This window comes from Caretta caretta, chromosome 27, assembly GCF_965140235.1.
Source record: "Caretta caretta isolate rCarCar2 chromosome 27, rCarCar1.hap1, whole genome shotgun sequence".
Classification (NCBI taxonomy): domain Eukaryota; kingdom Metazoa; phylum Chordata; order Testudines; family Cheloniidae; genus Caretta; species Caretta caretta.
This window is the reverse complement of record NC_134232.1, coordinates 3,632,117-3,702,277: the sequence shown is the minus strand read 5'-3', so window position 1 is coordinate 3,702,277 and position 70,161 is coordinate 3,632,117. Positions and strand designations below refer to the sequence as shown.

General features: G+C 55.0%; 1 protein-coding gene across 1 annotated transcript; it reads right to left on the bottom strand.

Annotated features, from left to right (window-relative positions):
• Window positions 1–17,789: 17,789 nt before the first annotated feature.
• On the bottom strand, window positions 17,790–63,996 carry LOC125626877 (alpha-2-macroglobulin-like protein 1). Its single transcript, XM_048830403.2, has 36 exons — window positions 63,926–63,996; window positions 62,708–62,897; window positions 62,101–62,263; window positions 61,584–61,636; window positions 60,521–60,541; window positions 59,552–59,705; window positions 57,591–57,675; window positions 57,197–57,320; window positions 55,972–56,086; window positions 54,918–55,027; window positions 44,058–44,222; window positions 43,290–43,520; window positions 41,726–41,789; window positions 41,435–41,580; window positions 40,056–40,205; window positions 38,939–39,130; window positions 33,327–33,391; window positions 32,072–32,257; window positions 31,006–31,231; window positions 30,642–30,768; window positions 28,911–29,032; window positions 28,334–28,385; window positions 27,647–27,721; window positions 27,070–27,246; window positions 26,855–26,936; window positions 26,418–26,574; window positions 25,863–25,937; window positions 25,011–25,167; window positions 22,617–22,828; window positions 22,148–22,363; window positions 21,873–21,997; window positions 21,345–21,435; window positions 20,856–20,924; window positions 20,304–20,406; window positions 18,757–18,798; window positions 17,790–18,423 (listed from the first exon to the last, which is right to left on the bottom strand). Exons 1-36 carry the CDS (start codon window positions 63,994–63,996, stop codon window positions 18,389–18,391), a joined length of 4,428 nt encoding a protein of 1,475 aa, XP_048686360.2. The 3' UTR covers window positions 17,790–18,388.
• Between the last annotated feature and the right edge of the window lie 6,165 nt (window positions 63,997–70,161).

The window sequence follows — 70,161 nt, the reverse complement described above, 5'->3', positions numbered from 1 at the left end:
CGCTCGAGGGGACCAACGTGACCTGAGCTGCTATCACTGTGGCCAGAGAGGCCACGTACGGTCCCAGTGCCCTGGGCTCAGGGACAAACTGAGCAGACCCAACCTACCCAGGGTTAACTGGGTAGGGACCCAGCTGGACGAGGGGCAGACGACTCAGGAAAGGGGGGCTGCCAGTTTACCACCTGCCCCGGAGGGAAGAGTACCCCAGGCCAGCTCCACCAGAGGGCTGGAGGCTCTGGACTCAGGGCGCTCAGTTTACAGGGTGGGCGCGGGGCTGTCCCTCCGGAGAGAGTGCCTTGTTCCCCTGGAGGTGGATGGGAGGAAGGTCAATGGATACTGGGATACGGGTGCGGAGGTGACGCTGGCCCGGCCCGAGGTGGTGGCCCCAGATCGGGTGGTGCCCAACACCTACCTGACCCTGACAGGGGTGGGTGGGACCCCATTTAAGGTGCCCGTGGCAAGGGTACACCTGAAATGGGGGGCCAAGGAGGGCCACAAGGATGTGGGGGTACACCACCATTTGCCCACTGAAGTTTTGATGGGGGGAGACCTAGAGGACTGGCCAAGCAAGCCCCAGACCGCCCTGGTTGTGACCCGTAGCCAGAGCCGGCGAGGGCCACTGCTCCCTGACCTCGGGGAGGGTACCGCACCGGAGGCGCAGGACCCTACCCTGGTGGGAAGGGAGGGCCGAGGGGCACGGCTCAGAGAGGCTGAGGCCTCAGACCTGGCCACTGAGGGGGAACCGGTCCCCATCCCTTCCCCAGCTGCTGAGTTCCAGGCCGAGTTGAGGAAAGATCCCTCCTTGCGGAAGCTCAGGGACCTGGCCGACCTCAGGGTGGTACGGACCATGAGGAGAGGCTGCCAGGAGAGGTTCCTGTGGGAGAAGGGGTTCCTATACCGAGAATGGGCTCCCACAAGGGAAGTAGAGTCCTGTGGGATCAGGAGGCAGCTGGTGGTCCCCCAGAAGTATCGCCGCAAGCTCCTGTACCTGGCCCATGACATCCCCCTCGCAGGGCACCAGGGAATCCGGCGCACCCGGCAGAGGTTGCTACAGAACTTTTACTGGCCCGGGGTCTTTACCACGGTCCGGCAGTATTGCCGATCCTGTGACCCCTGTCAGAGGGTGGGGAAGGCCCGGGACAAGGGGAAAGCGGCTTTGAGACCTTTGCCCATCATAGAGGAGCCTTTCCAGAAGGTGGCCATGGACATCGTGGGGCCTCTCAGCAGGACGACCCGGTCGGGGAAGAAATACATTCTGGTGGTGGTAGATTTTGCCACCCGCTACCCCGAGGCAGTGCCCTTAGCTTCCATTGAAGCAGACACCGTGGCCGATGCGCTCCTGACCATTTTCAGCCGAGTGGGGTTCCCCAAGGAAGTCTTGACAGACCAAGGCTCCAACTTCATGTCGGCCCTGCTCCGGTGCTTGTGGGAGAAATGTGGGATCCGGCACGACTGGGCCTCAGCGTATCACCCCCAGTCCAATGGGCTGGTGGAGAGGTTTAACGGGACGCTAAAGATGATGCTGAAAACCTTTATGAACCAGCACCCACAGGATTGGGACAAGTACTTACCTCACCTGCTGTTCGCGTACAGGGAGGTGCCACAGGAGTCTACCGGATTTTCGCCTTTCGAACTGTTATATGGAAGGAGGGTGAGGGGCCCCCTGGACCTGATGAGAGACGAGTGGGAGGGGAAGGCCACTCCCGATGGAGAGTCAGTGGTGGAGTATGTCCTGATCTTCCGAGAGAGACTTGCTGAACTCATGGGCCTGGCCAGGGAGAATCTGGCCAGAGCCCAGAAGAAGCAGAAGGTCTGGTATGACCGCACGGCAAGGGCCCGTGCCTACGCCACCGGGGATCCGGTGATGGTTCTCATCCCAGTGAGAAAGAACAAACTACAGGCCGCCTGGGAGGGCCCTTTCAAGGTCGTCAAGCAGCTCAATGAGGTAAACTATGTGGTGGAGCTGTCGAACCGGGCGCACCACCGCCGGGGGTACCATGTGAATATGATGAAGCCATATTATGCCAGGGGGAATGTGGTGTTGGCCGTGTGTGGACAGTGGGAAGAGCAGGGAGATGACCCTTTAGTGGATCTATTCCCTGGGACTAGAGCTGGTTCCCCCCTGGAAACAATTCCCCTCTCGGATCAGCTAACCCCTGCCCAGCAAGATGAGGTCAGGGAGGTGCTGCATCCGTACCGACAGCTGTTTTCCAACCAGCCTGGACGCACTAATCTGACTGTCCACCGGGTGCAGACAGGGTCGCACCCGCCGATAAGATGCTCCCCCTTCCGAGTCACAGGGAAAACTGCTCAGGACCTGGAAAGAGAGGTCCGGGACATGCTGGCTTTGGGGGTGATCCAGCCATCTGCCAGCCCTTGGGCCTCGCCGGTGGTGCTGGTCCCCAAAAAGGATGGGTCGGTCCGGTTCTGTGTGGACTATCGGAAGCTCAATGCCATCACTGTATCTGATGCCTACCCCATGCCCAGGCCGGACGAGCTCCTAGACAAGCTGGGAGGAGCTCGGTACCTTACCACCATGGACCTTACAAAGGGCTACTGGCAAGTGCCGCTGGATGCAGAGGCCCGGCTGAAATCGGCCTTTATCACCCCTCTGGGGCTCTATGAGTTCCTGACCCTGCCTTTCGGCCTCAAGGGAGCGCCGGCCACCTTCCAGCGCCTAGTGGACCAGCTCCTGAGGGGGATGGAGAGTTTTGCCGTGGCGTATATTGATGACATCTGTGTCTTTAGCCAGACCTGGGAGGACCACGTGTCCCAGGTTAGACAAGTGCTGGACCGACTCCAGGGGGCTGGGCTGACTGTAAAAGCGGAGAAGTGCAAGGTGGGGATGGCGGAAGTGTCTTACCTGGGCCATCGGGTGGGGAGCGGCCGCCTAAAGCCGGAACCAGCCAAGGTGGAGGTGATCAGAGACTGGCCCGCTCCCCACACCAAAAAGCAGGTCCAAGCCTTTATTGGGATGGCAGGATACTACCGAAGATTTGTGCCTCACTTTAGCGCCATAGCCACCCCCATCACTGAGCTATGCAAGAAGGGGAAGCCAGACAAGGTGGTCTGGACCGAGCAGTGCCAGGAGGCTTTCCGGGCGCTGAAGGAGGCTCTGGTCAGTGGCCCAGTTCTGGCAAACCCAGACTTTGACAAGCCCTTTGTGGTGTTCACCGACGCCTCCGACACGGGACTGGGGGCGGTGTTAATGCAGGAGGATGAAAAGGGGGAGAGACACCCCATCGTGTACCTGAGCAAGAAGTTGCTACCCCGGGAGCAACACTACGCGGCCATCGAGAAGGAGTGCCTGGCCATGGTGTGGGCCCTCAAGAAACTAGAGCCCTATCTCTTCGGGCGGCACTTCACCGTGTACACCGACCACTCTCCCCTGACCTGGCTGCACCAGATGAAAGGAGCCAACACCAAGCTCCTGAGATGGAGCCTGCTCCTGCAGGATTACGACATGGACGTGGTCCACGTGAAGGGAAGTGCCAACCTGATAGCGGATGCGCTGTCCCGGAGAGGGGGCCCCGAACTTCCCCAGGTCACTGGTCACAGTGACCCCGCTCAGTTCAGTTCGAAGGGGGGAGAGATGTGACGATGTGACTCAGCAGGGAGGGGGGAGTGTTGACCTGGGAATGTGCCCTGGGGATGGGAGACCTGAGAGCCTGTCACCTGAGCCAGGAGGGGGAGGGGGAGGTAACACCTCTGCCCAGGAATGTGAACAGAGGCTGCAGCAGGGAACCTGCGGGGTGAGTTGAGTTGGCAGTTTGGAGGCTGGGGGGAGGAACACAGGGAACCCCAGGGCTGGGGTCTAAGCTCCCTGCTCCCCCAGAAGGACGTGATTGAGGGGTCCTGGTTGTACCCACAAGCTCTGTTGTGGACTGTGTTCCTGTTGTCCAATAAACCTTCTGTTTTACTGGCTGGCTGAGAGTCTCAGTGGATCCCAGGAAGAGGGGTGCAGGGCCTGGACTCCCCCACACTCCGTGACAGACAGTTTCTTGCTCCTTGACTGCTGGGCTTGTTTGACTAAATCCAGGGAGCTGGACAGACTTTGGAGTGAAGCTTGGAGCCTGTCACCCAGATCTTCACACTAGTGTAAGGGGACTGTTGCCCCCTTACTAACATTCAGTGAGGGTGTTTTGGTTGCTAGGTCCCAGTAGCAAAAGGGGAAGGGTCTATGGGAAACCAGGACCCTGAGACTGATAGTCCCCAGGAACAATGGGGAGAGGCCAATGCTCCAGGTCAGCCTGAATGACAGGGCGGGCAGGCTAATCAGAGAGTCAGGAGGCCAGGGAGGTCCCGTCCTCCATGTGAGCTGGATTTGCCTGGGTCAGACAGAGTGGGGCCGAGCTAAGGAGAAAGCAGGGGCCCAAGCTAAGCTGGGGAGCAGAGCGGTGCCAGATCCAGAGGGACCAGAAAAGCAGCCCAGAGAGAGCAGACCTGTCCTGGGAGCAGAGCTGCAGCAACCAGAGCCAGAGGGGCCAGAGATGCTGCCCAGGGAGCTGGAGGCAGAGCAGCAGCAGCGGTGCAGAGACCGAGTGGTGCAGCTGGGCCTGGAGCAGTCTCTGGAGCTGGGTGGGGTGAGCAGCTGGGAAGAGCGAGGGGGACCCTGGGCAGCGGGCCCAGCACAGGGAGATGCCTCAGCCCCAAGAGGCTCTGCAGGCCAGGCTTGGATCGTAACCCCGACAGGGCGGGGGCAACACTGGGAAGAAGGGTCCTACCACTTAGAGCCTGAGAGCGTGTGGCCACCACCAGAGCAAGTGTCCAACCCCCAGCATCCCTGCAGCACAGCCAGGGCCTGAGAAGGGGCCTGGGACTTACAAGGAGCAGACTGTGAACTGCCCTGACGTTCCAGAGACACTGTCTGTGATGTTCCCTGCCGCAGAGCAGGTTATGTGTTTCCTTTAACCTTTCCCATTTCCCCTTATTCTTTTTAAAATTAATTGTTAATTAAGTAACTTGCATTGGAATCCTGGGCCCAGCCTTGTTGGGGTTACGAGGACTCTGCCAGACAGGAGAGTGGAAGAGGAGTCCTCAAGGGCAGGGAGGCCACTGGGTAAAGGAAGTGGGAGCGAGGACTCAGATCCTTTCGCTAACCCACTTCACCGGGGTAGTGCAGAAGCCAGGAAAGTTCCCCACAAGAGCGGGACTGTTCCCCTGCTTACACTAGTGGCAGAGGAAAGCAGGAATTGGCGTATCGGCTCAAACCAACCGTCCCACTAGTTCATTCTCCGGCCAGTGCCACACACTTCAGAGCAAGGTGTCAACCCCTGTCATGGTTCCGGAAAACCACGCCTATATTTCCCCTCAGTGGGCCAGCAAGGGGCCGCCCGCCCCCTTGCAGGCTTCTGGCTTCCTTGGCCGTCACCTCTCTCGGGTGAAGACACGTGTCTCTCTCCCTTCTCCAGGCTGAACAGGTCCCTTCCTTCACTGTGTTATTCCCAACAAAAGACAGTCTGTCCTGTGTCCTCTCTATCCCAAAGGCAGCCAATCAACTCCCAGGAAATGGAAGCACCCCCGCCCTGCCCCATTCAAGTACAGCAGCTCAGCATTTAACCCTCCCTTTTTATTCTGACTGCTGAGCTGCAAACACAGGGAATGTTCTGCACATGGGCGGTGGCGCAGCTGTGGCCGCTGGTTGCAGGTTGGGTGGGCAAAGTTTTTGCTCATTATTATGCCCCATGCAGGTTCCAGGGTGGCCAAGGAGGGGTATCTGCTATTCAGCTTCTTGGGTTCACCAGTAATCTCCCTGAACCCAGGAAGCTGAGTGACACATACCGCCTCCTCAGCCACCCCGGAACCTGCATGGCTCATATCAACAGCTCAGGTTCTTCTTCTGGAAGAGAGACGAAACAAGAGCTTTTCCTGCAGGGCGGCTTGGGGTCTGGGGAGGCGCAGCTGGGGGAGGGGAGGGGCTCCAGCTGGCCCGGGGCTCCTCTGGCCATGGGAGGGGTAGGGGCTCAGGGCTCCAGCTGGTCCAGGGCTCCTCTGGGCGGAGGGTGGGGGGCGCTTGTGGCTCTGGACGCAGGGGAAGGCAAAGGGTCTCAGGGCTCCAGCTGCAGGAGTGGTAGGGCGCTTTGGGCTCTGGCTGTGGCCGGGGGGTGGGGGAGAGGACAGAGGAAAGGGTGGAGCCGGGGACTAGCCTCCCCGAAAGGGGGCCCCACCCATCACCAATAGTTCTGCATTTGCAACAGCCACTGACCAGAAGCCCTTTGCCGAATGCCCTGCTTCCTCGGTGCAGGGGGTGCACAGACAGATTTTGGTGAATCTCTGGGGTGAAGCGCAGCAAACTGTTCAACTTGAACAAGAGTTCCAGGAACGACCAGCTAATGGCGAAGAAGCTGGCAGCGGTGGGGATGCACCCGCCAGGTGCCCGGTGCAGGGAGAGGATTAAGTGGCTCGGGGATGACGACTGCACTTCTGGGAACTCACCGTCACCCTGCTCCGAGGAGTTTGACTGGGTGCAGTGGCAGCGCAGGAGCCAGTAAATAGAGCTGAAAACGGGAGGTTGAGTGGAGCAATGTGGGAGGAGAAGGCCGGCAAGCCCCTGGTCCTTAGGGGCAGCGAGTGAGTTCCTGAGAGTGTTTGCTTGCTCGCTGGTTTGTTTTCCTTTTGCAAAGTCTGGTAGGGTGCAGTGTGTTGTGAGAGAAGCACACTTGAACCTTGACTGGATGCGGGCCTAAAAAGGCAGCCAACATAGGTGGTGCGTGAACCGCCCTTTCCGAGAGGCTAGCCCCTGGCCCTGCCCCTGCCCCTTCCTCCTGAGGCCATGCCCTGCCCCTCCCAGAGCCCCGAGCCCCGCACTGCGGCTGGAGGAGCCCTGTCTCAGCTGCCCTGAGTCCCGGCCTGCTGACTGGCCCAGGCCATCCCAGCCCAGCCCCAGGCCACCCTGCCTGAGTGCCCCCAACCCCAGGTCAGCCCACCCGATCGCCTCCAGTCCCAAAGCACTGGGCGGCCTGAGTGCCGGAGACCAGGCAGAACTAGCCCCGGAGCACGGGGCAGGCCCAGTCCTGGCCGGCCCAAGCACCAGCCCCAGCCGCCCTGAGTCCTGGGCCACCAGCCGGCCTGCCCTAGCCCCAGCCCCAGCCCCCGCATGCTTCTGGGAAGAGGAGCAGCCTGGGCTGGGGCCATGGGGGAAGAGCTGAAGGTGGAGCATGGGTGGGACCATGGCTGGCTGTTTGTGGAGGCTTAGCCTTTCCTGGCCTACAATACCTGCTGCCCATGGGCCAACTAGCCAGCCAGTGGCACAGGGTTCAAATGGGCTGAAAACTAGGTGGGAATTTGTAAGGGGAAGGTGTGTATGGTGGTTTGTTTGTTTGCTTGCTTCCTTCTTGACGGGAAGGCTATGACACAGTGATAGTGACCCAAAGAATGGAAGAGACAAGATGACAGGATGTGCATTATCCTGGAGCGGGTACCTGAGAAGAGCTGCGTTTGTATGAGGTGCCGCCTGATAGAGCTGATGGAAGAAAAGAGCCGAGGTTTGGAGACACAGCTAGAAACTATGGTTGAGTTTTGAAGGGGATTTGAGCAGATGATGGAGGGAAGGAGAGAGGAGGCTGAAGGGAAACCTCAAGATTGGCAGATGCAAGCTGGGCCAGAGAACTGTGAGGGGATACTGCTGGGTGAAGAAAGTGGCCGGGGAAGCATGTGACTACGAGAACAAGGCAGAGGAAAGACCAGCTAGCGAAGGAAGAATGGAGCTGAGGAACAGGTTGGCAGTGCTGGAAGATGAAGGGACGGGGCAAGCGGTAACAGAAGGTGGGAAGTCAAGGAAGAAGAGAAGAGCAGCTAGCTCTCCAAGAAAAGGGGAAGAGTCAATGGAGATGGCTGGAGTTTGGAGCCCCAGGAGGATACAGGATGACCCACAGAAGATTGCAAGAGAGAACAGAAGATGAGCACTTGCCGCCAGAACAGAAGGGGGAAGGCTGGAGAATTGCACCAACTATATGACTGGGGACTTCCTACTAAGAAGAACAGACAGGCCTGTCACCAGAGCTGATCTGGAGCACAGAGGGATGTGCTGTCTGCTAGGGGCTAAGATAAGGGATGTGGACCTGAGGCTGAAGAGGATCCTAATGGGAAAGAATCCACCGATTGTCCTTCATGTGAGAACAAATGATATTGCTAGATTCTCGCTGGGACACATCAAGGAAGAATATGCCAGGCTGGGGAAGATGCTTAAAGAAATGGAGGCTCGGGTGATCTTCAGTGGGATTTTACCTGTCCCTAGAGTGGGAGAGTGAAGATTATGATGATCAACAGATTGCTCAGGCAGGGGTGCTATTAGGAGGACTTTGGGATGTTCATCCACTGGGAGGCATTCACGGACAGAGGACTGTTCTCATGGGATGGATTCTACCTGAGAAGGGAGAGAAATAGACTTCTGGCATGAAAGTTGGCACAACTGATTAAAAGAATTTTAAACTAGGAACTTGGGGGAGACAATCTGGAAATGCTCATGTAACCTCCACGCCTGATTCTAATACTGAGTGGGAAGGAAATCAAGTAAAAGAGAATACAGCAATGGAGAAAGGAACAACAGAGGGTAGGAGAATGGACATGAAGAGGAAAGATAGTGCCAATACCAATGACTGTAACAGTCAGGTAGGCAATACTGGCAGTAAAATGACCATAAGTAATTGAGTGAGGAATCTGGGTGAAACCAAGCAGAAGCAACAATGCCAGGAGCCTGGGTAACACAATGGAGGAACTAGAATGACTGATGCAGGAAGTGAAACCAGATATTATTGGAATCATGGAAACATGGTGGAATGGTAGTCATAACTGGAATATGGGGATTAAAGGGTATGTCCTGTTCAGGAAAGACTGAAATAAGGGTAAGCATGGAGACGTTGCATGGTATATTAATGATGTGGTAGAGTGTAAACAAATTTGAAATGATGAAATGAATAATACCAAATCTGTTTGTGTCAAAATCACTTTGGGGGAGAAAGGGAACAAAGGCTCCACTGGAACATTGCTTGGGGTCTGCTACAGACCCCAAGGATCTGATTGTGGTATGGATAGAGACCTCTTTAATATTTGTAATAAAATGAATACGACTGGGGATTGTGTGATATGGGAGATGTTAATTTCCCAGATACCGATTACAGGAGAAGTGCTACTAATAATAGTAGGTACTAATAATTCATGGATGTAATAAACTGACAGATTTCTTCACCAAATAGTCACTGAACCAGCATGAGGGGATGCCATTTTAGATTTAGTATTAATCACTAGCGGGAACCTCACAGAAGAGCTGGTTGTAGAGGACAACCTTGGTTCGAGTGATCATGAGTTAATTCACTTCAAACTAAATGGAAGGATAAACAAAAATAGGTCTGCAACTAGGGGCCATGATTTCAAAAGAGCAAACTTGAAAAACATAAGGGAATGAGCTGGGGAAGTGGGCTGGACTGAAGAACTCCGGGATCTGAATGTGGAGGAGGAATCATAGAATCATAGAATATCAGGGTTGGAAGGGACTTCAGGAGGTCATCTAGTCCAACCCCCTGCTCAAAGCAGGACCAATCCCCAACTAAATCACCTCAGCCAGGGCTTTGTCAAGCCTGACCTTAAAAACTTCTAAGGAAGGAGATACCACCACCTCCCTAGGTAACGCATTCCAGTGCTTCACCACCCTCCTAGTGAAAAAGATTTTTCCTAATATCCAACCAAAACCTCCCCACTGCAACTTGAGACCATTACTCCTTGTTCTGTCATCAGCTACCACTGAGAACAGTCTAGAGCCATCCTCTTTGGAACCCCCTTTCAGGTAGTTGAAAGCAGCTATCAAATCCCCCCTCATTCTTCTCTTTCGCAGACTAAACAATCCCAGTTCCCTCAGCCTCTCCTCATAACTCATGTGTTCCAGTCCCCTAATCATTTTTGTTGCCCTCCGCTGGATGTTTTCCAATTTTTCCACATCCTTCTTGTAGTGTGGGGTCCAAAACTGGACACAGTACTCCAGATGAATCATAGAATCATAGAATATCAGGGTTGGAAGGGACCTCAGGAGGTCATCTAGTCCAACCCCCTGCTCAAAAGCAGGACCCATCCCCAATTAAATCATCCCAGCCAGGGCTTTGTCAAGCCTGACCTTAAAAACTTCTAAGGAAGGAGATTCCACCACCTCCCTAGGTAACGCATTCCAGTGTTTCACCACCCTCCTAGTGAAAAAGTTTTTCCTAATATCCAACCTAAACCTCCCCCACTGCAACTTGAGACCATTACTCCTCGTTCTGTCCTCTTCCACCACTGAGAATAGTCTAGAACCATCCTCTCTGGAACTACCTCTCAGGTAGTTGAAAGCAACTATCAAATCCCCCCTCATTCTTCTCTTCTGCAGACTAAACAATCCCAGTTCCCTCAGTCTCTCCTCATAACTCATGTGTTCCAGACCCCTAATCATTTTTGTTGCCCTTCGCTGGACTCTCTCCAATTTATCCACATCCTTCTTGTAGTGTGGGGCCCAAAACTGGACACAGTACTCCAGATGAGGCCTCACCAATGTCGAATAGAGGGGGACGATCACGTCCCTTGATCTGCTCGCTATGCCCCTACTTATACATCCCAAAATGCCATTGGCCTTCTTGGCAATAAGGAATGACTTTAAGTCAGTGTTGTAGAAACTATTTGGAACCTGCACTCCAAGAAAGGGAAAAAACTCATCGGGAAAGGTTGCAGATCAGACTGGATGAATAAGCATCTCAACCAGGTTATTAAGAGAAAGCAGAAAGCCTGCAAGGAGTGGAGGGAGGAGAGGTTACTCGGCCTGTGCAGTGATTGTAGTTCTTCGAGATGTGTGTCCCTACAGGTGCTCCACTTCACGTGTACATACATGAGCTTCTAGGGAGCAGTGCCTGTTCAACCAGCACATGTACCCCACCTCATGCACTGCCCCCAGCCCCAGGCCGGCTGTATAGAGCTGTGCAGGTGAAATGCCCTCTCTACTGCCAAGCTCCCTAGCAGAGAACTCTGAAGCCGGGGGGAAGGAGATCAGGTAGTGGAGTATCCGTAGGGACACATATCTTGAAGAACTACAGTTACTGCACAGGGTGAGTGTCTCTCCTTCAAGTAGTGTCCCTGTGGGTCAGTGGTTCTCAACTATATACCATTATATACCAAATATACCATTGTGGGCCGCATATGCAGCTCTCTATATGTTATGTGGGCCTCATCCACACAACAGATACACTACTTGTATGGCCCTTAGGATGTCACATGGGCCGCAGTTGTGTGCTGATTGGGCCACAAGCGGCCCATGGGCCGGGGTTGAGAACCACTGGTCTGAGTTCTCCACTTCTCTAAGGAGGGAGGGGTCTTCAGAGTTGAGTCCAAAACTGAAGACTGAAAAGCCGAGCCAAACACAGCCTCAGAAGCTGAGTCATAAATTATTGCATAATGTTCCAAAAAGGTGTGAAGGGGGGGTTGTATAAATTGCAGCTCCACATATTTCAGTAATGGGAACGTTCTTAAGAGAGGCTACTGAAGTAGAGAGAGATCTCGCTGAATAAGTGAATACTCCAGAAGGAGGTTGGAGATCAGGAGACTGATAGCAAACGGTAATGCAGTCAGAGATCCATTTAGAGAGTCTTTGCTTGGGAATTGGAGATCCCTTCGATCTGTCCGCAACAGACATGAACAATCTGGGAGATTTTCTAATGGCTTAGTCCTGCCCAAGGAAAAGGCTAATGCCCTTTTGACATCATGGGTATGTAATACATCCTCCTTATTCAGGTGTGATTTAGGAAAGAAAACTGGAAGATGAGTAGACTGGTTAATGTGGAAATCAGAGGACACCTTCAGTAGGAATTTGGGATGTCAGTGCAATATGACTGTGTCCTTAAAAAATACTGTGAAGGGGGTGGAGGGTATGCCATCAGATCCCTTGTCTACCCAACTCTTCGAGTAGAAATGCCATTTTCATCGATAAGTCAAGAAGGGAACTGGCTCAAAGGGAGGTCCTGTAAGGCACCTAAGCACTAAGTTGAGGTCCCAAACTGGAGTAGGATATTTGACTTATGGTGTGATTATATCTCATCATGAATGCCTGAGAGCTGGTGATTCTAAATGGCAGTGTTGCAGACAAATATGATGTGCACTAACTAAATCAAGACGTTTCCTTTCTTTATAGACTTGGTGGTGCTGGTATGCTGCCCATGGATCCCAGTATGGCCAATCAGGGGGCCCGTACGGCATACGTGGGAGCACCCAAGAGTGCCATAGGTACAAGGTGCCTTAGGTAGGAGCACTCTTGGGTGCCCCCAACACTAGAATGGAACTTGAATGTTTCTTTTGTGAATACGTTCCGTCTCTAGAATTCTCCAGAAAAATATTCCTCTGATAGCAAAGAGGAGAGCCCTGAACTGAAATGTGGGAGATTGATGAGAAATCCCTATCATCATCATCACCGTCCATGTCACTTTGTAGAGGTGGCGCTCCGGTAGAAGAATGTGGTGATTCCATTGGTGAATATCCGGAGATCTGGGTACCAAAATGGATCAGTACCAAACAAAGGTGAGTCAGGCATCTCTGCTGCCGGAAGGCCCTGTGAAAAGCTAAACTCCTGCAGTACCAACGTGGTGGCCGTACTGAGGTGGCAGCCTGACCAGCGGTGATTGTGACAGAGGGAGCAGACGGTATCGTAGGCTTTATGCATTCCCAGGAATGTTCACTAGCTGTTAGCCTGATCTTCAGCGGTACCAAAAGGTTAGGTACCGAGGGCCTGGCTTATTCTACCAGTACCAACTTAGAAGAGGTGGATGAAGGGAAAGCAGTGGATGTATTGTTTCTTGACTTTAGCAAAGCTTTTAACATGGTCTCCCACAGTATTCTTGTCAGCAAGTTAAGGAAGTATGGGCTGGATGAATGCACTATAAGGTGGGTAGAAAGCTGGCTAGATTGTCGGGCTCAACGGGTAGTGATCAATGGCTCCATGTCTAGTTGGCAGCCGGTATCAAGTGGAGTGCCCCAAGGGTCGGTCCTGGGGCCGGTTTTGTTCAATATCTTCATAAATGATCTGGAGGATGGTGTGGATTGCACTCTCAGCAAATTTGCGGATGATACTAAACTGGGAGGAGTGGTAGATACGCTGGAGGGCAGGGATAGGATACAGAGGGACCTAGACAAATTGGAGGATTGGGCCAAAAGAAATCTGATGAGGTTCAATAAGGATACGTGCAGGGTCCTGCACTTAGGACGGAAGAACCCAATGCACAGCTACAGACTAGGGACCGAATGGCTAGGCAGCAGTTCTGCGGAAAAGGACCTAGGGGTGACAGTGAACGAGAAGCTGGATATGAGTCAGCAGTGTGCCCTTGTTGCCAAGAAGGCCAATGGCATTTTGGGATGTATAAGTAGAGGCATAGCCAGCAGATCGAGGGACGTGATCGTCCCCCTCTATTCGACATTGGTGAGGCCTCATCTGGAGTACTGTGTCCAGTTTTGGGCCCCACACTTCAAGAAGGATGTGGATAAATTGGAGAGAGTCTAGCGAAGGGCAACAAAAATGATTCGGGGTCTGGAACACATGAGTTATGAGGAGAGGCTGAGGGAACTGGGATTGTTTAGTCTGCAGAAGAGAAGAATGAGGGGGGATTTGATAGTTGCTTTCAACTACCTGAGAGGTGGTTCCAGAGAGGATGGTTCTAGACTATTCTCAGTGGTAGAAGAGGACAGGACAAGGAGTAATGGTCTCAAGTTGCAGTGGGGGAGGTTTAGGTTGGATATTAGGAAAAACTTTTTCACTAGGAGGGTGGTGAAACACTGGAATGCGTTGCCTAGGGAGGTGGTGGAATCTCCTTCCTTAGAAGTTTTTAAGGTCAGGCTTGACAAAGCCCTGGCTGGGATGATTTAATTGGGGATTGGTCCTGCTTTTGAGCAGGGGGTTGGACTAGATGACCTCCTGAGGTCCTTTCCAACCCTGATATTCTATGATTCTCCTTTGTCGCCTTGATCCCCTGATGGAGGAAACCAAAGATCTTACTGAGCTGGAACCCTTAGAATCTTGGGGTTCACAGCACCTGAGGAAGCTGCAGCCTTGTGGGAACCAAGTCAGGAACTGGCGAGGCGCTGAAGTAGTTGTCTCACTCGTTCCCTATCTGGGGAACCTGAGCTCCGTTTCCTAAAGTCTTTGTGAGAGGATCCCTGAGTTTTCCTCTTAGAAGCTCTGGGAGAGTGTTGTGCTATAGTGGTTGAAGTGGCTGACTTGCTCAGAGACTGGTGTACATGGGGGGCAGACAGTCCCCTGGCCTGGCTCAGAAGCCAGACGGAGGGAGCTCTCCATCATTAGGTCACACAGTTCAATCTCCCGGTTCTTTCTGGCTCTCGATTTTTAAGGCCAGGCAAAAATTACACCTTTTGTGGCTGTGTGACTCCCTGAGGCAACGAACATACTGGGGGTGCCTGTCGCTCACCAGGATAACCTCCCAGCACAAAAGGCAATCTTTAAAACCGGGAGAGCTGGGCATAACTTTCCAGCCATCTAAATTTCCCCACAGGGAAAAACTGAAAGGACAACGGTCCTTACTACAATTTAAAAAAAAACTAAACTACTACAACTAACTAAGGTGTGACGCAGCAGGGAGTGTGGTGGATTTGACCTGGGAGTGTTGCCGGGGAGGTTCACTGGGACTGTCTGCATTGTGGATGGGAGACTTCCCCTGAAGGAAGATACCTGAGGCTGTAACATTAGCCAGGAGGCGGGTTGGGAGAGCTGACACCTTTGCCTGGGAAACTGGACAAAGGCTAGAGGAGGAGCTGGGGGGAGGGAGAGAAAGCCTGCTGGAGGGGTTTTTGGTTTCAGTTTGGAGCTGAGTGGTGAAACGCAGGGAACCCCAGGGCTGAGGTCTAAGCTCTCTGCCCCCAGAAGGACTTGACTGAGGGGTCCTGGTTGTACCTACAAGCTCTGTTTGGGACTGTGTTCCCGTCGTCCAATAACCTTCCATTTTACTGGCTGGCTGAGAGTCACGGTGAATCCCAGGAAGAGGGGTGCAGGGCCCCGATTCCCCCGCACTCCATGACAAAAGCTAAATACAACTATGAGGAAAAACCTGCAGTTGAGGTAAGCTCAACTCGGACTTTGCTCATGAGGAGAGGAATGGAGAGCCTACCTTATGAGACAAGACTTGAGCTTGGCTTGTTTCGCCTAACCAAACGAAGGCTCAGGGGAGATCTGATTGGTCTCTACAAATTCATGAGAGGGTTAACCACCGGGGAGGGAGAGGAGTTAAGTTAAAGGGCAATGTTGGCACAAGAACAAATGGATGCAAGAAGTTTAGGCTTGACGTTAGATGAAGGTTTCTAACCGTCAGAGGAGTGAAGTTCTGGAGCAGCCTTCCAAGGGAAGTAATGCGGGGGGGGGGGGGAAACCTAACTTGTTTCAAGACTGAGCTTGATAAGTTTATGGAGGTTGCCTGCAATGGCCTATGGCCCATCTGTGACTGCTGTTAACAAGTATCTCCAACAACCAGAGATGGGGCACTAGATGGGGAGGGCTCAGCATAACTACAGTAAATTCTTTCCCCCTGTCTGGCTAGTGGGTCTCGCCCACATGCTCAGAGTCTAACTGATGGTTATATTTGGGGTTGGGAAGGAATTTTCCCCCAGGTCAGACTGGCAGAGACCCTGGGGAGATTTCACCTTCCTTTGCAGTGTGGGACACTTAGTGGTTTGAAGCAGAGTAAATGGCGGATTCTCTGTAACTTAAATCAAGATTTGAGGAATTCAGTAACTCAGCCAAAGGTGGGTGGGTGAGATTCTGTGGCCTGCCATGTGTAGGAGGTCAGACTAGAACAGGGGGTCTCAAACTTCATTGCATTACGACCCCCTTCTGACAAGAAAAATTACTACACGACCCTAGGAGGCCTGAAGCCTGAGCCTGCCTGAGCCCCACCACCCAGGGTGGGGGGGCCAAAGCAGAAACCCAAGGGCTTTAGCCCCAAGTGGGGGGCCTATAACCTTAGCCCCACCAACCTTAGCCCCACCATCTTCAGCCCCAGGCAGTGGGGCTTGGGCTTCAGCAAGTCTAATGCCAGCCCTGGCAGCTCCATTAAAATGGAGTCACGACCTATTTTGGGGTCCCAACCCACAGTTGGAGAACCGCTGGACTAGATGATCAGCATGGTCCCTTTTGGCCTCAGTCTCTCAGTGCTGGGTACCGCACCGAGCATGGAGCTGTCAGTGGGACAACTGGAGACCTGCTGACCCCAGAATCGGCATCGGAGGCAGCAGCAGCTAGATCAAGCCACTGACGTGACTCTGGAGAGGATACCGGTCTCTGAGGAGGCTTTGTTGCCACTGCAGCACAACTGGGGGCTGCACTCAGAGGAACGCCCAGGAGCAGCCTGCTGGGGAACCAGCGGCAGAAACGGGAGAGGCAGAACTCGCCCCGGAGCCGGGTAAGTGTCTGGCTCCATGTTTGTAGCTGCTAATACAGGAGTGGGAGGGATTTCGGGTTTATGTGCCAATGCGAAAGTAACGACAAGGGTGGGCCAGCAGCGTGTATCTGCCAATGGCGGTTTGCACGCCAGCACCTTGGTGCCCCACCCCACCCCTCCCGCTCCACCTGGAATTCAACATGGGGAAGCAAACAATCAAACAAACGTTTCAGCTTTAACTTTTATTAGGAACTCGCACACTCTTGCCAAAATGTGCTGGGATGTTAAAAATAAGAACCTTATATTGCCTTCCTGTGACTACAGTGTAATCATACACCTATAAACAATTAAATGTATGGGGTGGGGGGAGTCCATTTAAGTTACATGTAGTCCATGGGTGAGGAAATCATGTGTCCGAAATATGGCTGGGGGTTTGTAGGCAGCCCAGAAGTGTGCCGGGGTAGAGGTGGGGGTGTGACGGCCTGCAACAGCAAGGTTGGGGGGGCAGAAGAGGCAAAGAGGTGGGGCAGGGGGCTAGGCTCCCCAAACGGGGGTTTGGGGGGGTGCACACACCACCCATGCCTTTGCACCTTCTCTCACTCTCAACTTCAAAATCACTCTCTTCTGGCTCCTTTCCATCAACTAGGCAACTGCTTCCTCTAAACTCAGACACCTTCCCTCTGTCCCCCTGTGGCTACCGCCCCATCTACTCCCCTGTTCCAGGGCAGCTGGCCTCTTGAAATGAAGCAGGTCCAGCTCCCCTTGCTAGAACAGGGGCTCCCAGTGTGGCCAATTAAAAGAGTGGGGCAGCACCTGGGCTATGGACAGCAAGGCTGGCAGTAAGGACGGGATGCTCATGGAGTAGGAGGCAATGGGAACGTGCTGGGCGAAAAGGGGCACCAGGCAAAATGCCCTGGTAGGTGATGCTCTGTCAGAGGAGCACAGAAGAATCTGCGAAAGGCCCTGAAGCAAGAGGGACTGAGAGGCAAAGGGGGAAATCCCTGAACATGGGCTGAGGATTTGTTTTGTTGGTTTTGTTTATGTTTGGGAAATAAAATGGCCTGATAAAAGACACTGGGTGTGGCAGCGGCTCCTCCATGGGCTGGGGACAAGCCAGCACCTTACATGTCCTTTGCCTCCAAACTCCTGGACTCCACTCCGTTGCCTTCCTCCCCTGGCTGGAGGGCAGCTTTGCTAAAGAGCTCAGCCCCCAACCTGCACCTGGCATGCTGACGGCTGAGAAATCTGGCCACCTGTTGGTATCTAAATGGAGCTGGATTGGCCTGGAAATTCTGGCCTTACTCTCTCCTGGATCCTCCCTGCATCTGGATCCTCTCAGCAAAGGTGAATTGGCATAAACCACAGCTTCCGAAAGCCCCTCTCCGGCAAACTGAGTGACCGCTTCCGTAGCGTGACATACAATTGGGGATGGGACTGCAAGGATTGCTCTTTGGGACCAGGCAGCTGAGGCTGAGAACTACTAACTCGCTGCATGGGTGAAATGAAAAGGGTTGCTAAAGCCACCATAGAGGGGGCAAAGGAGGGGGCGGTCACCAGGTGCTGACACAGTGAAAGTGACCAGGCTCTAAACAGTGAGTCAGGCAGGGGCCTTGGGTGCTCTGTCCATTCCAAGCAGTGCAGTTAGTGAGGGAGCAGGCCAGCAGCTGGTCCTAGCTGGGTAGGTCCCTGCCCAAGGTGTCCGTTTGCTTTGCACTAATCTTCCGCCGTCCCTCTCATTTTTGTGGTGAATTGTCACGGGAGCAGGTGGGAGGTTTCCAGAGAGAACGGGGAGGCATTGGCCGAAGAAAGCGCTACGAATCCATGTCTCAACCGCGGGGCTGCAGCCTCCTTCCAGCCCAGGGCCAGGGGATAGGGCAGATGGTCCGGGAAGCAGCAGCTGAGACAAAGCCTGTCCACGCCCCCCCCGCCCCGATCCTGGGGTGTCTGGCTGCCGACAGAGCACTCTCGGGAGGGGAGGGGGCTGCCCAGCAGGGGTGAGGGCGTCAGCGGGAATTTCCCATCGTGTTTGCATCAGGAGCTTTAAACAAACACAAACATCCCCTCAGACAGGATCAAAATCACCCACACATACCTGCAAACACCTGTAGACATGGCCTCCCAGAACTCTCCCAACACCAACAAAGACCCTCCCCACAGTCACCCCCCGCCCTCAAGACAGATTCCCTTGTGCCCCACATAGACCCTTCTCCCCAGATGTCTCTCCCCCCCACACACATGGTCCTGGTGGGTTCCATGCTCCCATCTCCCCATCCTTTGCCATCTACAACACACACAGACCTCTCCCGCCTATTGACTCCCCCCACCCATAAAGCTGTAGGGACTGGAGTTGTGTTGGGTACATCACACCTACCTGAGCCGCAGGGGGCGCTGTACTCAGCCTCTGTGTGTTCACCTGGAACAGCAAGGGATGTAAGGAATGGAGGAGAGACCCAGTGGGGGGATGTGAACCGCTCCCCCTAATCCCACACAGGCAGAGTCTGTTACCCCAGCGCCAGGGGATCCCTCATAGAATCATAGAATATCAGGGTTGGAAGGGACCCCTGAAGGTCATCTAGTCCAACCCCCTGCTCGAAGCAGGACCAATTCCCAGTTAAATCATCCCAGCCAGGGCTTTTCAAGCCTGACCTTAAAAACCTCTAAGGAAGGAGATTCTACCACCTCCCTAGGTAACGCATTCCAGTGTTTCACCACCTTCTTAGTGAAAAAGTTTTTCCTAATATCCAATCTAAACCTCCCCCACTGCAAGTTGAGACCATTACTCCTCGTTCTGTCATCTGCTACCATTGAGAACAGTCTAGAGCCATCCTCTTTGGAACCCCCTTTCAGGTAGTTGAAAGCAGCTATCAAATCCCCCCTCATTCTTCTCTTCTGCAGGCTAAACAATCCCAGCTCCCTCAGCCTCTCCTCATAAGTCATGTGTTCTAGACCCCTAATCATTTTTGTTGCCCTTCGCTAGACTCTCTCCAATTTATCCACATCCTTCTTGTAGTGTGGGGCCCAAAACTGGACACAGTACTCCAGATGAGGCCTCACCAATGTCGAATAGAGGGGAACGATCACGTCCCTCGATCTGCTCGCTATGCCCCTACTTATACATCCCAAAATGCCATTGGCCTTCTTGGCAACAAGGGCACACTGCTGACTCATATCCAGCTTCTCGTCCACTGTCACCCCTAGGTCCTTTTCCGCAGAACTGCTGCCTAGCCATTCGGTCCCTAGTCTGTAGCTGTGCATTGGGTTCTTCCATCCTAAGTGCAGGACCCTGCACTTATCCTTGTTGAACCTCATCAGACCTCCTGCAGGTCTGACCCCAAGAAGGGAGTGGGAGGTCGCCCCCCGCTGTCTGAGTGGGGCTGTGAACTCCAGGCACTCATGGAAATCATCCTGCCACCTCCTGGCCCAGCACAAAGGATTCTGGGGGATTCTGAGGAGCTGCATTGCAGGGTAAATGTGTGGGGCCCTGGAGAGGAGTGACACACCTGCTCCGGCCATTCCTGCTGGGAGAGCTCCAGTTACACCAGCCTCATGCGCCCCAAGAGCCCGAAGAGCACATGGCTCCCATGTCCCTCCCGGTGAGCCGACGCCACAGATCGAACCCAGGAACATGCCTCCAGCAGGTGTCTCCAGCTTGACCCCCGCAGGCCCCACGGCTGGTCATCTGCCAGCATCTGCCCAAGTGCTGCGCTCAGGCCCGAGCAGGGGGAGATCAACTATGGACACGGGTCACAGGGAGCAGGGGGGATTCCAATGGCACCACCCTCTAACCAGGCACTGGTTGTGACACAGAGCCCGCAGGAGTGGCTGTAATTGGGGCGGAGCCAGGACAGGACACCCGCTCTGCAGCCACAGACTGCGGCATGGGGCCCGCGGGAGCAGCTCTACCAGGGCGGGACTCACCCGTCTCATAGTAATCGTACAGTCTCACTGGGGCTGCTCTGAGATTCTTCACAGGGAAATCCTGCTCCAGGGAGAAGGTGAAACTCGCCGCCTCCTTCGTCAGCTACCGAGAGAGCGACAGAGCAAGCCCCTGGGCTGAACGTCTGCACTGGCAGCTCTAACCCCCTCCTCTCCGAGGCTCGGACTGGCCCAACCCACTTCCCTCTGCCCCTGCGGCCTGGAGCAGTGAGAAAAGGCTCCCCCTGAATCCCTGTTCACCCCCCTGCAAAATGTGACCCCTTTCATCACACTCAGGGCCCAGCTCCAGCCTCCACAACCCTGAGCTCCCCGTCGCTCAGTTCACGGCCCTCCGTGGGGTTGGCTGAGTCTGGTCCCGTCTCCCCGTCCTTTATGGAAACGGGTCACTTGAACCAGGGGAGATTTCAGTGACCCCACGCCGTGCGTGTGACACAGAGCCCACGAGAGCAACTGTAATGGGGGTGGAGCCAGGGCAGGACACGCCCTCCCCATTCACACCAGGCCCTCCCGGAGCCCTGAGCCGCCTACTCTCACCTGGTCCAGATAGAGCGTCACCTGGTCGTTCTGCACCTCCAGCCTCTTCACCGAACGCTGCTTCTCCAGCTAGGAGCAGAGGGAGGAAACGGCTGAGCCAGGAACGGAGGGGCTGGGGCAGGAGTGTCTGCTCTGATGGGGGCTGGGACATGGGGCACCAAATGCCCCCGTTGCCGAGGGGCCTGGCTGCCACCCTCCACGTCAGTCACAGCTGCGCACTGGGTGTCTGCTGGGGGAGGGGCGAGAGTCTAGACATGGGCGTCCTCTTCTGGGGGAGCTAAGCAGGGTCAGGACCTGCTCAGTGACTGGATGGGAGACCCAGGGCTGCACAGTGACCTGCTGCAGGGGGGAGGGCTCTGCAGGGGGAGCTCCCCCGGGGGTCAGAGCTGCAATCTGTGTTCTCCTGGGGGTCTGGGCTCTCCCCCATGGATCAGCCCCTGGTTTCACGCTGTGACTGGCCCGGCCTGTTCTCCTCCCTGGGAAGCTCACCTGCCGCAGGGAGCTCTTGACGGGGGTGTAGCCGGACGGCAGCTTGGCCTCGATGATGGCCATGTTGGTGGCTGAGCGCTCCCCGCTGTACCTGCAACAGGAGCCCTGTGCTGAGGTCGGGGTTTGCCCTGGATACAGACCCCAGGGGGATGGACAGGGAGCGGAGGCCTCCCGTCTTCTCAGCCCTGCCAGTGTCTCTAATGCCCTCTGCCTGCTCTGGGCCGTGAGCCCCGCTAGCCCCCGGCCAGCCCTGAGCTCCCCAGACAAGGGGCCCCGGGCCCCAGGAGCTCCTTGGGAGCTGACTGTCCATTAGATCAGCCCTGGGACCAGCCCTTTAGCCCCTGGCATATTCCAAGGGGCCCCCTGCCTCTGCCCCGAGCCCTGGGGGTGGATGGCTCCCACAGCGATTCCAGCCATGCCCCGGCCCTGCAGTGGGGCGGCTCTGCCCCGGCCATTTCCCTACTGCCTGGGGCCTGTCCCTGCCCCCAGGAGCTCAGACCCAGATGGGTGGGGGGCTGGGGCTCATACCGGGCGTGCAGGACGAGGCCGAAGTGGGATCTGGCGCTCTCGGTGCACTCCTTCGGCTCCGTCTCCACCCGCAGGTCAAAGGTCACGGCGCTCTTTGGGGGCGGCACGTTGTAGCGCAGAGTCAGCTGGGAGAAAAGCAGGAGGGCTGAGGAAGAGCCTGCTGCGTCCGCCACAGCAGATCAGAGCCTGGGCCCAGAGCCAGGTGCCGTGGGGCAGTGCCAGGGCACAGCCAGTCACCGCTGGGCCGGCTGGTCCCCAGGGGCCCCTGCACTCACCTGCACAAAGACACAGCCCTCGCCGCTGGCCCGCACCGTGTACTGCCCGGGGATCTCCTGCAGGGCCGCTCGCTGCAGCACCAGCCGGTTGGCGTTCTCCACGTGGAATTGCTGCCGGGCCCCAGCCTGGGAGCTCACTGTCACCGACACAGCCCCGCTCGTGCTGTACGTCAGGGCTGCGTATTTGGCCAGGGCCTGCAGGGCCACCACCGTGTCCTGGGGAAAGAGAGTCACCGAGCTGCTGTCACGCTCTGGGGAGAGGAGCCCGGCTCAGACTCACTGCGGCAGCATCGGGACCTGCCGGGGCGCTGACACCGGGACCCCGGCTCCCGGCCCCTGAGGGCAGGGAGCTCGGCACCCAGGACTCCCTCTCCCAGGAAGGGCCTGGCTCAGCTGTGGAGATGCAGCTCCTGGCCCCTTCCTGCACCAGGGCCCCCGCGCTCATTTGCCCTGAGGGCAGGGGTATTACCTGTGTGGAAGCAAAGCCCCCGTAGGGGTTCTGCTGCTTGCTGAGCCAGCGGACGATTTGGGCAGCGGTCGCCATGTCGGCAGCAGACACATTGGGCAGGGAGAGATAGGCCAGGAGCACGTAAGCCGTCATCTCCACCTCCGCTGACGGGGCCTTGTTCCCGTAGGGGCTGGGCAGGGCCTTCACCTTCCTCTGCCAGTGGAGCTGTCCCCCTAGGAGAAGGGCCGAGGGAAGGGCAGCCCCACAGCTGCAGTTACAATACAGTGGGTCACCTGTTTGCTTTCCAAAGGGGCTCCAGGGGCTTCCCAGGCCAGAGGGACGCCTGCCCCGCACTGAATCAGTCACCTCTGGGGCAGGACATGGCAGCTGATTCAGAGCTCACAGGAGGGCTACACAAGTGTAACACGATGCCCCTGCGTGGGTCGTCAGCAGGGATTGAACCCTGGCCCGCTGGCTTGAAACCCCTGAACCTCTGGTGTCTGAGCTAAAAGCTGAGCCCAGGTGGGTCACTGGCTCCAGGCAACCCCTAAGCCTCTGGGGTGCAGCCACTAGAGGGGGGCAGAGATCCCCTGTGTTAATTTGGCCCCCTGCTCAGAGCCTGACCCAGCCAAAGGGCATGGGGCAGAGCTGATGCCGAGTTAACACCCCCCTCCTGAGTGATCCCTGGGGCCTTGAAGTTGGGACCCTCACCCGAGGACTGTTTCAGTCCAGTGTCCAATGGGCCCTCAGTGCACTCCTAGGAGCAGAGCTCAGTCTGAGCTCAAATGGAGCCGGTGAGAAGCCCTGAGGGGGCGCATGGTGCAAACAGAGGCATACCCAGAGGCCTCCTCCCCGCCCCAGCCCCGCTCCCAGAACTGATTTATGCCTAGTGCCGCCACTGCTCGAGGGGGGCAGAGAGCCCCTGAGTGAATGTGCAGCCCCCTGGGGCTGGGAGCAGGAGGGGAGCACAACCCAGCTGAAGGACAGGGGTTGGAGCTGACGCCGTGTTATCACCCCCTCCAAGGGATCCTAGGGACCTCGCAGATGGGTCCTGTTACCCGAGGGCTGTTTTACCCCAGTGCCTGGCAGCCCCTCCCCCAGGAGCAGAGCCCCCACCTCTCCTTTCTCTGGGGCAGGAGCCAGGTGCTGCTCCCAGCACTTCTTACCCGCCTCGGGGCGGGGCGGGGCGGGGCAGGGCAGGAGGTGACACGCAACTCGCGGGCACAGACCAGCTCCAGCCACCGTGCCGGGGCTTGGAGAGAAGGGACTTTTCATCTGAGCCGAGACACGACAGAGCGGCCTGGACCATGCAGGCTGGTCCTCTCTGTGGGGGGATGTCTCCCCAGGGCCCATCAGGAACCGAGCGCGCCAGGCCTCAGCTCCCAGCTCAGCTCAGTCTGAGCTCAAATGGAGCCGAGGAGACGTACAGAGATCACGGGGCCTCTTCATGACGAGTGTGAGGGACCCAGCCTGGGAATCCCAGGCACCATACAGAGGCCTCCTTCAGCTCAGCACCGACGCGGGGTAGCCCCACCGCCTGTGTCCCCAGCCACGCTCCCAGTGGGCCTCAGGCCTCCCATGGGACCTCCCGCCCTATGGGGAGCTGACGCCAGGCTGCATAGCTCACACTGGGGGCTGGGCTGAGAGCGGCACAAACCCAAGGGCATTTGTGCAGAGAAAGGCTAGGGGAACTGGAGCTGGGGAATGAGCAGCCTCCCATAGGTCCATGGTGGGCACAGGCTGCAGACAAAGGAGCACCCAGAGACCATCTTCCCTGTACAACCCCCTCTCCCAGGGACAGCAGGGCCTAGCCGGCCGTTAGCCCGTGCAGCCTGTTCCCCTTCCAGTATTAGCTGGGCCAAGCAGAGACTCGGGCAGGGACTCCCCAGCTGGGATGTCCCCAACACAGGATGGGTGCTGGGATCCTGCGGCATCTCCCCAGGGCTCGGTTACGGCCCGTTCCCCTTGGGAGCTGCCTACGCAAAGCCCTGCCCCACGGGCTCTGAGCCCACTGGATCCCATCACGCTCCTGGCCCCGGGTGCTTTAGAGGGCTGGGTGGGACATGGGGCTTTGCCCCTGTAGGTTCTCAGCTCCGATACCCCCAGCCTGGAAGCGACCCAGACTTGTCCCCCTTCACTCCATGTGCTGGGCTCTGGGAAATGGCGGGCCGATCTCACTCCAGGTCTGAGGGGACAAGTGTCCCCATGACAGAGCCCAGCGCGTCGGCCCCTCACTGGCAGCCTCAGCAGAGACCACGGACTGACTGGGCCACAGAGACCCAGCTCCCCTGCCAGGCTGAGAAGGCCCCAGGGCAGGGATGACACCTGGGTGGGCAGAGCCGTGGGGGGCAGCTGGCCCTGCCATGTCGAGAGGCCGGCAGCGAGGAGAGCACTAGAGCGAGGGGCTGCCGGTACCCGCGCTGATGCTGTGCTGGGCCAGGCTCTGCAGAAGGGCGCCCCGCAGCTCTGTGCTCCCCGCCAGCCCGAAGGCGTAGGCCAGCAGCGCCTGTGTGTAGAGGTCACTGGTGCTCGACTCCTGGAGGCACTGGAGGGCCCTGGTCATCATGGGGTCCTGGGACGGGGGAGACACCGAACAGACTCCCCGTCAGGCTGAGCCGGCCAGAGGAGACACCCTGCGCCTGGGGCCTGCGCACGTCCCCCGGCAACCACCCCATGGGGCCTTAACAATGCTCCACCAGGCAGGCATCTGTCATCTCCCCTGACCCATCCCTCCCCACCGCCACCTTTGCCATGGGCCCATCTATTAACAGCCCGCCCAAGCCACGCCCAGAGCCAGAGCTGGAGCTGGACCCAGAAACTGACCGAGCTGCTGCATCTTTCTGATGCCCTGACTCCACTGTCCCCATCCCAATCTCTCCCTCACCCGCTTCCCAGTACCAACCCCTCTCCCCACGGCTCCCAACAGCACCCCAAATCCCTCCCTGGTACCAACCCCCCAGGACTCCCCCGTCTCACCCCAAACCCTTCCCTGGTACCAACCCCCCACGACTCCCCCATCTCACCCCAAACCCTTCCCTGGTACCAACCCCCCAGGACTCCCCCGTCTCACCCCAAACCCTTCCCTGGTACCAACCCCCCACGACTCCCCCGTCTCACCCCAAACCCTTCCCTGGTACCAACCACCCACGGCTCCCGTGTCTCACCTCAAACCCTTCCCTGGCACTGACTCCCCCCTCACTGTCACCAACAATCTCCATTCCCCCTGACTGTTGGCCCCTCCCCTGGGACAGCAGGGCTTGGCCTCACCGTGAGCGGCTGCCCCAGCTCCAGCAGCCCTGCCGTGATGTAAGCCGAGAGAGAGAGCTCGTCCACCACGCCGCCCTGAGGGGGATGGAGACACCAGGAGCCGGCTCAGACCGAGTTGTGAGCCACCTTGCCAGGAACAGGTGAGCCGCTGCCCAGCACAAGCCCATTGGGCCAGAACAGAACCGGCTCCAGCGCTCCGAGTGGCTGGGTTCGGGTCCTCCCTCCTGCTGCGACCTGTCAGGCCCTCTGGGTCCCGAGCAGCTGCCCCCAATCTGTGGCAGTGAGTTCCCCAGGCTAGTTCAGGAGAGGCAGTAGTGGCTGCACTGGACTCCTGGTATAAAATCCTATCTGAGCCCCCCAGGAACCAGAGGCTGGTAAATTGCTTTGAACTGAGATTTGCCAGATTTCCTGTGAAGACCAGGAGCCCTTCCTGCAGAGGCTGAGGGATTTGTCCCTCGTTGGGTGAGTTCCTGCTCATTAAATAGCCTCCCCCACCCCTTCCCCAGCTTGTCTCCTCCTCCCCCATCCCATCAGCCCATCCCCCCAGCCTCCCACCTGCAGGGCATTGTTGAACAGCTTCCCCACACTACGGAAGCAGCCGCTCTCCAGCTGGTGATGCTGCAGCCACCCTAGGGCATCCTCTAGGTGCTTCTCGTCGATGGAGATGTAGGGTCTGGCCTGGCCAAAGGACTTGAGAACGAAGGCCGTCAGCCTGGGCGGGGAGAGACCCCCTTAGAGGGACACTCTGCTGGTAATGCTGCAGGCCAGGAGGGAGGTGTGTGGGGGATGGGGCTGGGGGGTCAGCATTGTGGGGGTGAGCAGAGCTGTCAGGGGAGCCCAGGACGGGAATGGGGGGTGGTTTGAGTGAGTATGTGGGGCAGAGCTGTGTGGGGAGCAGGACTGGAACAGCACTGGGGCTGGAGGTCATGCTGCAGCCCGATAGGCCCTGCCCACCCAGAGCCCTGACTTGCCCGTGCCGTGCGGCCCCTCACCAGGTGTTGCCCACGGCATCGCTCTCCCCAAAGGCGCTGTAAGAGCCGTCGTTGTGTTTATAGAGCAGCTCGCGCTGGTAGCCTGCGGGAACAGGAGAGAGACAGCGAGTCCTGTATCCTCTCACCCCCGGGGGCTAGAATCCACCCCCAGCCTGCACCCCGTGGGGCCCTGATCCCTCCATGCCCTGGAGGTGGAGAGGTGGGAGGACACTCACCGCTCTGGAGGAATCCCTGGGCCTTGTGTCTGATCTCCGGGCTCAGCTGCCCGCTCTTCTCCAGGTACTGCTGGATGTAGATGTTGGGAGCAAATCGGACCATGTTCTGCTCTCCGCAGCCGTAGGGCATGGCCAGCAGGCGGTCTATGTTCTGCAGAGCCGTGCCCATTATGTCTCCTGGCACCAAGCGAGTCGGGGGAGCAGAGAATTACCAGGCTGCACAACAGTTACCCCGTCCCTAACACCATGTCTGTGGAGCCCTGGCTCACGGGGGCCAGTTCGATTCCGGTCTAGTGGGGTTATGTGGGGTTATGTGGTGCTGAATGGCTAAGACGCCAATGCCCTGGCACAGCTTCATGGCATCACCGTGGGAGTCTATTGCCCCTTGCTGGGGACGAGGCCCTGGAGCACAGACTGCAGGGACCAGTCCTGCCCCGGCCCTAGGCACCCACTAGACCTCATTGTTTTTTTCCATCCATGATACCCCAGCCTCTCTGATCAGAGCGCTGGGCCACAGACGGGCTGGCTGGCGAAGGGCACCGTGCCCTGACAGGGAGGGGGCACGGGAATTCCTTACCCAGGACAGTCACGTGGGCCCGCTCGGACCCTGCCAGGACGTTCGCAGGCAGCTGCAAGGAGATTTCTTCGGATGCTGCGTAACATGAAGGCGAAGACACACTGTTAAAGGTCTGTTGGGAACCTGCCCCTGCCTCCAGCCAATCAGATCCCTCCATTCCTCACCGTTCGGGTCTCTCGCCCAGTCACAGCCCCTCTCTCAATCCCAAGCTCCCCCCACTGTGGCACATACATGCCCTTGAGGGTAAGGGCTGGGGGTTCACAGTGTGGGGTCCTGCCTGTGGGACTCGGTCCCTCTCCTGGCCCCAGAGAGCCGGTGTGACGAGCTCTGCAGGGAGCATCGTACACACAGGGGCCAGGCTGAAGGGGAGAGGAGCTGGCGCAACAGGGGTCCAGTGACACTCGGGAGCAGGAGCCAGACGTACTCGAGCCTTCGGCCTGTGGCAGACGGCTCCATAACTGCCCACTAGGGAGTGCATCTTCCCCGGGCAGCTGGGCCTGGACCCTGTCCCAGGCCGGACTTTGGTCTGGATGCCCCCTGGTCTGGTCTGGCCTCGCAGCTCCCGTGCCCCTAGCTGAGCCATCCAGCGGCCCAGCCATCACTGATGTGCTGCAGCCAAGTGACGGCTCGGGCGTCTCCCCGCGTTAGTGACACCCACTGAGCCCCGCACAGGTGCTGGGATCCTACCTTCCTGGCAGAGCAGGGAGCTGTGCGCCTTCTCCTCCAGGATCCCCCCCGGCTGTTAGGAAGGAGCATCAGACAGAAGGTCAGGACGAGGGACCGTGCACGTCACAGCCTGACAGGGCCTGCTAGGTCAGCCAGTGCCCCTAGCCAGGGCAGGATCATTCCCTACAGCCCGTGCTGTGGGGCTCAGGCACATCCAGCTCTCAGCGCTCCAGCGATGGGGCTCCCGTCCCTTCCTCGGGGAGACGGTTCCCAACCCAGCAGATCTTGCCACTTCTTCTCTGCTAATTCCCTCCGCCCCCTCGAGACCCCCGTGTTACACTCAGCCACCCCCCTTGGGGCTAACCCCCATCTCTGTCTGCCCCAGGACTCTCCTGCCAGCTCGCTGATCTCGCTGTGACGGGGCCGCATGACGGGGCGGTGCAGGTCAGGGTCCGGGACATGGACGGTGTAGTGCTGGGACATTATTTCCTGTGGCAGGACAAAGAACAATGCAGACTCGGCCCACGGCTACCAGGGGGTGAGACCCAGACACCAGATCTTGCTCTGCTCTGCCCAGAGGCCCCGACCAGACACTGACCTGGACCAGTAGGGGCTTTATCACAGTGTCCATTCGCCCCTGGGCCGGCACCACGGCCAGTTCATTGCCGCACAGCTCCTCGGTGTGCAGAGCCTCGGTGCTGACAGTGAAGTTCACCTCCCCTGCCGAGCAAGGTGAGAGACGCTCCCATTAGACAGACCAACGCCCCGCCAGAGGCAGAGAGGAGCCTGTGTCCAAGGGGGGGGAGGATACTGGAAGAATCATAGAATCATAGAATCTCAGGGTTGGAAGGGACCCCTGAAGGTCATCTAGTCCAACCCCCTGCTCGAAGCAGGACCAATTCCCAGTTAAATCATCCCAGCCAGGGCTTTGTCAAGCCTGGAAGAGGGAGAGGCAGAAGAGAGGGTGGTGAAGAAGGGAGAGAAAAGTAGAGAAAATGGAGAGAGAGAGAGAGAGAGAGAGAGAGAGAGAATGGGGGAGAAAAGAGAGAGAAGGAAAGAGGGGAAGGAAAGGATGGAGGGAAATGATGAGTTGAGTGTAATGGGTTTCTCTACCTTAGCCCTTGTGCGGGAACAGCGAATGGCAACCCAGAAACTGCCCCCCTCCCTGCTGAAATCACTGACAGCTGTGTTACATGGGGGACCCTCGGAACATGACATCGCAGCAGGAAGCAGCAACGGCCAGCGAGACGGCAGAGGGGTCCTGACCTACAGGGCTTGGTCAGTGAGACCACTGGAAGCGAGCGGGGAGAAACTGTGCTTGAAGCTGATGTAGTTTGTTAAGTCAGGTAATAGTAAACGGCTTCTCTCTGTTTTTCTTGTAACCATTTCTGACTTTTATGCCCCATTCCTTGCACTCACTTAAAATCTCTCTTTGTGGTTAATGAACGTGTTTGATTGTTTTATCTAATCCAGTGTGTTTAAACTGAAGTGTCTGGGCAACTCCATTTGGGGTGACAAGATGCATGCATGTTATTCTCGTAAAGGAATATCAGCCTAAACGTAACTTGTATTGTCCAGGAGAGGGCTGGGCAGGCAGGACAAACCTTTTTGGAGGAAGATCTCGGACTGGGGGTGTTGGGGTCGCCCTGCAGTATAACCCAGGCTGGCGAGAGCCAGAGTGTAACCCGAGAGTGGCAGGCAGGCTGCAGTCACACACAGACGCTCATGGTGCGGCTTGCACACTGGGGTCTGTTTGTGAGCGGCCCAGGTGGGAGCTACTGAAGTCAGCCAAGGTGGCAGGGCAGGGATGACAGAGCTGCTCATTCGTCTGGATTCTGCCCGGCTATAGCGCAGTGGCTCAGCGGCAGAGAGCCAGCGGAGCTGTGAGCCAGCTGCAGACAGCAGCAATAGAGGCGTTGGCAGTGAGAGAGGCCGAGCTGGCTCTGTGTCGTGCTCTTAAGGGGAAGCCCGAGATATTGAACCTGGCCCTTGCTGCTGCCAGCTCCACCTGGCAGAAGGGTTAACGTGAAAGGGGTTTTTCTGCTGGGGTGTCCTTCTCTCTCCCCCCGCCCCCCACAGCCCTTCCCATCCCCTCCCCTTCCCCTCGGCACCAAGCCCTCAGCAACCCTGTTCTGCGCCCTCCTTCTCACTCCCAGAACAGAGCTTCCAATGCCCCTTACCCGTCTCTCCCCCCATGCAGAGCCTCCAAAGGCCCCTACCTGCTTCCCTAGTGCAAAGGCTCCAGCACCCCCTCTGCCCCCTGCTGTGCAGAGCCCCCCACCCCTTCCCTGCCCCTCCCCTCCAGCACAGAGCCCCCAGCGCCCCTTACCCAGGCTGCTCGCCGTCACCTCCCACTGGAAGGTTTTCCCTTCATCTGCACAGAGGCAGCTGGTGTAGGCGCCATCCTCACTTGCCTGCACCTGGAACTGCGCAGACTCCGCCAGCGTCAGCCGCACCTGTGGGGCCCAACACGAGAGCCCCCTTAGGGCTGTGGGGGACTCACTCACATGTGTCAGCTCCAGGCCAAGACGTGGCCCCTCTGGGGCTCAGGCCCCCTCACCGCGATGTGCTGACCCCAGGGATCACAGGGTCACAGCCAGTGACTGACAGTGCCACTTGCCAGCCTGCACGGCTGCCCAGCTCCCCAGCCCCAGGTCACCAGCCCCAGCAGCTCAGCCCCGGGCGGCGCTCACCTTGATGCACTGCTGCAGGTAGTTGAAGACGGTGGCCTTTAGGGCGAAGGCCTCTCCCCGGATCACGGAGTACGGCAAGGCCAGCTCCACAAAGAAGGGTTTGAAGGCCATGAAGGTGGCTGTGGGGGAGAGCCCAAAGCCCACCTCTGCCGTGCAGAACATCCCAGCTTTCCACTCTGTGATGGTGTCGGGCACCGAGACTGGGATGTCCTTGGAGCCCCCCTCGCTGGGCCGGGACAGACACAAACCGAGCGTCAGACACGCAGCTGCCCCATGGGAAGGACCCATGAGCACAGCCACCAGAGACATCCCTGCCCGGCCCTCCGCTGGGCTGAGGCCTTGGGCCGGTGGCACAGAAACAGGGCAATCCCAGACAGCAGAGAGGGGAAGAGCTGTCAGTGTCCCCATCTCATCCCCTCCTCCGCCCCACGCCAGCTAGCGCAGGATCCTTCCCTGCTCCGGGGCTTTCTGGGCTGGGCTCAGTGTCCCACGGGATGGGGATCCCCCCTTCCGCAGCCAGACACATCTCCCTGTCACGGGGCTATTCCTGGGTGTCAGCCTCAATTCCCCCTGCTCAGGATTCCCTGCCTCTCCCACTTGTAACCCATGTGCCGCCCTCAATGTCCCGCTTCCAGGGGTTCAGTCCCTTCCCATGTTCTCAGTGCTGGAGCTCCCAGGCGCCGCTTGAGAATGAAACCACCAGAAAGGGCAATGGGGTCGGGATGATAAATGGGGTCGGGATCCAGGGAACAGCTGGGGAGTGGCTGGCTTGAACCCCGCTCTGCTGGCAAGACGCAGGGTCATGGTGCTGCCCGGGCTCCCAGCTCTCTCCCCCGCTCTGCAGGTTCGTTACATCTGTAAATAGACAAATCCCACAGCACTGGGGGCTTGTTATTCTCCATTGCTGTGCTGGGTTCCTCTCTGCTGGCAACAGGGTGCAGGAACCAGCCCCACGCGGGCAGCCAGCCCTCCCCCAGCCAGTGCACCGCCTCTGGGAGCTGGTGCTTTCGAGGGTGTGGCCTGGAGGCCGCTCCGCTGGGACAGTTTGTGACAGCTCCTCACTCACCCCACAGGGACCAGGTCCCACAGCCATGTCTCTGGGAAGTATGCACGTGGCGCTGCCTCCTTCTGGGTGCTGGGTTCTGGCACTAGCAGGTCATTGATCCGTGGGGTCCCTGCTGCACTATCCACATGTGCTGCCCCAGGGATCATGCCAAGAAAAGATATAAAGGTGGGTTGAGGGAGCCCCAGGCTGATTTGGAGGAAAATCCAGACGAGGATTCACGTGTGTTTGCACTTGCAAAATCTCGATGTTTGGGGACATTTTGGGGGACTGCACATGGCCACCAGGAGCTCTGAGAACTGACCCCTGATGGCAGGACTGGGGCTGGAGGGGGTTGGGCTGGGGTTGTCCTAGATGCAGCACACACTGGTGGACTCAGCACGTGGGCAGGAGCCAGGGAGTCCTGAGCTCAGTCCCAGCTCTACCCTGAACAGCATTAATGGTACGTTGAACTCCCAGAGCCCTTCACAAAGAGCCGCTAGCCAGGCAGGTCAAATCATTAGCCACACTGAGCAGCTGGGACATGGAGGCCTAGAGAGGCTTAGTGCATTTCTACTGCAACCAATGAGCATGAAAAGCCATCGGTCTCCGTGTGACCATAAGAACGGCCATACTGGGTCAGACCAAAGGTCCATCTAGCCCAGTATCCTATCTTCCAACAGTGGCCAATGCCAGGTGCCCCAGAGGGAATGAACAGAACAGGTCATCATCAAGCGATCCATCCTGTCACCCATTCCCAGCTCCTCGCAAACAGAGGCTAGGAACACCATCCCTGCCCATCCTGGCTCATTGCCATTGATGGACCTGTCCTTCATGAACTTATCTAGTTCTTTTTTTAAACCTGTTATAGCCTGGGCCTTCTCAACATCCTCTGGCAAAGAATTCCAACCAAAGGAGGAGGACCAGAGCTGAATTGGAAGGGTCAGATGATCGTGTGTACCCATCCCACACTGAATACACTGGAGAAACCCTCCCATCCCTGCCCCATTGAGAACAATGGACAAACTCCCACTATCGGCATCTTTGAGAACAATGGAGAAACCCCCACCGCCCACTCCATTGAGAACACTGGAATTGACAATGACAGTGTCAGAACCAGGATCAGAACCCAGGTCCCAGGCCCAATCCACGAGCCCACACATCTCCCCTCAGAGGGCAGAGAGGGCATTTGGAATTGCTGTTCGAGGGAGATGGAAGCTCCCGGCCCATCTGACCTGCTGTGGGGAATGACAGGCCAATGCCTCTAGAGTCGAAGTACTGTAAGAGTCCACCTTGACAGGGCTGCTTGGTGTCTGTGTTGGTGAGAATTTTCAAAGCCGCATCCTGGGTGAGATGGAAGACAGAGGAAAAAGCATCAGGAGCTGCTAAAATAAGGGAGCGTGGCATCATACTTTGGCCTTTCTCCTCCCCCACCTACGCTGGAAGCAACAAGAACCCTGGGAGGACAAAGACTTCAACTGAGGACACTGGTCCCAGGCTTAAAAGGGGAAGCCTGTTGTGACGGGCTCGGTCACAGAGATCCCCTTGGGATTGTCACCTGATTTGCTGAAATTACCTCTGAGCCCATTTTCCCTGCCAGCTTGGGACTTCCAGAACCCTGTCTTGTTGAGCCAGACACACTAGCCTGCTGCAACACAAACCCAGGGTTTGGTCAATGCCCCCAAAGCTGCAGACTTAACTGAAAACTGCTTAGCAAGTTACCTGTCTCCAGCACCCAGACACCCAGCTCCCAATGGGATCCAAACCCCAAAGAAATCTGTTTTACTCTGTATAAAGCTTATACAGTAACTCCTCACTTAATATTGAAGTTATGTTCCTGAAAAATGCGACTTTATGTGAAACGATGTTAAGCGAATCCAATTTCCCCATAAGAATTAATGTAAATGTGGGGGTTATGTTCCAGGGAAATTTTTGTCGCCAGACAAAAGACATTATATACATAAACAGTATAAGTTTTAAACCATTTTAAACAAGCAGTTTAATATGGTACACAGCAATGAATGATTGTGAAGCTTGGTTGAGGTGGTGGAGTAAGAGGGTGGGATGTTTCCCAGGGAATGCCTTTCTGCTAAATGATGGAACTAGCATTCGGCTGAGCCCTCAAGTGTTAATACGCTGTTGTTAATGTAGCCTCACACTCTACAAGGCAGCATGGACTGAGGCAGTAGGGAGGAAACACAATAGCTGCAGGGCAGGATCTGCAAATACTTTCCTGCAAAAACTGAACATGATGATGAGCCCACACTATCCAGCTGGAGCGCGCCACTCCCTCCTCCTGACAGCACATGCACCTCTGCACAGGTGCTGACTTTCCAAAGTGCTGTGGGGTGTGTGCATGAGTGAGAGAGAGAGAGACGTGCATTGCCCCTTTAAGTACGCCGATCGCATTTCAAGAATGTTGCCCTTTTAAGCAGATCAGACAGGTCAGACAGGAAGCAACAGCTTCCTGCAAGCCCCCCGCCCGTCTTCTCCCCATGACTGTCCCCTCCTCTGCTTTGTGGAGAGGGGGTACGGAGGGGGCAGGGAAGGAACAGGGGGACATCTGACATCAGTAGCATAGGTGCCAACTTTTCCTGGCGCCAGTGGGTTCTCGCCCCTGGCCCTGCCCCGACTCCACTCCTGCCCTGCCCCCTCCCGCCCCTGCCCCGTCCCCATTCCAACCCCTTCCCCAAAGTCCCCACCTCAACTCTACCCCCTCTCTGCCCCATTAGACTCCTTCCCCAAATCTCTGCCCCGGCCCCGCCTCTTCCCGGAGCACGCCGCGTTCCCCCTCCACCCTCTCTGTCCCAGGGCTTGCTGCCGCAAAATAGCTGTTTCATGGCGGCAAGCCCTGGGAGCTAGGTGGAGAAGCGGGAATGCGGCGCACTCAGGGGAGGAGGTGGAGCGAGGTGAGCTGGGGCGGCGGGGGAGGCAGGAAGCTGCTGGTGGGTGCAGTGCCTAGAATCAGCACCCCTCTCCGCCCCTTTGCCAGCAAGCAGGAACCTCCCAGGAGCAGTTCCAAGGCAGAGAGCAGGGCAGGAGGGGCTGCTCTTCCAGAGAATCCTGCAAGTGGTGGACAAAGTAGGCAGCTGCCAAACGACGTTATAAGGGAGCACTGCGCAACTTTAAACAAGCATGTTCCCTAATCGATCAGCAACATAACGAAACAACCTTAACAGGGACAACGTTAAGTGAGGAGTTACTGTACATGGTAAATTCGTAAATTGTTTGCCCTTTATATCACTGATAGAGAGATATGCACAGCTGCTTGCTCCCCAGGTATTAATCGCTTACTCTGTTAATAAAATCACTTTTGTTTATTTATAAAGTAAAGTAATAACAGACAGAACAAAGTAAGTTACCAAGCAAAATAAAACAAAACACACAAGTCTAAGCCTAATACATTAAGAAACTGATTACAGGTAATGTCTCACCCTCAAAGATGTTCCAATAAGCTTCTTTCACAGACTAGACTCCTTCCTAGTATGGGCACAAACCTTTCCCCTGGTACAGTCTTTGTTAGATCTAGCAGACATCTCAGCTGGTAAGCAGGGATTTCCTCATGACTGGCAGCTCCCTTTGTCCTGTTCCACCCCATTTATAGCTTTGGCACAAGGCGGGAATCTTTTATCTCTGCTTGTCCCCACCCCCGCCTCATCAGTGGAAAAGTACAAGGATTAAGATGGAATCTAGTATCAGGTGACATGGTCACATGTCACTGTAAGAGCCCTAGTCTCCATTCTTCCTGGGTTGGCCCACATGTACACAGGAAGGTTTGCAGGTAAACAAACCATTTACAGTCAATGGGAGCCATCAAGATTCTAAACCACCATTAATGGCCCACACTTTGCATAATTAGAAAATGTACCTCAGAGTTATACTTTATATTTCTAGCTTCAGATACAAGAATGATACAGGAATATATTCAGTAGGTTATAACATTTATTATGATACCCTACAAGAGACCTTTTGCATAAAGCATATTCCAGTGACATCATATTTACACTCATAAGCATATTTCCATAAAACATATGGAGTGCAACGTCACACCTATGTATTAAGAACTATAACCTCCAGTGGGGTGAGAAGATTGCTTGACCCAAATACTGCCTAGTGTAATTAAGGTTTAAGATTTAGACTGTGCACTTACCTTTTATTTTCGTTGGTAACTATCTCTGACCTTTTGTGCCTACCACTGAATCACTATCTTTCTGTAGTTAATAAATCTGTTTTATATTTTACAGAAAACAGGGTGTTTTGGTTGAAGTCTTGAAAAATCTCAGCTGAGGTTACAAAGGCTACTGTGTGTCCCATCTACACATCGAGGGAGGGGAGGACTGGGTTATAAACTTACCCTGGTCAGGCTTCTGACCAGGGCAAGACGGTACAATTCCGGGGTGCAAGGCAGGTGGTTTGCAAGATTGGTGGGTGCCTTTCTCTGTGTGATTTGTATGTGCTCTGGGAGCATTCATGCAATCTAGCTGGGTGGGGGGCTCCACATGCTGTTGTGCTGAGCGATAACAGCACCTGGAGGGGTTTGCTGCTTGTCACTAGCAAAGCACTGTGAGAGACAACCCAGGTTGGAGAGTTAAGCGGCCACAGCAGAATCCCAGTCCCAGGTTGTACCCGGGGATCCCATCACACAGAGCTGTGCCTGAGACAGGAGGAGAGGGGCACGTGAACCTCGAAGGGTCCAATCTGCCTCAGTCCAGCTCTGAGGAGCCTGCTTGGATTCTCCTAACCGGGTGCTGGAGCTTTGCCCTTCCCTCTGGTCGATGCTCATTTCCTTGACAACCCTCTGCAGGAACGGCAGCATCTGCACGCGGCTCTTTCAGCCCTTGAAAACATCACCCTCAATCTGAGATTTCGGTCTCAGGCAAAACTCCACAGAGCCCCAGCCCGGCTGCACATGCGCACCCCACTCTCTGGGGCCTCAGTTCAGGTCACCTCCGCTCAGGTTCTGACCGTTCCCCTCAGTTACGCTGGGAATATTGCTCCCCAGAGGCGGGGGTGGAGCACTAGCTGGGGTAAATCCCGAGCAGCTGAGATCACTTCGGAAGAATCAGAGCCAGAGCTGGAGCCCCAAGTGTGGGCAAACAGCACAATGAGAACTGGGCGGTTGTGTAAACACGTTTTATGAGGGGGGCTGTATCTTGAGTCCCCCCACCCCTGATCAAATGACCCCACATTTGGCCCCCTAGCCCCACCCTGCACTGCCACGAGGCACAGCAAATCTCAGGCCAGGCTGTGGATGTCAGAGCACTCAGACACTCCTCTTTTAAACAGCCAGTGACACTCAACCTCTGCTGGAGCAGAGCTGCTGCCCCGCTGCAATGTGCAGTACCCGCCCATGGGGCCAGCCGCGCCTCCCCGAGCTCCCCCCACGGCAGCATCTGTCTGGTCCCGTGGTGCCCAGAACCCAACGCCCCTGCCCGCCTGGGGAACAGTTCTGGGGAGTGACTTGGCCACTGGGCAGCCCCTAGATGCCGTGGTGCTGGGTGCCATGGGCACCACACTCCCTGTACGGGGCTGCTGGCAGCGGGAGGGCAACCTCGGCCCATTCCACTATGGCTGTCTGACTGGGATCCCAGGCCCTGGGAGGCTGCCATCACTCAGAGCAGCCCCCAGCTGGGACAGAGCCCCAGCTTCTGCGGGCTTCAGGAGGACGCCGTCCATCCCTCCCTCTGCTGGGGCAAGATGCCATCACCCCCACTCCCTCCTTGCCCCTCTTTACCCATTCCCTCAATCCCCTCCTTGCTCCCCTGCACCTATCCCCCAGCCCCTCCTTTCCCCCTCCGCACCCATCCCCCAGCCCTCCTTGACCCCTCTTTTCATCCCCCCAACTCCCTCTTGCTCCCTCTGCCCCATCCCCAAACCCTGTCCTTGCCTCCTCTGCACCCATCCCCTCCCCCTCCTTGCCCCCTCTGCACATCTCACTCAGGTGGCTTCCTCCTCCTCCAGGCTGCCTGGGACCAGCTGGGGAGCACTGGGAGTGCCAGAGGCACCGTCTCCAGCAGCCCCGTTCCCGCACCCAGTGCCACCGCAGGTCCTGCTGGCCGGAGGAGCCGTTTCAGGAAAATCCTGCTCTGCTGCTGTGGCCCCGGGCTGGAGCAGGCTCAGTCGCTCTGTGGCGAAGGTGCGCACAGGCCGGTCGGCATGTAGGAGGGGATGGAGCAGGCGTGGAGCAGAGGGATTCCTCGCAGAACAAGGCTGCCAGACTCCAAGCCTCTACTGGGCATGTGGGTCCTGCCATTCCCAGGGGCTTCCCATTCACCCAAATGGGGGCTGGATGCCATGGGAAAGGCAAAGGGCACCTCCCTGACCCCAGGCAACCTCCCGGCCAAGGGTCAAGTCTCTGCTCCGAGGCAGGGAGCTTTTCAATTAAATAGCTACATTTTATCATGGAGAAACAGAGTATTTTCCCCACCTCCCCTTCTGAGCAACTGCTGAGCTGTGTTAGCTGAAATGCCTCAGAAAGTTCGGCCTGAGGCTGACCCCTGGCTGGAGGAATTTCAGTCCCAAACGTTTCAGTCAGACAAAGTTACAAGAAATGAAAACTTCTAACGGGAAGTGCCAGAGAACCGTAAGTGGAGGTGGTGCTGCCAGCCCCGCCTGTAACACCCCTGTGCCCAGGAGTGGGGCGGGATGGGGCGTTCCCGCTCTCTGGATACGCCGGGGATCTGTCCCAGGGCCTGGGCTGTGTCTGAAGGTGGCTGGGGAGGTGTTTCCCAGGCCTGAGTTAGCTGGGAGCGTCCCTGGGGATTCATTAGAAGAGGCCGGACTGTTTGGTGGGATGTCATCCCTGGGTGCCAGCAGCTCTGAGCACACTGGAGCCAGCTTAGTCCTTTCAGGCTACAGAGGAGTGTGAGGCATGGCCAGGAGCAACCCTACCTTAAACAGGCTGTAGGCGTCACGTGGTGGAGGAGTCCAGCTGCTAGTCCCTCTGCGACACCTCCACCTGTGACTTAAGCCGTGGCAGTGAAAAGCTGGACCTAGAGCGCCGTGCATATTAGAACATGAGTCAGGCTCGTGAGCTGCGGCGGGATAGTCTCCTTGGGGAAAATCGGGGAGCAAGTTATAGACCTAAAGACAAACACAGAACACATCAGCCATGAAACCAAGACACGAGCTACCACAGAGCCAGCTCCTGCCCCTCCTCCCACTAACACATCACCCCACAAACCTCCGCTCTCGCCCCAGCCTCATCTCTAGCCTGGACATCTCCCCGCACCCTGCCCAGCACCCAGCCCCGTCCCCCACATGGGCGTCTGTCCCTGCATCTCCCCCCCACAGTCCTAGGAGAGGGACCTGTGGCTCCCAATGCCCTGGGAGAACCTGGGGGAGGCAGGTCACGTGCCCCTTCTCTCCGTGGGGCAGTGAATGGCTTTTAGTGCTCCTCCCCCTCTCTGTCCGGATCACAGAGGGGCCTCGCTGGGGGCTGGCCCTGGGAACATGGCTCGCAGGGACAGGATGAGCCAGGGGCTGAGTCACGAGTTCCAGCTTCTGCTGCCCCACGGGACTTGGGAGGCTCCACTCGCCATGTGCAGAGCCCGTGAGCCCCTGGATGGCAGGCGCCAGCGATGGGCCACGTGCGATTCCGAATCATCACCCGGGCAGGGACAACTCCCACAATGCACCTGGCCAGCTGACCCCTGCTGTACATGGGGGGCAGGGAATTCTCCTGCCCCTGCCCCTGGGGACCAGCTCTGCCCTGGAGAGCGAGCTCCGGTTACCCCGGCCATTATCTCAGCTCCGAGCTCCATATTCCCAGCCAGAGCTTGGGGGGGGGGGGGTGCCGGGAGCGGGGCACTGCAGGGGCTGATGGGAGAACAGGCAAGGCAAACGGGGACCCCCAGAGTTAGGGGCTGTCAAGTGCCATGGGAGCAGCCCTCAGACGGGGAGAGGGGGCCTCGAGGTCCCCCAGCAGCCGTGCATCGCCCCTCCCTGCATGGGGGGAGGACTCGAGCGGGAGGTGGCCGGGCGAGCGGCTGAGCTGCTCTGGACTCACGGTGTCGACGCTGAGCTCGGCCTTGGGCTTCATGAGCAGCACGCTCTGATCCACGGCGCGGACGGCGCACAGGGACCCGGGGGCAGCCTGCACCCGCAGCTGGAGCTCTGAGCCCGGCAGGGCCCGGTCCTGCGAGAAGGCCAGCTTCACCTGGGGAGGCACAGCGTGTCAGAGGGGAGGGGGAGACAGACCCCCAGGGCCAGGAGGAGACAGGCCAGGGCAGGGGAGGGGCAGGCACCAAGTTTCACTCTGGCCCCAGACCCCACTGGCTGAAGGGCTGGGGCTTTGGGAGTCGGTGCTCGGGGGCGCGAGGATTGAGAGAGTCCAGGCTCATTCAGCGCCCCTGTGGGATGGCGCATGGAGCTGCAGTTATTCATAGACACCCCGGGGGTAGCGGGATAGGAGGTGCAGGAGGGTAGGGATACGATGGGATCGCCAGCCCCCCCAGATAAAACTCATGCGTCAGACCCCTAAAAGTCCTGAGATTCTTGACAAGGACGAAGCCCTGGGCTGCTGTCTGTCCTTTGGCTTCTCCACTCTCCTGCCCCTCCCAGTGTGTCTGGACACGCACAGCACTGCCGGGGGCAAGGGGGTCTGTTGACACTTGTGCCCCAGTCTTTAGAAGCCCTCTAAAGAAATATAGCCAGCTGGTGACCCCCACAAGACTCCAGAGAGGAAGGGGGATCAGACCATCATATCCTGCCCCCCCACCCCAGGAATCTCCAAGGGTGAGCAGGGGCAGCGCAGTTTGGAGGATGGGCAGTGGGTAGGATTGAGGCGGCAGAAGTTCTGCGGGGTTGGGGGAGCATGTGGCTGGGCAGACTGGGGAGTGGGGAGGCTCAGGGCAGCAGGTCCCTGCCGGGAAGCCCAGAGTGGGACGGGGAGGGTCTGGGTCACAGGTACCTGCCTGGACCTGGTCAGTGGGGCGGGAGGGACAGGAGAAGCAGGAGCTCTGGGGAGCTGGGTATAGGGAGGGCGAGAAGTGGGGCAGGCAGGCAGCAGGTACCTGCTGGGCCCGGAGTGAGAGGCTGAGTCCGTGGGGGAAGCAGGGTGGGCTGGGGGAGGCAGGAAGGGTTTGGGGAAGCAGGTACTTGCTGGGGCCAGGGCGAGTGGAATGGGGGTGGGGAGAGAGTGTAGGCACCTGCTCCTACGTTGTGTGGGGGCAGGAGCATTTCCTGTTGCGCCTGCAGACGGGGATGAAATGGCTCGTGATCAATTCACCGGAGCCGGCACAATCACTAAGAGCCTGGCGCTGCTGTAAGGCCGGGGAAAGGGGGGGCCGAGGGCACCCAGCGATGCCCCTGCTCAGGGCTCCTGTTATGGGGCAGGGAGGGATTTCCCCACCCCAGAGGCTCCTCCGCCCCGAGCCCCAGGCTCACCTTGTTCGGGAGGCACTTGGCCATGCGCAGCAGGGTGCCATCGGCAGCCATCTCTCCATTGGGCAGCACCGTGTAACCCAGCACCTTGGCAGCGGGCGCCAGCTCAGCACCAATGGGCAGCTCCACAGAGAAGGAGCCCTTCAGCCCTAGGGATGGTGGGAAACACCCAGGGAAAGTCAGGCCCAGCAGGCAGAGCCCCCTCCCCCAGCCTGGCCCCTGCTCAGGGGCTCAATCCCCAGTTGCTCCTGGGAGCAGGGGCCTCCCTGCAGTGACCCCTCCCCTGCCACTTACCAGCCCCCTCCCTGAGGTCCAGCCCCTTGTGGAGGATCCTGGTGATGGCTCCCTTGGCCACGACCTACGGAGGAGGAGATGGGAGTCACTGAGCTTGTGATGCTGTGTGGAATCTGGGAGACACTTTATGGTATGATTGATACCAACATTATAAAATTGCAGGGAATCTGACCAGATATGCCATGTGAGGTGTCTGTGTAAATGGTATGATTTGCCAAGCATGATGATCTTGTTTATATGTTTGTATCACCTTTGTACTGTGTTCTAGGCCTGTATGGTACATCTGTGTTTCAAAACTCTTGCTGTGGTTCTGGGTGACACCCCCACACAGACTGGCATCAGCACTGCCTAGCCTGTTTGATGGCACATCATGGGTCATCAGCCCTACAGTGAACCCATTGAAAGGAACTAGGGGACACACCTTATGAGTCAGCAAGGCCTGTAGGGCAGGCTGGTGGACAGAGAACTCTAAGGCTTTTCCATGCCATGTGCTGTGCAGCTTGTGTTTGGGACAAAGGAATGGCAAAGGCAAAAGGACCATAAAGGGCAGCTGCATTGTCTCCATTTTGTCTCCTTTTTTGCTTCTTACCTCTGGAGTCACTTTTCCACAAACGAAGCTCTGAACAAAAGACTGAACGACCCATCCAAGCTGTGGATCAGTTCCAGAGGGACTTTCAAGCCAGCAAACTCACCAATACTGCTCAGAACCTGATATATGGACTTTGAAGTCTCTGAGTGTGATTGCTTTACCATTTAACAACTCCCCTCTTCTTCTTTCCTTTTTCCTTATAAGAAACCTTTCATTTCAGACACTAAAGGATTGGCTGCCAGCGTGGTATTTGGGTAAGATCCAAACTAACATTGACTTGGTGACGTGGCTCACGCTTTGGGGTCAGAAGAACATTTTGTATAGTGAGTAGAGGTTTTAAATGACTTCTCACTGTACTGGACCTTGGCGCTGATTGGAAGCCAGAGAACTGGAATGCAGTAAAGGGGGCTGTGTGATTTCTTTTTTAGCTTCTTGACAACCAGTGTGGGGAATCAGGAGCAGTTTGCGACTGGTTGGTGAGTCCAACTTCAGTGTGACCCACCAGTTTTCAGAGAATCTGCTCTTCTGTTTGCAGCCTGCCCTGACCTTGGCATTTCCAGTGAGGGCTACCCCAGGCACAGTGGGTCACGAGCTGATGCTATACAGGGGGCTGACAAATGCCCCGAAGTGGGGATGGCCACGCAGGCTGGAGTCAGGGGAGGGTGCAGCCTCTCCTCCCCACGGACTGAGCCAGCAGAGGTGGGGGTGCAAGAAAGAACATTCAGGCAGGTATCCCATTCCCCAGCCCCCCCAGGCCAGCCAGCCCCCACTTTGGGGCCAGATTGGAACCAGAGCCCCTAGTGGGGAAAGGGGAAAAGTCTCGTCCTGATCTAGGCCAGCCCTTGTAATTCAAAGGAACCGTTCCATTCCCCACTGCTCTGCTGTGGGGTCACAGCACTGACTCCACAGCTCATGCTCACACACACGTGCTCACACACACACACACACGCTTTAGTCTCCCAGGATGGGGCTCACCAGGAAGATGAAATCCAGGCTCCTGGACACGTTCCTCAGGGCCTCTCTAGCAATGATGTAATCCACCTGGAGCTGCTGGGCCTGGTCGCAGGGCAGCACCCCACCCAGCGAGCGGATCTTCAGGAAACTCTGGCTCTTGGAGTAGAAGGGCTCCAGGTAACGATGGGTATCCGGGTAAATGGGAGAGACTGTGTCATCCTCAGCGCTGTCGTTCACCTGCTTGAAGTGCCCCTGGGGGACAGAGAGAGAGATGGGGATCGCCGGGGTGCTGAGTACCCAGCACAGGACAGGAATGCAGCCGGGACAGGCCAGGCTCTGATGCTGCTGACTGAGCTCACCCCCATGGCCTCTCACCCTGCGTCCGTAAGAGTGACCTGGAAAACCCCAGTGGTTCGAATGGGGCAGCCCAACAGTGGCAATGGGGCAGCTCCTGAGCTGAGCTGCCCGAAGGGGGCGACCTTCCTAACTAAACCCCACCCCAAATATGAATGAGAAGACAAGTGGTGGCACTAAGATGCCGTTTGTGTCACCCCATTGATGACTCTGCTGGTGGATTCTGCGCCTTCCTCCACCCACCGTCTGGCCTGGCTATTCAGCCTGCAGGCTCTTCGGGCAGGGCCGTTTGCTACGCTGAGTGTGTGCAGCGGCCAGCACCATGGGGCCCAGATCCTGGCTGCTCCTTAGGCACTACCCTAATAAACATCACAGACACATTAACAGAGGCTGGAGTGCAGGGGCCACACTGGGGCTCGGAGGCCCGTCCCTTACCTTCAGAGTGACGCTCCCGGTCCAGCCAGAGGTGTCCAGCTTGAAGGAGGCTCTGCCAGACTCGTCCGTCAGGAAGGTCTGGGCCTTATTCTTATCTCCATAGCTAACAAAGAGCTGCAGCTTCTCATTCTTCAGCGCAGAGCCATCTGCTGCCTTCAGAAGCATCTGAGCCAGGAGAGAAAGGGGGAGATGCACCATTCAAGGGAGCAAACTCCTGGGAGAGTGTTGCCACAGTGTTTTCCCCAGGAATTGAAATTGGGAGGGGTGTTCGAATTTACTGGGCAGGGGGGGAGTGTCAGGGCCAATGAGGGGTGAGACCGTGAGGATGAAGGTGGGCTGTATGGCACCATAGTAAAAACGGGAAAATGTTTCATGACCATTTTATTAGATTAAATTAAAGTTGGCCACTCAAGCCTTCTATGAAGCTCTACATCTACATCCTTCTTGGTTTCTTGTTATAATTTTGCACAACTCTGTTAACGAACTTCTTGAATGCAATGCGTTCCTCTTTGGTGGTTTCTCGTGTGGCTGGTACTTCCATTCCTTCAACTGATATGCTCATTAGATCATTCACATGATCAGGCACAAGGTGACTTCTTTCAAAACACAAAATTCTATTCAACAAGGCAAAAGAACGCTCAACTGTAGCTGTTGTGACTGGGAGTAGCAAGAGATGAATTTCTACTTCTTTCATCCCAGGAAACATAGCACAAAGATAGGGTCGAGCCACTAGTTATGATAAAAAGGAAGTTGAAGTCAAATCTTCATTCATTCGTCATACGATATTCCACTGTGTGTTCAAATTCTCTATTCTGTCCTGAGCGCATGGCAGCCCCATTGCCGGCAGTGCCTCACTCCACTCAACTGTCGGTGTTTTATAGGACAGGGATCTGTAAAAGCTACATAGGGGTTGAGTAGAATCTAGAAGTCGCTGTTGTAGATTTTTAAGAATCAAGTCTATGTACTTTTTTGATTGTCTTAACAAACACTTCTTGTCCTCTTAACTTAAGGATTCAATATAAATGCCTTCATTAGTCAACTTCTGGACTGACGTCTTTGCTTCTTCCAGTACGTTTTCAATGGATAGCTCTCTGATTGATCCAAATGTAGCTTCTATTGCTGGACAAAGATCTACTACTGTTGTAGCAGATGCCTGGATGGCATTGTTCAAAGACCCAAGTAGTTTCAACAGTAGACTTACAAGAGAGAGAATCGCAATAGACTTCTATGAACGTAGTAGCAAAAGTAATCCACCAGCGTCATTGATGGATCCACCCCATCTTGGTAGATACTTTCCAAAGACAGTACTAACGGCTGGAGTAGTTTTAAGACAACAGCCAAGGATCGCTCATGAGAAAGCCAGTGAGTTTTCCTAAGTTGGACTAATTTGAACTTCAGTCCCAGTGTATCTTCTATATTTTCCAAGATATTCAGTCTTTTTGGACTCTTGCTGAAAAAAGAATATTATGAAGACATTAAATTTTTAGCTTTTTAAATGTCTTTTGAAGAGTCTTCAGCTCGTACTAGCGCTATTTGGAGTAGATGGCCTCTGCAGTGTGTTTAGGAGAGATTAAGGTTACACTTTTCTCTAAGCAAAGCTTGTACTCCCCCATGTCTTCCAGAGAAGTTTGCAGCTCCATCAAATGCACAAGCAGCCATCTCTTTGGGGTCCAATTGACAAGCATTTAACTCTTCTAAGTTGTGGGTTGTCACACATGCAGCCGATGTGTCTTCTATAACTTGAACATCTAGAAATGCATCTACTGGCCTACCACTGACATCAAGATAACGTACACAATGACTTAATACTTGATGACCATTTGCATCGGTGCATTCGTCAGCCATGTATGCAAATTTTTTGAATGTGATGAGAGAGTTCTTCACTTTTTCAACTGTTGAGTCTTTCACTGTTGCACCGCATGCTTCTAGCCAGTCAGTTGAGTTTCTTGCAGAAAGATAGTGAGCATTTGCTGGTCTTGTTCGGAACCAGTGTTCAACTTCAGGATGAACAAGTAACAATGCACTTAACATTGGCCTCCAGTTTGTAGTGTGTGGTATCTCTTGCTTAAATAGAAAGTAGGATGCCGCGGCCATGTGTGTTCGCTTGAACTGTGTTGTATCTCCAGCATTCTTAACAGCCTCATTAAGTACTTCTAAAATTGGCTTTGAAAGGGGGCTTATAAGGCTTTCTGCATGTTGATGCACTCCAGAGACCTGGTGTTTTGCAACCTTTTCGTGTCGTTTGTCAGCATTGGCTTTGCTGATCGGTCTGACAAGCCCAGCTCCTCCACTTTTACCAACTGTAGCATTGGGAAGCTTTCCTTCTTCGTAAGCTTCTTTGCAAGAGGTGCACCAGTAGCCATCTTTTGTAACTTCAATAAATGGGAACAATTTGACTGACAAACATCGGGAACTGCCTTTAGGTTTTGGAGACACTGTTTCTTCAGTACGTAGCTGTATTTGTGCTTCGGGCTGGTCGGATGTAGATACACCACTTGAACCTTCAGATGACATGTTGATATATTCTTGGTTCTTGATGTGTTCTTCACCTTTTTTTTTGAGGCCTTTGAGTGGAAAAATTGTTGCATTATTTTTTGCCTTTTCATTTTCACTTTGACCTGCAACATATAAAAGAGATATGAATAAATTAAATGTTTTGTTAGGATAATGCAAATTTCACATAAGGATAATGCAAAATACACCAAAACACGTAACAGTTCTAGATTTCTAAAGCAAATATAATTTCTTTTAAAAAAATATTTAATTTAAATTGACTTTTGAAAAGTAAACCATCATGGGATAAGAGGGAAGTCCTCTCATGGTTCAGCAACTGGTTAAAAGATGGGAAACAAAGGGTAGGAATAAATTATCCATTTTCAGAATGGAGAGAGATAAATAGTGGTATCCCTGAGGGGTCGGTACGGGGACCATTACGGTTCAACATATTCATAAATGATCTGGAAAAATGGGTAAACAGTGAGGTGGCAAAATTTGCAGATGATACAAAACTATTCAAGATCGTTAAGTCCAAAGCAGACTGCGAAGAGCTACAAAAGGATCTCAAAAAACTGGGTGACTGGGCAACAAAATGGCAGATGAAATTCACTGTTGATAACTTCAAAGTAATGCACATTGGAAAACACAATCCCAGTTGTACATATAAAATGATGGGGTCTAAATTAGCTGTTAACACTCAAGAAAGAGATGTTGGAGTCATTGTGGATAGTTCTCTGAAAACATCCACTCAATGTGCAGCGGCAGTCAACACAGCAAACAGAATGTTGGGAATCATTAAGAAAGGGATAGATAATAAGACAGAAAATATCATATTGCCTCTATATAAATCCATGGTACGCGCACACCTTGAATACTGTGTGCAGATCTGGTCACCCCATCCCAAAAAGGATATATTGGAATTGGAAAAGGTACAGAGATGGGCAACTAAAATGATTAGGGGATGAAACAGGAGGAGAGATTAAAATGACTAGGAATTTTCAGCTTAGAAAAGAGACGACTAAGGGGGGATATGATAGAGGTCTAGAAAATCTTGACTGGTGTGAAGAAAGTGAATAAGGAAATGTTATTTAATCCTTCACATAACACAAGAACTAGCAGTCACCCAATTGCATTAATAGGCAGCAGGTTTAAAAAAAAACAAAAGGAAGTACTTCTTCACACAAGATAAAGTCAACCCATGAAACTCTTTGCCAGAGGATGCTGTGAAGACCAAAACTATAAGAGGATTAAAAAAAGAACTAGATAAATTCTGGAGAATAGGTCCATCAGTGGCTATTAGCCAGAATGGGGAGGGATGCAACACCATGCTCTGAGTGTCCCTAGCATCTTTGCCAGAAGCTGAGAGTGGGCAACAGGGAATGGATCACTTGATGATTACCTGTTCTGTTCATTCCCTCTGGGGCACCTGGCCTTGACCACTGTCGGAAGACAGGATACTGGCCTATATGGACCATTGGTCTGACCCAGTATGGCCGTTCTTATGTAAAAATTAATTATAATAATAAAAATGCTTAGTACAGAAACTCCCCAACATAATGGCCTCTCAAGATAGCAACAATGTGAGAAAACAATAATGCGTTTTAAAAATCTTGGTCTACTAGGAAACAGATTTATGTAAGTTTCCATTCCCTGTCACAAATCTGGCATTCTGGAGCAAAGTCACTAAAATATAGCCCAACAAACAAATGTTTATTTAACGTGCCCCTCACTTTCCCCTCCACCGCACCCCACTCACCAGTGCTGTCCTTGGTCAGTGGAGACTCAGAGTTCAGAGGTGCTTTCACGTGAGTTCACCTCCCAGGTGGGGGGCAAGAAGGCACCTTGCTTGTTCCTCCAGCTGCTCACTATTCGCTCTGGCCACTGTTGTTCATCGCGCCACCGTTCACTCCACCGCTCTGTTGCCAATGGCCCTGCGCCGTCACCTTCTGCTGCCACCTGCCTCTGTGACCTCTGCGAGTCGGTCTCTTGAGGTTCCACCGGCTCTCAGTGATTTCAGCCGAGCTCTCAGAGGGGGAACCTCGCTGCGAGTGCAGGCTGGGCCGTCTCTTCCACAGAAACACTGTCCCCACCGCAGGTCTGAGCACGTAGACCTGATTCTCAGTGATTTCAGCTGTAGTGATCACTTAACAGAACAAAAGACTCTCTATGGAGCCTAATCAGCTCTGTCTTTAAACAGTGGAGAGGGGCAGGTCAACTAGTACTTGTGACTCAGGCAGACCATCAAGCAAAACACCTGTCCCCACCCCCTCTCTCGATGCCCTCAGTCAGCAGAGGCTCAGGACAGTTCTACTGCCCTTTACTCCGACAATAAGAACAACAACATTTCATCCCCCCCCCTCCCATTCAAGTGATTTGTAACCCAAGCCCAGCCAAAATCTATCACTTGGGCAACACCGCTCTGTTTGCTGGATACCTAGGTAGATTAGGTGTGAATGTAAATACAATCTGGTCCTGAAGCCTTTTCCCCTCCCAGCCCCCAGCTCATCACTAGCTGTCAAGGAAAGCTCATTTAGACTTTGCTTACAAATCATAATTTGAAATTATTAGGTTGGCCAACATCGCCGAAATGAATGCACTGACATTGTCATAAAAAAACAACAGCTGGACAAGGAAGCTAGTCTATGTTTATACTTTTCAAATCCATTATAGTTTTTCAGATGCACGTATTTTATCATGCACTGTATATGCTTTTAAAGTGTGTATTAATGTTTCAATTGCAATTCAAATTTCCAAACAATCACTAAATTGGCAACACTGCATGTAACTAGTTCACAAAACTGGGGCGGGGGGGCGTTGGGGAAATTCAGGGGGGGTGTAGGGAAGTCCCTGGTGTTGCCCACTAGGGGCTAAAGAGCTGGATGGCGGCAGAAAGGGACAATCCAACACTGAGACGCACTGGGAAAGCCCAGGGCTGGGATGGGGTGTTGGGGGTGAGGACTGAGGGGCATTAGCAGATCTGGGAAGAAGTTGGAGCAGGACTGGAATAGCTGGGGGTGCTGGGGTGAGCACTGAGGGGTAACAGGTTGTCTGACCCCTTGACTGAGCCCTCCCTTGGGATGTGGGATTCTGCAGTCCAGCTGCCCCCAGGCCTGAAACCAGGGCCTCAGATCATAGAATCATAGAATATCAGGGTTGGAAGGGACCTCAGGAGGTCATCTAGTCCAACCCCCTGCTCAAAGCAGGACCAATCCCCAATTAAATCATCCCAGCCAGGACTTTGTCAAGCCTGACCTTACATCTCTCAGCCCCCTTGCTTTGTTTACACACATTGCCTCTGAGTCCCATCTGGGCTATGGCCATGCTGGGCTTTAAGATTAACCCCTTACAGACAATGTGGTAGGCAAGCAAGGAACTCGGGGTTAACAAAGGAATTTATGAACCACAGTCACTGAGATAGCTCAAGAGTTACAGATCTTTGCCAAAGAACAAACGTCCTGATGAGCACCCTTGTCTAGTCTGATTTCATCCTGCCTCTGACTCTGGGATTTGTCAACAGTTGAGGCTGGGCAGAATCCCTCCTGCCTTGTCGGTCTCCAGCCAGTCCTTCTGCCATGTGGTGATGGTCAGCACAGCTGAACAGAGCAGCGCCCCTTCTTAAGTATAGCCTCTCTGGACCTTTCTGCTGTGTGCTCAGCTGGAAAACTCCTTCCCCCTCCCCCAGACGTGCTCACCCCACCTGCAGGCCCTTGTGTAGAAATAACATTGTTTTCTGGGGCTGGGCCGGTAGTTGAGAGACAATCAATACTGATGGCAGTAGATTGCCATCTTGAGATCTTCTCCATGATAGTCCTTCAACAAAGTGTCACACACCTTTTCTAGGCTGGGCACCTGTCGGGAATGCAATATGATAATCTGCCTTGGGTAAATTTAGGCATGTGCACAACACATCATACAGTGTGAAGGTACTTACCCGTTAGTAACTAGAGTTTTTCAAGATGTGGTGTCTATATGTGCTCCACTTCTGGTGTGCATATGCCCTATGCACTGGAGATCTGAATGCATTAGCCACCAGTGTCCACTGGTTGTGCCTGCACCCTGCATGCCTCCCTTGGGAGCTGAGATCTAAGACATAACTAGTAAGCTGTGGTGCACTAGTCCTTTGGGAGCAGCAGGCCTGGTAATTCTGTGAGTGCCCAGTGGAGAAAGGGCCGGACACTATAGGGGATGCTCAGAGGACTGGGGGCTATTACTCCCAGACCCTTTCCAGCAGCACTATCACCTGGCCAGGTGTTCACCATTTTGTAGTTGTTCATTTGACTTCTCCTTCCTAAGTGACATCTTTATCATATGGATCCACGGGAAGGAGGCCCTTGAAGAATTCCACCTGGATTTCAACAATTTCCATCCCACCATCAACATCAGACTGGACCAGTCCACACAAGGGATCCACTTCCTGGACACTACAGTGCAAATAAGCAATGGTAACATAAACACCACCCTATACCGGAAACCTACTGATCGCTATACTTGCCTCCAGCTTCCATCCAGGACACATCATACGATCCATTGTCTACAGCCAAGCCCTAAGATACAACCGCATTTGCTGCAACCCCTCAGACAGAGACAAACACCTACAAGATCTCTATCAAGCATTCTTAAAACTACAATACCCACCTGGGGAAGTGAGGAAACAGATTGACAGAGCGAGACAGGTATCCAGAAGTCACGTACTACAGGACAGGCCCAACAAGGAAAATAACAGAACACCCCTGGCCATCACATACAGCCCCCAGCTAAAACCTCTCCAGCACATCATCAACGATCTACAACCTATTCTGGAAAACGATCCCTCACTCTCACAGACCTTGGGAGGCAGGCCAGTCCTCACTTACAGACAGCCCCATAACCTGAAGCAAACTTTCACCAGCAACTACACCCCACACCACAGAAACACTAACCCAGGAACCAATCCCTGTAACAAACCCCCTTGCCTTCTCTGTCCCTATATCTACTCTAGCGATACCATCACAGGACCCAACCACACAAGCCACATCATCAAGGACTCATTCACCTGCACATCTACTAATGTTATATATGCCATCACATGCCAGCAATGCCCCTCTGCCATGTACATTGGTCAAACCAGACAGTCTCTACGTAAAAGAATAAATGGACACAAAACAAAAGCCAGTAGGAGAACACTTCAATCTCCGTGGACATTCTATAACAGGTTTAAAAGTAGACATACTTCAACAAAAAACTTCAAAAACAGACTTCAAAGAGAAACTGCAGAACTACAATTCATTTGCAAATTTAACACCATTAATTTGGGCTTGAATAGGGACTGGGAGTGGCTGGCTCACAACAAAAGCAACTTCCCCTCTCTTAGTATTGACATCTCCTCATCAATTATTGGGAGTGGACCACATCCACCCTGACTGAACTGGCCCTGTCAACACTGGTTCTCCACTTGTGAGGTAACTCCCTTCTCTTCATGTGTCTGTATAATAATGCCTGCATCCGTCATTTTCACTCCATGCATCTGAAGAAGTGGGGTTTTTACTCATGAAAGCTTATGCCCAAATAAATCTGTTAGTCTTTAAGGTGCCACCGGACTCCTTTTTGTTTTCCTAAGCATAGTACCTCACACTAGTCTTTAACTAATTTCATCTTGTTGATTTCAGACCAATTCACTAATTTGTCAGAGTCATTATGAATTCTAATCCTGTCCTCCAAAGTGCTCGCAACCCCTCCCTGCTTGGGGTCATCCACATATTTTATAAGCGCACTCTCTATTCCATTATCCAAGTCTTTAATGAAAATACTGAGTAGTACCGGACCCAGGACTGATCCCGTGGGACCACACTGGACACGTCTTCCCAGACTGGAGCAAACTATTGAGAACTACCCCTTGAGTATGGGGGTTTCAACCAGTTGTGCATCAACCTTGCAGTAATTTCATTTAGACCAGTGATTTTCAACCAGGGGGACAGGGGCTCCTGGGGGGCTGTGAGCAGGTTTCAGGGGGTCCAACAAACAGGGCCAGTGTTAGACATGCTGCGGCCCAGGGCAGAGGGCTGAAACCCCACCGCGTGGGGCAATTGTCCTGCTTCCTATCCCTTCACACCGGCCCTGACTTTTATATGCAGAAAACCAGTTGTTGTGGCAGAGGGGGGCTGTGGAGTTTTTACAACATGTTTAGGGGGAGGCTCAGAAAGAAAAAGGTTGCGAACCCCAATGTAGACCACATTTCCCTACTTTGCTTACGAGGATGTCAAAAGCCTTACTACAAACAGGATATATCGCGTCTACTGCTTCCCCCCAGCCACTAGGCCAGCTAGACGTGGCTTTTCTGACTGGGGCCTTTAAAATCTCCCCTATTGCTCCCCAGGGAGCCAAAAAGGGGCGTCTGGGAGTTCAGAAATGGTCCAATCACCTGGTGCTGTGCCTGTCAGTGCGGGACGCGAAACGAGATTCAGCACTGCCAGCAGCAGCGCTGAAGGACCCGTGCGATGGATGCTGAGTGCAGGAAATGGGACGTCCGGGCCACAGGTGCGGGTAGCAGAGGTGCTGAGGAGAGTGGCACCTGGCGCAACGAAGGCGAGAGCTCTGGTGGCGATGGGTCGGTGCGGAAAACAGTGGTGCCGACTGCACCCACAGCAGCAATGACTGTGCCGGAAGCAGTGGTGCTGAGCGGCCACCCCCAAGAGAAATCATCTCTGGGCTTCAAGGGATGAGACAGCAGTGGAACCAAGGACTCAGGACTCCTTCTCTTTGGGCGCCAGAGGGACCAGGGATTGGTCTCGAGCTGCCCTTCTTAAGTGACAAAGAAAGAGGTGACTTAGCAGGCACCTGGGGAGGAGAGCTACTCCCATGCTCCTTGGCAGGATGGTGTCCATCACACTTGAGGTCGCTAACCGGGGCAGGCACAGCCTTAGAGGTGGAAGAGATGGCTGCTAGGGTACTTTTTACTCAAGGATGAATTGGTCCAAGGAGAATCCTGCATCTCTTTAGGGACTGAGCCTGGCCTCCTAGACTTCTGCATGAGAAATACTTTCAGTCTAGTCTCCCTGGATTTCACAGCCCATTTTGGGAGGGCTCTGAAGTCCCTGCACTGCTCTCTAATGTGTGTCTGTGTATCCAAACAATACAGACACACATTACAGTGTCCCTCGTTCCAGGCATGGCAGACCCACATGAGGAACGTAATTTAAATCCTGGGGACTAAACCCCCCTGTACTTGAAGAAGACAGCAATTGCTCACCTCACAGCCCTACCCCCCGGTACCAGGATTCATAGACTCCAAGGCCAGAAGGGACCATTGTGATCATCCAGTCTGACCTCCTGCATAGCACAGGCCAGAGAACTGCCCCAAAATAATTCCCAGAGCCGATCTGTTAGAACAACATCCCGTCTTCATTTACTAATGGTCAGGGATGGAGAATCCATCAAGAACCACAGTAAATTGTTGGTTAATTACCCTCACTATAAAAAATTTACACCATATTTCCAGTTTGAATTTGTCAAGCTTCAACTTCCAGCCACTGGATTGTGTTCGACCTTTCTCTGCTAGATTGGATATATGTTCCCCGATATTTACAAATTGCAGTCAAGTCACCCTTTAACCTTCTCTCTCTTAAGCTAAATATATTGAGCTCTTTGTCTCTCACTGTAAGGCATCTTGTCTAATCCTTTAACCATTCCTGGGGCTCTTCTCCGAACCCTTTTCAATTTATCAATATCCTTGTTGAATTGTGGGCACCGGAACTGGACACAATGTTCCAGGATCAGTTGCACCCCTGCCAAATACAGAGTATCCTACTCGAGAGTCCCCCGTTTATCCATCCCAGAATCGCATTAGCTCTTTTGGCCACAGCGTTGCACTGGGAGCTCATGGTCAGCTGATTATCCACCACGACCCCCACATCTTTTTCAGAGTCCCTGCTTCCCAGGCTAGACTCCCCCGCCCTGTAAGTATGGCCGACATTCTTTGCTCCGAGGAGAGGGCATCTAAGACTCAAATCCTCCCTAAAACTGGAGAGTTCAGCTAAACTAACTAAGCCACTATCTCCAGTAAAAATTATTAACTATCAAAAATTGCTATTTACAAAACGTAAAGAGAAAAACTTCAGTGGAGCAGGAGACCGGACACTGCTGCTGGCTCTGTCTCACAGCCAGAGGCCCTGAGAAGGAACTGAGGGTTGACTGGTTGCTTAACCCCCATTGTGCCCTCGGTAAGAGGGGGCTTGAGGACATGGAGAGCACAGCTAAAGCATTCTGATCTCCAGTGCATGGGGAGCATGTGCACCAGAAGTGCAGTACATCTGGCAAACAGTCAGTGTAAATGGAGGTTACAGTTTGGTTCAGACATATTCCACTCTGTCACACTGGTACTCCTGTTACCTTGCCAGTGTAGGGGATTCCAGCCTTGTAGGTAGCGTCAGCGTCCTCAAAGGTCACCGTAGCGATTTCAGACACGATATCGCAGTGCTTGGTCGCGTTGAGCTCCACCCCTAGCAGGAGAGGGAGGGACGATAGGACGAAGGTGCCGGGAGCAACACCAGAATTCAGGCTACGTCCCAGATTAATCTCCATAACAATACGTGCAGCCGTTCTACCCCCTCTCGCTATCGACTGGAGGGTGTGATCTTGATGGAGAATTTGGGAAGTTTGGCGGGGGTCAGAGAAGGATTTTTCTGGGGAATCTGGAAACTAGAAAATTTAGATCCACCTTCCCATGGGGCTTAATCCCAAACCAGCCACTTGACATTTGCCAGCAGGCTCTCCTGCGCTGCGGCCCTTTCCCCAGCAGAGAGCTCTTAACTGAACGGCCCCAGAGCTGACCCCGCACACAGGCCTCTCGGCACAGTGCCTGCCCCCAGAAAGGGCCGTCTTCAGAAGTGCCCAGTGACCCGTTGCCATTCTGGAGCCGCTCTCCTCCAGCCACTTCGCCATCGCTGATGTCAGCACCCAAGGGTAACGCTATAGCCACCCCACAGTTACAGTTTTCAGCCAAATGGGTGTCAACCGCTCTGGAAATCAGGATTCTTCTGGGTTAAATATGGAGTTATCTGGGGTCATTAATAAGCAATTAGCACTTGCAGTTTTGAACGCTAAGCGCGAATGTCACTGAGGCCGTGACTCAGGACCCAGCGACACAGGCTGGGCCTTCACTCCACTCTGCCAGCTCAGTCCAAAGCCAGAGGCCTCTCGCGGGAGGCTGTTTAGTCTTTGCATGAATGTACCCAGGTTTAAACTCCTCATGAGGGATCAATCCAGAGATGGGCTGAACCAGAACCCCAGATCCAACCCGCAAACGCTACCTCCTGGGCCCATCTCTAAAGCAGCTGGGGTACAAACGACATTACCACATATGCAAGTGAGACCCCTCTGTCTCTGGGTGTTTACTGCTGGGGGCTGCCTGGGGGCGTGCATGTGTGCTTGATTTCAGTCCCACCTGTCCCCTCCTCCATGAGAGAGGCCTTGGCCTGGAGGCTCCTCTTGTAGCCAGAGTGGGTCAGGTTGAAGGGAGCCGTCCCCACCTCTCTGGAAAAGCAGCCGTTGCTCTCAGTCTGGAGGGAGAGAATCACGGCCCATTAGCAGCAGCTCTGCAGCAGGCCCTGCAGGTGTCAGCTCAGCAGGTCTCTAATCGGGCTTGGCCTGGTGAGCGCTTGGATGGGAGACACTCAAAGAAAACCTGGGTGCTGAAGTCAGCAGCAGGGGGCGCTCACACCTTGGAGTCGGCCCTGACACCGGTATCCCAGCGCGGCGCTAGGGGGCGCTGTGCAGCTGGAGCTGCTGTGGATGGATGAGATGTAAAACAGAGGCCCTGGTCACTTGTGACCATCCCCTGGTGCTTGTCCCCCATCGTCGTGTTAACGCTGGATAATTCCAATTGGTCCCCCAACCCCACAGGACTGAGAGCATTCGGGGAGATCTGTGTCTTTACAGTGCCCCCGCCTAACGAGAGCTGCTGATGAGGAAGGGAGGTCCCGTAACCTGGGACACTGGCCTAGGTCTGGAGAGACCGGGGGGCAAGTCCCTGCTCTGCCACAGACTGCCTGCAAGTCCCTCTGAGTACGGCTCCAGCAGAAACATCCTGCGGCACCAAGTCTCAGAGCCCAGCTGCGGGGCTAAAACCAGCAGGTCGACGTTTGGGTCCAGGCTCTAGCCCCGGGAGGGGGGAGGGTCTCGGAGCCCAGGCTGCAGCCGAGCATCTACACTGTTACTTTAGCCCTGCGGCACAAGCCCCAGGCAGCAGAGCTGTGCTCAGAGACACTGCCGCAGGGTTTTTCCTGCGCAGACGGACGCCGAGCATCTCCGTGCCTCAGTTCCCCATCTGTACAATGGGGACAGGAGCCTGCCCTGCCTCCCGGGGCTAGGAGGGTCAGTGAGGCACTGAGATATTATGGTGAAGGGGATGGGGGCGGGGGGGCGCATAAGTCTGGGCCATAAGTCTGTCTGCTGCACAGCGGCCGTCCCCACCCCCCGACCTGCCAGACAGGGACCCTGACGGATCCAGGGCCTGATTCGCCTGCACTGACATCAGCTTTACAATGTCACCAACATCATCAAGGCAGATCACAGCGCCCCCTCTGGCCAGTGTAAGAAAAACATGGAGAGGAGTCTCCTCCAGCAGCATGCCATGTACCTCCCCTCCCCCCATCCGGAGTCGCACTCACCTGGCCAGTGAGCTTCATGCACTCAGTTAGCCCCAGATAGAAACGGTACCACGGATATGATGGTTGTTTCTCCCAACACAGGCTGGCCTGGACCCTCCCCAGGACGGGCTTCCCGTAGCTGTATCTGTTTAGCAGAGGGGAAGGAGAGGGTAAGTGGGAGGGGAGGAGGCCAATGCCCCTGCCATGGGGGGCTCCCTGCTGGGGTGGGGCTGGTCATGTGGGTGGGAGGGAAAGCCCCAAGGTGCCCTGCCTGGCCATGAGCATGGGGCAGAGCGGGGCGCAGGCAGGGAAGGGGCAGGTCTGATCCTGGCCTGGGGGCGGTGGGGACAGAGTCAGGCCCAGGGCGGGACCAGCCCCCCCTTTATCGGCCCGGCAGCGCTGCTTTCAGACTCACCGGCCACACACTCGCAGCAGGATCGTCTCATCCAGCACCGTCACCACGGGGGGCAGCTCGAGGATCACTTCGAACTTGGGCAGCACTGAGGGGCAAAGAGGGACGGGGTGAAACTGACCCGCAGCCCCGGCCTTGGAGCTTCTACCCGGGTCTTGCAGCCCCCAACCAACCTGCTGACAGGGCTGGGAAGGGGAAGGGCCCGGAAATGGAGCAGGGCTGGGAAGAGGCTTCAGCAGGAGCCTCAGCCGGCAGGACTCTTTTCAACCCCTCTTGACAATAAAGCTGAAAAACAGCCTCTGTTGCCCCGGCCTGGTTCCCAAAGGGCAGGGGCAGTGCCAGGAATGACATGGGCTTGGCAGCTGGCGTTTGGGCCAGAGACCACGGGGGGCTGAGAGCGAGGACGCGCCAGGGTCCGTGCGGGGCTGAGAGCGGGGACGCGCCAGGGTCCACGTGGGGCTGAGAGCGGGGACGCGCCAGGGTCCACGTGGGGCTGAGACCATGGGGGCCCAGTGGACGGGGGTGTTTCTTCTGGCTGATGAGGTCCCGGCTGTTCCCCTCCAGGAGCTGGTGTTCGGCTGGGACCTCGCCCCCTGCCAGGCACCACCAGGCAGCCTGGATAGACAGGGCCAAATTCACACCGGGGCTCAGCCCAGAGGAGCCGGGGGGCTGCTCCATGGCACTTTGTCCCTCAGGGTCTGGGCCGTCCTGGGGCACTGATAGGAGCTGGCTGGGCGGCTCCAAGGCCCAGAAGCCCCAGGAGGGGAGCGTGTATCGGGGCTGGGTGAATGTGCAGCGCTGGCATGGGCCAGTGAAGGAGGGAGTGTGTTTGTGGGGTGCCGCATTTTTCCCTCCTCCTCAGGGGATGGGGGATTGGCCAGTAGGGGAAGGAGGGAAGTATTGTGGAGGATCAGGGGCAGGGTATCTAAGGTGAGGGTGGAGTAGGAGGCAGTTGGGGGGCTCAGGAAGGGTGTGTGGGAGAGTGGGGGTGGGAGGCAGTTGGGGGGGTCAGGGGCAGGTGTCTGGGGCGAGGGTGGGGGTGGGTGGCAGCTATTTCAAGGGAGACATCAGAGCTCTTCTCTCCCCCTCCCCCGCAGGAGCCAGAGGAGATTTTGGCGGGGGCGGGGATGAAGAGGGGGCCGCAGACATTTCCCTCCCTCTCCCAGCAACACCCACTCTGCGTAGGGTGTGTATGTGTGAAGAGCCCCTTATGGCATTGGGGGGCACAGGGTTGATGTGGGTGGGTGCTGGGCTGGGGCTGGGTATAGGTGGGGCTGGGGGCACAGGGCAAATGTGGGTGGGTGCTCGGCTGGGGCTGGGCAGAGGTGGGGTTGGGGGCACAGGGCAGATGTAGATGGGTGCTGAGGTGGGGCTGGGGGGATAGAGTTAGATGCTGCGGGGTTGATGAGAAGCTGGAAGCTCCATCCCATCCGGCAGCCAGGGAGCTCCAGCAGCAGGAGCCAGGATCAGATCCCTCGATAACATTGGTGACACGGTAACTGCCCCCATCCACCTCCCACAGACACTGCAGGGAGGTGGGGGCCGGGGGGAGTTGCAGAAATCCAAAGTCAGACCAAAAACAGGAAACAGTCATGGTTCTGACTGATGATGTTGGCGTGTCTGGGGCTGGCCATACTGAAATCCCCAGCTCTGTATCTCCCCAGCGGCGCTGACCTGAGGCCTCCCCAGAGGCCCTAGAGCAGAGTGGGGTGGGGCAGGGCCTGGGCAGGGCAGGGAGGCTGAATTCCCCTTGCTCAGTGTCCTGTTGCGAGAGGATTGGGCAAGGCGTGGCTGAGGCCCAGGAGAGCTTGGAGCTGCCTGGGCCAGTCCCAGGGCTCTGAGCTCCCAGGGACCCTCTGATAGGGACCCACGGATACCTCGCCCCAGGGAGACTCATGAATCCCCCTCCACCCCCACATGCCAGACCCGCGGCCTTGGTCGCTGCTCTGGGCTCCACTGCTCACCGTATTCCTCCACGCTGAACGAGTGCCTCGTCCCCTGCGCCTGGATGGCATACGTCCCCAGGGCCGGCTCTGCAGACAGCGGGAGGGACAGATCCACGATGCCCTGCTGCGGAGTTACATCTCGCCACTGGGCGATGCGGTTCCCGCTGGGATCCTGGCACACGGACATGCCCTGCTCAGCAGCTGCCCCCACACACGGCTCATCCCCGGCAGCCCCCGAGTGCCTCGTGCTGCCGACAGGGCTGGATCGATGGCTGGGGGCTCAAATCCTACTCCTTAGCCTGGAGCAGACACCTCCGGGCAGCCGCTGGGCAAGGGGGCCCTGCCAGCGTCCCTCAGCCCTGACCCGAGGGCACCACCTGTGGGTCTCAAGGAATGCCCCATCTCCAGCCTGGATGAAGCCCAGGGAACACGCCGTAGGGACCATTTCCATCTCTGTGCTAGGCCTCTGTGGGTATGTTCCCTGTCCCCCACCCCCCACAAGCCTCCACCCCTCCCCGCTGCCCCTGCAGCTCCCAGAGACCCTCCTTCTCCCCTGCCCTTCCCCCATTCAGTCTCCCACGGGACCTCCCCACTGAGTTCCCCACTGGCCTGATCAAGTCACCACCTGACCCGGAGTTCGGGGGCTGGGAACATTCGGGGTGAGCGGCTCAGGCAGGGATCCCAGCCAGGCCCAAACCCACCTGCCTCCCGGACAGGCAGCCCCAGAGGCTGCAATGGTGGGGTGGGGAGGACGTAACGCGATGGCACAAATGTCCCCTCCCTGCCCCCCATGTGGTCCAGCCCAGAAACACCCTGTGCTCTGGGACGCTTTGCACCCCCACAGCGGGGCAGAGGGGTCTAGAGCTGGATTGCTGGACACTGTGGTCACAGCCCAGACTCCTCTGGGATCCCCATGACTGAACACCCCTGGGTGCCCTCAGATGAGCCAGACAGGAAGAGGAGGAGGCTGGAGAGGCACAGACTGACCTGCAGAGTCACCAGGGGCAGCTGCAAAGCAAACAGACAGGAGATGGCTGGTTAGAGGGACAGGAAACACCCCCCCTGCCCAGGGCTCTGCCTGTGACCTCCCCAGGGCCGGGGTGTCTCTGAGGCCAGGGGGGATCATGCAGACAGCAGCGGGGTGACCGAGAGAGCAGGGACCGGAAGGGGAGCCCACAGCCCTGCCCACACTGGGACCATGAGGCTGGCGCCTCGCACCTCCCCTCCCTGCAGTGGCGGATGCAGGGCAATGGGTGGCTGGTCTGTGCGTGGAGGAGCAGGGCGAGAGGCTGGGGTCTCTGCCAAGGGGCAGTCGAAGGGCCGGGGGTCTGTGTTGCAGCCAGTGGCTGGGCGAGATGGCTGGGAGGGGAGCTGTCAATCTGCATTTCCACACTGGGCCTGATTCTGCCACCTCACTCAGAGTGCCCAGCGCGGTTAGGCTGAAAGGTGCTAATGACTGTCATCCTGGGGGTGGGGGCCTGGCATCCACAGCCAATCACAGACTTCACTAAAGCCAGGGGGTGGCCAGTGCCCTCATTCAGGCTCCATGCCATGTGCAATCACCCCTCTCTGCGTAGTAAAGAGACTGCAAACAACAGAGGCGACTGCCCAAGGCACTAGGCCCCAAGGGGCGGGTCCACACTGCTGTTTTCAGCCGGCCAGCACAAGCCCTGCTATTGCAAGTCTGTTAACCTGCCCTGGGAGACTCGCCCCCAGCAGCAATGAAGACCGGGGTGGCGGCTGAGGCGTTCCCAGGATACCGGAGATCCCGGTGTTTCCAGGAATGGCGAGGGCCCTCCCCGCTGGCGTGACCTCCCACACTCGGTGGGTGTGAGTTCACGCCAGCAGGGGCGGAGCAGTGCGCTCTTCCAAAGGGCGCCCGCCATCCAATACCAGACATAACCATGTACTGGACGGGGCAAACCACCCCGGAAGAGGACTGTCTGATTTCAAACTGGATGAATGGCCTGCCTGGTGTAAACATACCTAAGATGTTCAGTGCACCAGGGCCCTGTTACCCTGCCCCCCGGCCCCTGCCCCCCGCTCTCACCTTCCTGGGACTGGGAATGAAGTCTTTGTCCAAACTGACGATTCGAAACTTCACTGGAAAGGAGCAGAGGCAGAGGTGGGATCAGCCCCGGCTTGGTTTGTCTGAGTGAATTCCCAGCTGGGGAAGGTGCCAGCCGGACGCCCGGGCACTGACGGCCTCTGTGAACCCGCAGAATGGGCACAGCCCGGGCAGTGCAGCGCCAGCTTCCCCACGCTGCCCTCTGCCAATGACCACGGCCCTGCCCTGCGCGGCTGGAGGCTGCCGGGGGCCGATCGGTGCCCCTGCCGCGTCTGTGCCATCACCAAGGACGGGCTGAGACCCCCACTTGGTTCCATACAGGCCCCCAAACAGGCCTCAGGCTTTGGGCCTCTCGCCCCCTGGGACCGGGTGCAGACAGGCCTAGAAGTGAGAGACCCGTGTCCCTCGCGAGGCCCCCAGCCCGACCCCAGGGCCCAGGAGTCCGTCCCAAGGGGCTGGGGCCCCAGGACTCTCCCTCCAGCAGCTCCTGCCCTCTCACCTGTCTGTCCCGGCTTGTAGACGGCCTTGTCCGTCTGCACCAAGGCCCCGGGCTCCAGTGCCTGCAGCAGCACTTTCTTCCGCTCAGAGAAGTGCAGGGCGTCTCCCCGGATCGAGACGTGCAGCTCCACCGCGTCCTGCCGCCCCCCGGATGGGGCTGGCACCTGCACACGGGGAACCCCAGCAAGGCCACAGCGGCTGGTAACGGGCCGGTCGTGGTGCAGACCCGCTATCGCGTGGGCAGGGGGGCAGTGGTGTTTGGGAGTCCCTGTTCCAGCCCCCCAAAACACAGGAACCCCCTCCCCAGCCTGGGGCCCTGAACGGGAGGGAGCATGAACCTGGGCGCTCGATGGAGTTGGAAGCCAGGGCGCGCTCTGTCCCCCCCACCCCATCCCCGCTCCCTCCTGCCTGTCGCTGCTGAGGGATGGTCTCGAGTTCTGCGGCTACAGCTGCCCAGTGAGTGACCAGCTCCGTGCCCAGGGCCAGTCCCCGAGCCCTGCTGTGCCCGGGCCCTGAGGCTGGGCGGGGGCTGCAGACCCGGGGCTGACGGGCTCCGTGCCCATGGCCAGTGCCCGGGGCCGTGCCCATGGCTGCGGGCGGGGGCTCACCTGGAAGCGCACGTTCTCGTGCAGACGGGGCTCCTGGACCTCTCTCTCCAGCAGGGGGATAGCGCTGGGCCCATCCCCCCTCTCCAGCCGGACGCTCACCCGGACGGTCTCGTTGAGGTCGCTGAGATGAACGGACACCGTCCCCGTGTGCGGGTGGTAGAGCACGGCTGGGCTCACCACCACATAGCGCCTGGGGAGGGGAAAGCACCATGGGCAGTGCGGGAGGGGACAGCCCAGAGCCTCCCCCAGGGCCGGGGGTGACTCCCGATTCCCGAGTGTCCCTCCTGCTGGGGACAGGCCTGGGTCGACGGGGCTGGAGGCTGGTTCGTTTCTCTAACCACAGGGCAGGGGCAGGGCAAGGCCCCCCGCTGCATCCCCTGCCCCAGCCTGCCTCCCGCGGAGCTGGAGGGGCCTCAGGGGCACAGAGAGGGGCTCAGTTCCCGTCCATCCCCGTCCTCTCGGCTGCTCGGTCTCCCCAGAAGGGGGCGGCTAGTGGTGCTGAGAGTGAGCAGAGACCCCTGTGCACGGCCGGGGCTGGCCGGAGTGGGGCGGGGGGCAGGGGGGGACTGATTACTCTGGGGCTGGACTGAGCACCTGAGCCCTTTGCAGCCAGTAACCGGCTTAGACACAACGCCACCCCAGACCACTCTGCACTCCGGGGCCTCCGCCCGCTCTCACAGGGACCCTTTGGCGTTTGCACTTTCGGGGCACTCCCAGGTTCTGGCTGAGACGTTCGTTTAACACACTGCGTTCGTCAGTAATTACTGTTCTATTTCACTGAGGCCTAGAGACCCATCCCAGCCTGGCCCCCTGCACTGGGGCTGGACAGACCCGCAGGCAGAGACAGGCTGTGGCCTGAGGAGGTGACAGGCTGACAGAGCAGGCAGCCACAGAGGATTATCACCTCATGGTACAGAGCCTAGCTGAGGCTCAGAGGGTTGGGGTCTGGCTGGGGGCGCACAGGGCGTCTGTAGCAGAGCCGGGCACTGAACCCAGCTCTCCTGCACCCCAAGACTCTGTCTTAACCAGAGCCAACCTCCCCCGGCGCTGGGAGGCGCAGGACCAGGGGTCCCAGGAGGGACCCAGCATCGGGGTCTGAATTCCCAGGGAAGAACAAAACTGTCCCATCAGTTTCGGATCGAACAGCCCCCTCATCAGTGCCCTTGGCTGCTTCTAATCTACCCCGCACCACCCACCACGCAGACAGACAGGGCTTACGGCTCTGCAGACGTCCCAGCTGTGAGGTGCAGAAGGAGCAGCAGGCAGGCCGGGGTTACTGGGGCCCCCATTCCTGGGGTGCAGGCAGACGGGCAGGCGCAAGGGGACACACACGTCACCCGCCTCTGGGTCCTTCTTCCTCCCTCTCTCCCCGGCTCTGTGCTGGAGACCAGCCTGCTCTGCTCCGATATAGACTCTGGAGCCAGAATTTCACTTTGATCCAGGGTAAACAAGGGTCGTGTCAGGTCTCGGGCTGGGGGACGCAGCCAGGACACTATTTACTCACCACCGCCAGCTGCCGGATTTGAGGCTCTGACAGGTTGTTGCAACTTGAGTTAGAGGATCATAGAATCATAGAATATCAGGGTTGGAAGGGACCTCAGGAGATCATCTAGTCCAACCCCCTGCTCAAAGCAGGACCAATCCCCAATTTTTTTTTTTTTTTTGCCCTAGATCCCTAAATGGCCCCCCTCAAGGATTGAACTCACAACCCTGGGTTTAGTAGGCCCATGCTCAAACCACTGAGCTATCCCTCCCCCCAAGGTTCAGGTGGGCCAGGAGGCCCCTTGCATTGGTTACAGGGCAGGGGATAGGACCCCTCTGGGGGTTGATGGTGGTGCAGTAGCCAGGATGCTGGGAAAGCCCTGGCAGGAGCAGGTGGGAGGAGCGACTCCACTACTGCAAAGCAAATGAAAGGAACATTGGGGTTGCTGAGCATGTCTCGTGAAAACCCCATTCACGATTGCTTCTAATGTTCCCAAACTGGGACTGTTGGGGATGAACTTTCCATGCTCAGTCTCTGCCTTGGGTTGAATGTTTTTGTAAACTTTCAGCAAAAACGAGTTGAGGCATTTCTGAGAACACGGTCAGCATTAACGCAGGTAGCTTTTTCCAGGGCGATCCACTTTCCTAACCATTTCTTTGAGGAGTTCTAGCACCTCCATGCTTTGGAGCCTGAGATTGAAATTTGGCAGCGGGATTGTGCTAGGGGAAGAGAAGTTTTTTTCTGTTGCCATGAAAATCCACGTCAATGTAGCTAGTTTATAAAGTACAGAACATTGCCATTTGCACCTGGTCAATAGAGTGTCTCAGACTTGTTTCCGAGTCACTGACAACTTGGAAGAAAATGATCTTGAATGGTTATGGATCACTGTCCTAACCGATACAGCACAAGATAGCTGGTATCCTGGGGCAGATCACCAAATCACAGTAAGGAACAGGATGAGCAGCTCCTTATGCAGCTATTTATAGAGTGTAGGAAAAAAAGCTTTGTGATTCTGGGGGATTTCAATGTGAGTGACATGCTGGAGGTCTGATGCTACTAGTACTAAAACATCCCTGGAATTTCTCATAGATAACATTTTCCTCACCCAAAAGTGTTGCATCCACCATGGGAGTGTTCTTTATGAGCCCTCACCTTGAGAGGTAAGAAGAACTGATCACAGAACTAAAAATGAACGGTAGCCTAGGTACAGGTGATCATTACTCAATCACATTAATAATGTGCCAAGAGAATAACGTCCAGACCAGTAATATTTCTACTTGGTGCTTTGAAAGGGCCTGTTTCACAAAACTGAAAACAATTATGAGCCGAGCCAGCTGGGAGGAAGAATTAAATCAGAAAAATATGAATGATAATTGGAAATTGTTTAAGAACACTTTACTAGATGCCCCAAAAGCCACAATCAAGGAAAGCAGCAATACTGGTTAAAAAACTGACCTGACTTAGAGAGCACATAAAGGCAACCATAATGTATAAAAAATGATGTATAACAAATGGAAGAAAGGAGATGTTGACAGTAATGAATATAAATCAGAAGCTAGGAATTGTAGAAAATTGATAAGGGAAACAAAGGGATACAAGAAAAAATCTATGACAAGTCAAGCTAAGCACAATAAGAAGGAATTTTTAAAGTAGATTAGGAAAAATATGAATCCTAACAATGATATTGATCCATTATTAGATGAAGTAGTAGAATTATCAATAATAATGCAGAAAATGATGAAGTGTTCAATAAATATTTCTGTTCTGCATTTGGGAAAAAACAAATGATGTCATCATACCATAGGAACATGATAACACTCTTTCTATTCTACTTGTATCTGGGGAGAATGTTAAACAACAGCTAGCAAAGTTAGACATTTTTAAAGCATCAGGTCCACATATCTTGCATCCAAGAGCTTTAAAAGAGCTGGCTGAAGAACTCGCTGGACCATTAATGGTGGTTTTCAGTAAGTTGAACACTGGGGAAGTTCCAGAAGACTGAAAGAAAGCTATTGTTATGCCAAAACTTTAAAGGTGGAATGACCTGGGTAATTATAGGCCTGTCCATCTGACATTGATCTCTAGCACTATAATGGAGTGGCTGATAAGGGACTTGATTAATAAAGAATTAAAAGAGTGTGATATGATCAATGCCAATTAGCATGGGCTTGTCAAACTAATTTGATATCTTTTTTTTATGAGATTACAAGTTTGGCTGATAAAGGTAATAGTGTCAATGTAATATACTGAGATTTCTGTAAAACATTTGACTTGACGCCACACGTCAAGGCATTTTGATTAAAAACTAGACTGATAAAAAATTAACACAGCACACATTAAATGGATTAAAAAGTGGCTAACTGATAGGTCTCAAAATGTAACTGTAAGTGGGGAGAAAGAATGAGGAGTACTTATGGCACCTTAGAAACTAACAAATTTATTTGGGCATAAGCTTTCATGGGCTAAAACCCACTTCATCAGATGCATGCAGGGGAGGGATAGCTCAGTGGTTTGGGCATTGGCCTGCTAAACCCAGAGTTCAATCCTTGAGGGGGCCATTTAGGGATCTGGGGCAAAAAGGGGGGGGGGGGGAATTTGGTTGATTAGTTGGGGATTGGTCCTGCTTTGACTAGATGACCTCCTGAGGTCCCTTCCAACCCTGATATTCTAAGAAAATACAGTAGGAAGATTATATATATATATATATATATATATATATATATATATATACAGAGAACATGAAAAAATAGGTGTTGCCATACCAACTCTAATGAGACTAATCAATTAAGGTGGGCTATTATCAGCAGGAGAAAAAAAAACTTGTAGTGATAATCAGGATGGCCCATTTCGAACAGTTGACAAGAAGGTGTGAGTAACAGTAGGGGAAAAGTGGCAGAGTCCTGTGGCACCTTATAGACTAATGGATGTATTGAAGCATAAGCTTTCGTGGGTGAATACCCACTTTGTCGGATGCAGGGGAAGTAGGGGGAAAAAGTTTTGACTTTGTGTAAAAAGAAAAGGAGTACTTGTGGCACCTTAGAGACTAACCAATTTATCTGAGCATGAGCTTTCGTGAGCTACAGCTCACTTCATCAGATGTAGCTCACAAAAGCTCATGCTCAAATAAATTGGTTAGTCTCTAAGGTGCCACAAGTACTCCTTTTCTTTTTGCGAATACAGACTAACACGGCTGTTCCTCTGAAACCTGACTTTGTGTAATGACTCATCCACTCCCAGTCTTTATTCAAGCCTAATTTCACAGAATATCAGGGTTAGATGGGACCTTTTTGGAGGTCATCTAGTCCAACCCCCTGCTCAAAGCAGGGCCAATCCCCAATTTTTGCCCCAGATCCCTAAATGGCTTCCTCAAGGATTGAACTCACAACCCTGGGTTTAGCAGGCCAATGCTCAAACCACTGACCTATCCCTCCCTCTGTTTAATGGCGCCCAGTTTGCAAATTAATTCCAGTTCTGCAGTTTCTCATTGGAGTCTGTTTTTGAAGTTCTTTTGTTGAAGAATTGTGACTTTTAGGTCTGTAATTGAGAGTCCAGGGAGGTTGAAGTGTTCTCTGACTGGTTTTTGAATATCATAATTCTTGAGGTCTGATTTGTGTCCATTTATTCTTTTGCATAGAGACTATCTGGTTTGGCCAATGTACATGTCAGAGGGGCATGGCTGGCACACGATGGTAAATATCACATTGGTAGATGTGCAGGTGAATGAGGCCTTGATGGTGTGGCTGATGTGATTAGGTCCTATGATGGTGTCCCTTTAATAAATATGTGGACAGAGTTGGCAACGGGCTTTGTTGCAAGGATAGGTTCCTGGGTTAGTGTTTGTGGTGTGTGGTTGCTGGTGAGTATTTGCTTCAGGATGGGGGGCTGTCTGTAAGCAAGGACTGGCCTGTCTCCCAAGATCTGTGAGAGTGATGGGTCGTCCTTCAGGATAGGTTGTAGATCCTTGATGATGCGCTGGAGAGGTTTTAGTTGTGGGCTGAAGGTGACGGCTAGTGGTGTTCTGTTACTTTCTTTGTTGGGCCTGTCCCGTACCTGACTTCTGAGTACTCTTCTGACTCTATCAATCTGTTTCTTCACTTCAGCAGGTGGGTATTGTAGTTTTAAGAACACTTGATAGAGATCCTATAAGGTGTTTGTCTCTGTCTGAAGGATTGGAGGAAATGCGGTTGTATCGTAGAGCTTGGCTGTAGACAATGGATCGTGTGATGTGGTCTGGATGAAAGCTGAAGGCATATAGGTAAGTATAGCGGTCAGTAGGTTTCCAGTATAGGGTGGTGTTTATGTGACCATCACTTATTACCACTGTAGTGTCCAAGAAGTGGATCTCTTGTGTGGACTGGTCCAGGCTGAGGTTGATGGTGGGATGGAAATTGTTGAAATCTTGGTGAAATTCCTCAAGGGCTTCTTTTCCATGGGTCCAGATGATGAAGATGTCATCAATATAGCGCAAGTAGAGTAGGGATGTTAGGGAACGAGAGCTGAGGAAGCGTTGTTCTAAGTCAGCCATAAAAATGTTGGCACCCACAACTATTTCACATTTTGGGACAATGTATACCTTCAAGTCAGCAGCACTGCTATGGGTACCTGCATGACCTCACAGTATGCCAACACTTGGGAATTATGGAATTACGGAATTTCACCATGATATCCTCAAGAGCTCAATTTATTTGCTTAACACAGAGATGGCTAACGGGTGATTTGATTACAGTCTATAAGTACCTACACGGGGAACAAATATTCTAAAGCATACTCTTTAGTTAACAGAGAAAGGTCTAACATGATTCAATGGCTGGAAGTTGAAGCTAGACAAATTCAGGCAGTGGATAAGGCATACACTTTTAAATGTGAGGGTAATTAACCATTGGAACAATTTCCCAGGCATCGAGGTGGATCCTCGCTAACTGGCTATTTTTAAATCTAGGTTGCATGTTTCTCTAAAACATGCTCTAGGAATTATTTTGGGGGAGTTCTCTGGCCTGGTCTGGGTTACACAGGGAGTTAGACTGGATGATCACAATGGTCCCTTCTGGCCTTGGGATCTATCACTCTGTGAATCTTTGCTGCTCAAGTCTCCCTACATTCCATCTGCGCTGCTCCTGCTCCAGCCCTGAACTGAACGTGTTCTACAGACCCACTGCCCTGCATCAGCACTGAGCCTGTTCCTCGCCCCACAGACCCATGTGCACTCACCCTGCTCTTCTACCACACGGAGCCAGCCCCAGAAGCCCTCTGGATGGGACAGGACACACACAAAATGGATCCTCTTAGTTATTCCCATCAAAATATGCCGTGGCCTTGGGGAAGATGCCCTATGTTGCAAGGCAGGAAACCATAAGCTCCTGTCTTCTACTGACTGGTGTTAACAATTCTTTGCACTCTACAGCTGTTATTAATGAGCCAGCCCTTGTACATTACCTTAGATGAGAGGCAAGTGTCCATCCCACCAGTTTAACCAGAGTATCTCAGAGATTTTACAAGGTCACCTTTGGAAATGATCTCAGGTCTCTGATATGGCAAACCCCAATCTTAGCTACATGGCCTCCCATAAAGAATCTACCAAATCCAGGTGCTTGGCGAAGCCGTCTGTGCAGTGCTTAATTTGTAATGAAAGAGATGCTGGGGCTCAAGCAATATTTTTACTTTCAAAACTGATGCAGCAAGTCCAGAGGTGCCGGGGCTATGAACTGCCAAGCCCAGAAGTGCCGGGGCTATGAACTACCAAGCCCAGAGATGCCGGGGACATGAACGGCCAAGCCCAGAGATGCCGGGGACATGAACGGCCAAGCCCAGAGGTGCCGGGGATCAGCCTGGCAAGCCCTGGCACAAATTAAGCCCTGCATCTGTTAAATGTGTGACTGCTAGTCTATATGGCTCATTACATAACAAAGTTGCTCCATTAGATGAAGGGGTAAAGGTTTCTGCAGCAATGCTGAAGGTCCAGGGATTGAATCCT

Excerpts from the sequence above, each read along its gene's own strand:
- LOC125626877 (XM_048830403.2), bottom strand. The coding sequence starts at position 63,996 with ATGGGGGCCCCAGTAACCCCGGCCTGCCTGCTGCTCCTTCTGCACCTC. Across the intron at positions 31,232-32,071 it reads TGGGACCTGGTCCCTGTGGG|CGAGGGGGGCTCCAAGGACA; the intron begins GTGAGTGAGGAG and ends GTCCCGGCCCAG. Across the intron at positions 18,799-20,303 it reads GTACGATTACTATGAGACGG|GTGAACACACAGAGGCTGAG; the intron begins GTGAGTCCCGCC and ends TTGCTGTTCCAG.